Source organism: Lycium barbarum, chromosome 10 (assembly GCF_019175385.1).
Source record: "Lycium barbarum isolate Lr01 chromosome 10, ASM1917538v2, whole genome shotgun sequence".
Taxonomy (NCBI): domain Eukaryota; kingdom Viridiplantae; phylum Streptophyta; class Magnoliopsida; order Solanales; family Solanaceae; genus Lycium; species Lycium barbarum.
In genome coordinates this window covers 106,764,547-106,835,366 of record NC_083346.1, presented here as the reverse complement: position 1 = coordinate 106,835,366, position 70,820 = coordinate 106,764,547, and the positions used below count along the sequence as shown (strand labels likewise).

Here is a 70,820-nt window from a genome sequence, read left to right as displayed (position 1 = left end):
AACTACCCATCACTAAAACTAAACCTACTAATTCATCTAAGGTTCATCTAAATTAAGAAGATAAAATCAAAATAAAGAGTTAGTCATGCAATACAAATTAAATGCACAACAGCAAAATAGAGGAGTAGATGTAATTTAAATGGGCTCAGCCCATTCTAAAACAAAAAACGCTGCAATTGGGAATGGGCTCAGCAACAGGAAATTAAATGGATTGGTCCATTTTGACTGGCCACTGCAAATCTGCTGCTGCTATTGGGCTTAGCCCAGAAATTCCTTTTATTTTGATGTGGATGGGTTGACACGGGAGAGAGATTGCGTCAGGATTTTAGCCCAAACACCGAGTGCGGAGGAGGAACGAGTTTCTCGGACTCGTATGCGATTGTCATGCATAAAAATGAAAAGAAAAGGGAATTAATATATAATCAACAAATGAGGTTAAGCATGTAAAAATTAACAGATTCATGAAACATGGTATGCCTACAGAATTGAAATTTATTTCCAAATCTGCTGGTACAAATTAAACCAACCAACTAATGGTCATACATCTAACGACGATATCCGAAATGAGGAGCTTAAACACTGCCTAGAAATAGGGAATTCTAAGTAGGGGAAAGCAGTGACACCAAGCGTCCACATTAATCATACCGAACTTAATTAACAGAGGAACAAGAAAACTTGAAATATAACAATCAAACATGAGGAAACCATACAGAGGGTAGCTGGGTTAAGCAATTCTTTAAAACTTAGATAACTTAGAACTTCAACCAAACGCATATTCAAAACTTAGGCGAATTATTTAATCGTGCTCTATCGGTGGTGACATATCAGTGCCAAATTTCAACTTGTTGACAACTTAAGATATTATTTCAAGACATACAAAAGACACCCCAAAAGGGAACACAACATTCAACGAATATCATCCCGATATACATACTAGATCATCATTTCTTTCTTAAATAGAATAGTATAGCAAACTGAAAATTCATTCCTAATATTAAGTTTTGAAGAGAATTCAAAATGTCTTTTAAAAGAAATGCATCTTGAGGAAAGTAAACAAATTTATCTTAAAAAAAAGGGGAAAAGACTGGAAACAGAACTGATTAACTGATTGCATAAAGCATTGGAGAGAAGAATGCATTCTTAAGAAAAAGAGTTTAAGGAAAATTTCAAAGTGTTTAAGCAAGTTTCAAAATGACCTCTCGAGCTTATAGCCTTGCCAAAACTAGTTTGTCGAACATACAGAGGTGAAATCATATAAATACACTACTCATTTTTAAGCAACATGTACAAGTTAAAACCTGCTAATTGAATGCAGAGAGGGTTTGTTCCCATTATTCTCATTCTCAAAATAATGACCACATATGGTTTCTAGGACTTTGTCATTTTATCTCGACAAATACTTAGCTTAGTTGAAGCCAAAATCTATCATTTCGTTGTAACAACATTCGAATCCTTAATGCTAATGACAATATCTAGACTCTCCTTATCAATTCTTATTTAAAAATGACTATTGTTTACCGTATTTGCCCAAGAACTCTGAAAAGATCAGTTTGCTCCAAAACAAAATATTTTAAAAGAAACAGAGGCAAACTTAAGAAGGTAATTTGATAAACTGATATTCGATTCATATAAACGACACAGATAGCTCAATCTAATTACAAAGAGATAATAATACTCATGACCAGAGATAATAATACGCTTGACCTCACAGAAAACAGAAGGCCATTGTAGGCGTTTCCCTTAAATAAATCTAATTTATTAATTCAAATACTAAAATAGAGGGAAGGGATAACCAGATTCTAATATTTGCAGACATGTTGAAGCTCAAAAGAAAACTAATTATCTGGGCTAAATCATGCCAAAATAATAACGAACTTTAATCAACAAATTCATCTCTTCGAACTAACCATCTTAACAGCTAAAGATCCTAACAGATTCACGAAATCGCTTTTGAACACATAAATTTGTGATCACATTAAAGAAGAAAACGAAGACCAGCCTTTTACTTCCATAACTCAACTAAAAGCTAACTATTTGAAAATATATGTCATCTAATTACTCAAAATCTACATTGAAAGGGTATAAGGATAACTTAGTCCTTCTACTAACTAAAGCTTTAAAGCGACAAAAACTCTTAACACTAGTCACATAATCTTACTGATTTTAATTAAGCAGAAACAAGGGCTACAACACTTAATACAACAGAACCAAACCAAATCAAGCGGAAACAGAACCACAACACTAACGCAACAAAACTAGGGAAATATAGACTAAGACGAGGAAAATTACCTTCTTCGGGTGCAGCGAAGTGAGACGGAGGGTTCGATATGACCTCGAACACTTCAAAATTCAGTTCCCAGAAATAAGAGAGATTGATGAAAATCGAAATTTTGGCTTAGAGTATGTTTAGCAACAAAACGAATACCTTCAGTTTCTATGGAATTTTAGGCTAAAAGACTCAAATTTTCAAAGGGTTATTGTGCGGCTGAGAGCTTAATTCTTAGGGGGGGTTTCCTGAATTCAAAAATCCTTTCTTTCTTGAGGGGCCGTCCCACCTTCCCCAAAAAATCCCCTCTCTTATAGGCTCTGTTTTTGCGTTATGTTGAATGAAAAGAAAGACGCGTGGGGAACAAAGGGTAGTGGAAACGTGGGAGTTGGCAGTGGTATGGGAGATGTCAGAGATGAAGTGGGTGGTAACGTGGTGTGGGGTGGTGTCAGAGGAGAAACGTGGGTGTGGTGGAGGTTGACGGTGAAAGAGGGGTGTCAGGGGTAACGTGGAGGGAAGTGAGGAAAGGGAGAGGAAAGTGAAGGAGAACAGGGGGAGACAGGGGATGAGGTGGTGTGCGGCGGAGATGGAGGAGGGAAAGAGGGAAAGGGGAGAGACGAAGGGGAGTTGAGGGAGCGGCGGAAGAAAAAAAATGAGGGGAAACCCTAAAAGGGTTCCCCTTATTTTGAGTAAAACGAGTCAGACCCGGTCCATTTGTGGACTGGGTCAATTTTTAGACCGGGTATTAAAAGAATAGCTATCGAATTAAAACACGGACTGGTCTTCAAATTAGGGTAAAAAACATAGGCTGGTCAGAAAATATTTATGAGTTGATTGGACTTTGATTTGGAATCCGATAAATCAAAAATACAGACTGAGTGCAAGAAATAGTTTGGCTTCTGAACTTGAATAAAAGACCCATTTTAATTAATGATATACCAAGGGTGACAGAATATTGCTTACTACAAAAATGTGTGATTATTAGGACTCGGGTAATAAAATTATATGATGTTATAATAGCCGTGCAATAATATATTCCGAAAATCCTCAGTGAAATAAATACTATTATTCAATTATGCAAAGATAAATGCAATGCGTGTGCGTAAGCTGGTAAAATACTGAAATGATAAAAGTCGTGAACTATAATAATAATAATAAATAATAATAATAATAATAAATAATAATAATAATAATAATAATAATAATAATAAATAATAATAATAATAATAATGGCTAGTAATTGTAATAGAATAATGAAACGCCGGTATTGATTATAGTAAAAAATATAAATATATTTTTTTTTAATTTTCCAAAAATGTTAGAAGCGTAAATAGGTATTTCGGAGGAGAGGTGGGACAAAATTGGGTGTCAACAAGTTGATCGCTGGTGCAACCCCATCATAACTGAAAAGTGTTCTGAGTGCCCTCCCACTATTCTTACCTTGGTCTTGGCTCCATTATACATGTCCTTAATTACCCTAATGTACGCCACAGGTACCCCTCTAGTCTCCAAGCATCTCCATAGAACCTCCCTTGACATTTTGTCGTAAGCCGTATGAGAGATGGACTTTCAATTTATAGTAGTCCGAAACTTTTCCTCCAAGAAAGGATTATTCAAATATGGAAGAGATCTTTCCCACTAAGGAAACCTTTTCCATCAAGAAAACCTTTTGGAAATAAAATACAATTATGGTAGAATCTAAATAAAGTAGGAAATTCAGATCAAACCCTAACAAATCTCCCGTTGGCTCTAATTTTCTGGCAAAATATAATCTTGATTCTCCATCTTTATATAATTTTCAACACTGTTGCTTGCCATGGTTAAAAAAAGCCAAAATTTTTGTAGGTTAAATGGTTTAAAAAATATTTTATTTTATTTTTAAAGATGCAGCGGCAGGGATGTTGAAAATATGGTTGAAAATTCATATCCCCACATGCTATACTTTGAGTCTGAACAAAATCTTCATTATCGTGAAATTGGTTGCAGCTTGATTTGAACCCATCTTGAACCTGTATTCAACCTCGTCGAATCATTGACCGACTCATTGGCTCTGATACCACTTGTAAGAGATCGAAATAAATAGGGCGTCATGCGGAAGCTTACAATTGCAAACCATGAACAACGATAAATAAGACGACAAAGAAAACTGTACTAAACTGATATAAAAGAAAACATAATAAAACTATGAGAGAATAATCTCCCCCTTAACGAGACTCTTTAATGACTAAATTGTGGATGCTATTCTATGTTTTTGTGTGTGAGAGATGGATCTGCAATTTTTGAAAATTCGAAACTTTTCCTCCAAGAAATGATTATTCAAATATGGAAGAGATCCTTTCCACCAAGGAAACCTTTTCCATCAAAAATACATTTTTGAAATAAAACACAATTATGATATAATTCAAATAAGGCAGGAAATTCAAGGCAAACCCCAACAGTAACATGCTGTCACAAGACAAATTGTTATGCATGAAAATTTCATCTTGTAACAATTGGATCAACTTAGTGATGTCCGTATTGATTTCAAGTGGCAATAAGTTCATCCTTGGAGCTAGTTAGCTAGTAATTACGGCAACAATTTTTCTTGGAAGTGGTTGATCAATTGAAATCTACAACCATATTAACCAGCTATGTATCCCCATTCACCATGCCCATTTTTCTAACGCCTCCAATGCCACAAGCAATGTTTTAAAAGGCGTTTTCGGAGCGAGCCTCGGGGCGGGGCGTATCAAAAATGCCCCGAGGCGATGGTTCGAGGCGAAAGTCTCAAGAGGCGTATGCCCAGCAATTCGGGGCGTACGTCTGGACGTTTGGGGTGAGTTTATTTTGTTGGGGCGTAAGCCCAGAAAACTTCTTCAAATTAAAACAAAATTTGTTAAATAAGTCCTCAATATAATGCCCAAATTCTCAAAAGTCAACTAGTAATTACTCAAATATTTTAAAAAGGAACCGAAACATTAAATTTAAAAGTCACGACCTTTTTTTATTGCTAGAATGCCTAATATATGTTCTTTTCCAATTATTTATCTTGTCTTCTACTATCTCAAAAAAGTAATGAGCAGTCACTTGTGCTTGTAAGTAGCATATAATAGATTGTTCTGATTAGTGTTTTTGGGGGATGGAACATATATTTATAGTTTTCTTCAAATTTTTACACTATTTTACCTATTTAAAAGAATTTATTATAATTATATCCTTTTATGAAATACTAAAAATTAAAGTCCCATGAAGCTTACACCCCGTGTCTCGGGGCTTACGCCTCGCTGAGGTAGACGTAAAAAGTCTCGCCTTACGCCCCCGCCTTTTAAAACACTGGCCACAGGTAGAGGTCTTGCTTTTCACCGAACCATTTGCATTTGATTCGTTGGGCTTCATTGCAATTGTTTTATTTTTTTGTCAATTGAAGTTCCTCCTTCTAAGCTAGTCTTTGTTATCACTAGTCTTTTTGGATACGTTGATAAATTTAAAAAAAAAATCAAAGTATATTAAACAATATCAAGATATCACTACCCAAGTTGGATAAAAATGACTTTTGGTAAAAAACAATTCCCTCCGAGTCGTTTAAACACTTAAGAGTTTTTTGAAAATATTAAGGAAACATAAAAAATTTATAAAAAGTATATGAATGGATATATTTGTAAATAAATATTCTAGTTTTTTATTTTGATTTTATGGTAGGGATTTCTGAATTATCATGGAAGGTTTTTATTATAGAGGAGAATGTTACCTTTGTTCATTTTAATAAAGAAAAGGAAAAAAAAAAAAAACTTCTTTCTGTCTTAACCCAAAAAGATCAGTAACTAATTCATTCTTACAGAAGGACTACTTTAGTCCTTGCTTTTATGATTGTTTTCATGTGTGCTAATTCAACTTCCAAAAACTCTCCCATTTGTTGTGTTTGTTTACACTTTGAAATGATTCCAACTATCTTCATTATCTTTTTGTTTATGCTTTTTACCTTGCTTATGGATAATCTAATAATATAAAACATTAGCTTAATACCTAGATAATCCTTACACTTTAACATGTTTTATAAAATAGGCATTCAAACATATAGATACTTTAACTTGGCATATATGTGTCTTTTAGAAACAAGTAGCTTACGTAGCAAAGAAGTGTGTGTCAAAGGAATTCTAAGCGTGTCAATGTGTATCTTTACAGCTTTTTTCTATTTTTATATTTGAAAAAGCTTTAAATTTCAATCCATCTCCTCCGGCGAATATTAGATAGGAAAAAATGGCTATTCCGGCTCAAAATTCAAACAAAATCAAAACTACTTAGCATTCAGATCAACAAGTATCTCAAAAATATAAATTTTCAAACTAGAAATCGAAAATCAACCCAAAATGAAGTAAGTCTACTAGATAACTACCCATAGCTTCATCTGGATTCCTCCATTCTTACATTACAAAGATAAAACCCAGTAATTCAAGCTTAAAAAACTCAAGTACTTAACAAAAACTTCAGATTCACACAAGCTATCAAATTAGAATATAAAAAACATCAAAGTTCAAACTTTAAAATTGAAACCCAAAACAGAGTGAATATTAAAAGAAGAAGAAGATGGATTAGTCTTTCTTTATTTTATTTCTTTTGTATTTTTAGTTATTTTTTAAATAAAGTTGTAATGTTTATCTTCAAATTCCATGTGTCATTAAATGATCGGTCTCATTTGAAGCAAGTGTATTTCACACACTTGGTCCTGTGAATACCAGTGCTCAGAAGACATATATTTGTCAAGTTAAAATTTCTAACTGACCACTAATTTGAGTGTTTATCTTACAAAACGTGTCAAGTTTAAAATCTATCTAGATATAAATGTAAAAGCATGCTAATATGCTATTAGTTTGCAAGATCGTGATATTGTCTACTCATTAAGAGAGAGAGGGAGCGCTCCTGATTCATCAAGAATCGACCATTAAAGAGATTAATAGATGAGGGATAATATATCATAAAAGTGAATAAAGGGTATAATTATCCTTTTATGAGCACTAACATTTAATCTATATATTTTTAAAAAGAGAATAGTTTACAATAGAATTGTGACAAGTGGTAGCACAAGAAAATGTCATGTGTTATTTTAGGACAAAAATTAGGTATTTAATTAATAATTAGTTAATCTTTTGAATTGAATTCAAATCTACTGATTTACAATTTAAAAAATATAAAATTATATTAAAAGGGACGTGCTCCAAAATATTAGAGTCAACCATAACCGCAATCATCCAATATGGGCTGAGCACGTTCTAGGTTGCGAATGTTCTTTTCTTTTCTTTTTTCTCTTTTTTTTTTTTCTTTCTTCTCTTTTTTTTTTTTTTTTTTTTTTTTGTGTGTGTGTGTGTGTGTGTGTCAAATACATGCTGCTGTTGTGCAATTACTTTCTTATTTGGTTACTTGGTAAAAAAAATTATAGCATCTTTTTTCCTTTCTTTTCAAGTCACGTTAGATATTTTCCTCAATTTTGTATATTTGAATGTAAGTTTTAAAAAAAATGAATTTAAGAATTAACTAAACTCTCAATCGTGCCCTAAATTTAAGCTCCATTTACTTCTTTTTATATTGAATTGAATTACTAAATCCATATCTAATTGAGTTTTTTGAATTTGAAACTGATTATAACTTCTCCACAAGGTTGTACTGCTTTAAAACCCACGTTTTTTGGCTCCTTCTTTATAGCAACTAAAACACAAATTTTTATCAACACTAACCAATTGAAGTTTTTTAATTTGAAAATGATTACAATTTAGAGCTTTATTATTAGGGATAATCAAGTTATAAACCACACGATATATGTTTCTTTTTTAAAAAGAAGTTATTATCTTTTTGGATTAGTAAAACAAATAAATAAATAAAGTTCTATAGTTGATAAACCTAACTATGATTTTAAATTAGGAACAGTTACAACTTTTAAAAATTTAAATTTTAATAAATAAGTTAGTGATTTAGGTATTTTCTTAGTTCCATTTTATTTTGGTCTAGCGATTTAGTCCAAAAATAATTATCTAATATTTTTATCATTATATTTATTCTTATCTAAAAAATGGTGACAAAAAGAGAAATAAACAAAAAGACAAAAAAAAAAAAAAAAATTATCCTTAGGTAACCAAACCTGCACGCCACCAAAAGCTCGGAAAATTCGCCCCACCTGCACGTCCCTTCCCCTATTTTCCCTCATCACGTTGCACACTCACACACACGTCCTACACTACACATACATGCACATAATACACGACCATCACCTGCACTCTGCTTAAGCATGCCAAACAGTTATTCAAGTTTGCAGATACTTATAGAGGTTTGTACAATATCAACATTCCCAAAGTACAAGATTTTTATAATTCTACTGAACTTTTATTTGTCATGTTGTATATATCATCGACTTGGTCTTTAAATTTCTTCATATTACTCCGTTGTCTTCTCTTCTTTGTTAGTATTTATTTTACTAGCTAATTGATTGATCAATCATTAAATTTAACTTTTTCCTTTTTATTTCTACCAAAAAGTATCAATCCAACGGACACGAGGAAACTAAAATAAAATTCAAGATTGCAAGCAAAATGGATCCGGCGAAAACCATCAGGTAAAGTGTATTGGCATAGATAAGAAATTTACATTATTATTATTATGTGTTTAAGATTTTTGTATTGTTTATTTCTGTTTATGTCGATCCACTTTTCACCAATAATAAGATTTCAGTTGCTATACATAGTATATATTCTTTTATTCTTTATATTATAGTATATATTCTTTCACTCTTTATATTATATTATTTCTAACAGTTTATAGAAATATACAAGGAATAAGACTTTCTTGAACTTTGCAATTTATATATGGAGATAGTAACAACATTAGCTTCATGTATAGCTCATCACACAACAAATTGATCTTGCCTACTAAACTTATTCTTTTTCGCTTGAGCATTTTAACACCTTTATTTTGTTACCGTAGCAAAATGACGTGTTTGTATCAGGATTAAAAAAAGAACTTGCAATAGAATATCAAAATTTGATTAAAAGTTGACTGTAGCAAGATGACGTGTTTGTATCTAGATAGCATTATACTTGATGTACGACAAGGATAATTAGGATCTTAAAATTCTAGCCTTTCAAAAACATACTTGATATACATATTATTTTAAGAAATTCTTATTCTATTTCTAACATCTTATTAATTGGCAGTCTTTTTGAGTTGTAAAATTTAAAGATTCAACGTTTTAACCTCTTATATACATAAATCAACCTTAATATTTCTTCTCAAAGTTATCACTGGCCACCATGGCTTTTTTCAAGAGTTATTTCTTCTCCTATTTTTGTTAGTGAAACTTACATAAACAACTACCTTTTAATAGCTTCTAACAATTTATAGCTACTTTTTCTACATTTACAAATCTTAGCTAGTTTTTGTTGTATTTGGTTGTATTTCGCGTTTTTGAAATACAGGGAAATGCACAGAAATACAAAATCCGGGAGAGTTCGCATTTTTCAAATACACTGAAATACAAAATCTGGCAGAGTAAAAATAGGCTGTATTTATGGAATAGATTCTCTTCTTTCATTTTAAATGGTAAGTCAAATTAAATCAACCATGTATGACGACGCATAACTGTTGAAGTTCCATAACAACCCACGTTTCTCTCTCCAAATTACTCCATTCCAAACTTTTAGAAATACTTCCAAATACAGAAAAATATACACTGAAATACAATGAAATATGGTTGATTGTTTAAGAAATATAAAATTTTAGTATGTGTATGTACAATGGAATACAATGAAATATATCAGAAACTGTTTCATAAATTAGAAATACATTGAAATACAACGAAATATACTGAAATATATTTCCCAAGATTTTTCATTTCACTATTTCTAACCACCATCAATCATAGCTGTCCAGCTAACATTATCCTTGGTAGAAACCAGACGAAATTCATCCATTGCCTTATTCACCAACCCATGATCAAGATAACATGATATCGTAACAGTAGAAGCAACAATATATCTTTGAGGCATTTCATCAAACACCTTCTTCACATCATTATATCTTTGAGTGCCATACTTACTTGAAAAGATTGTAACTTGAGCATATGCATATCATAACGAGAAGGAAAAAAAAAATTAACAGGATTGAGATTGAGGAATAGTTGTCATTTGGTGCATTTGCAGGAGTAGTTGAGTTCCAACAGATTTGAGTCGCATTTACATGTTGGTAATAACTCCAAGAAAAGTAGGGAATTGAAATCAACTTCTACTAGATCATTGAATCAGATATATACTGTGCAATCACAAAAAGCTTAAGCTTTACGATTGTGATGTTCATTATTCCAAATCCGATCAACTTGTTTGAAGGGAGCTCGATCTCAGCCGATCCGGATCCGGTGAGAAGAACTCGATCTTAATCGATTGTGTAGGGTTGGAGAACTCGATAACCGTCCAGATCTGAGAAGAAGCCATGGATTCTGGCATCACCGATGGCAAGAGGAGAGAGAATTTTTTTCTGGCATCACCGACAGCAAGAGCAGTCTTAGTTGCGGTGGCGCTAAGAAGATGTCGGAGCCGAGGCGGCAGTGAGGGGAAAGGGAAAGAGGAGAGAGAATATTTTTAGGGGTTGGAGAAGATGATAAATGTGTAGTGAGGGAGAATAAAGAGGTACATGTATTTCAAAAGTCATTGGATTAGTTATGAAATGTAATTTTGGAAAAATAAAGCTACAAAAATTAAATAAAAAAATAAGGTAGTTATTATTCATAAATAAGTCTTAGAGGTAGCTATGACAGGTAAAAATTCCTTTTTGTTATATTGATTACTAGCTCTATTCATGCATATCGAATTCTTCACATTGGGCCTTATATTTGTGTCGAATGAAATTATATATATATAGATACATAATAAAGTCTCTTAATCAATTATATTTATTTTTTGTTTACTTTTTATCCCTTCTCAAAATAGAGGACATATAAATTGTAAATATAGATGGTTTAATTTTATTATTTTTAAAATTCTCAGACTAGGAAATTGAAACAATTATCTATTATTTACTTAAATATACAGCTATATGTGAAAATATACAAAAAAAATAAAATAGTATTCTTATAAGTTAAACGTGTCAGCTAGCTCAAAGTCGTAGGAGAATTTGTTCTATTGAAGACCTCTTCATGTTTTATCAAAGTCTTTTCTGTCTCAAGATTAATAAAAAGTAAAAAAAAACTTCTTCATAAAATTTAAGGCCCCGTTTGTCCATAGATATCAAAAAAAAAATTCACTTTTTTTGGAATTTTGGAGTTGGAGTTGTGTTTGGCCATAGTTTTTGAAATTGTAGTTTTTGGTGAAATGTAGTTGTAAAAAAGTGAAAAAAGTGAATTTTTTTGAAAAACAAAATTTTCGAGTTTTCGGTATTCCGGAATACAACTTCAAGTTGTATTCGGAATTCTCATGGCCAAACGTTGATTCCGGAAAAAAGAGAAAAAAAAAATTCGAAATAAAGTGAATAATTCTTATGGCCAAACGGGGGCTTAGTCAAACTTTTATCTTATTGAATCATTTCATATTTATTTTGTGGTTATTAGTGGATATTTAACATGTTATTTTCAAACCAAAAATAAAAAATTCTTCTCTATTTAAAGCATGTAGATTGCAAGATTGATATGATGAAATATTTTTTCCCTATAGTACATATCTATTTGCAAATTTTTGGCTTCAATTCTAAAGTTAATTTCAATAATATCATTTTGTATCAGATCTTACATTATGAGTCACTGCAAAATTTATATTAGAAGGATGTCATAAAACAAAAACAGAGAAAACATTATACTTTATGGATATCAAACATTTGAATTACTTTGAAAGTTAGGAAGTTTTCTTGACACATCGACAAAGAATATAAAAGGTCAAGATGTGATTATTCATTATGTATTATATTGTAATTCTAATAAATTTGGTGTATTTTTGAAATTTGGACTAATAGTCTATAAAATAAATTAATGATAAAAGAACCGCACAAAGAAAACAATGAAGAGTACATAAAAATCACGAAGAACATGCGAAATTTTTTACTGCGTGAACAAGTTCTCATTAACAATAATATGTGAAGTAAAAATGATGACGTCAAAATAATTATTCAATTGGTGCTAAGTATATTTAATATAGAATGATAATTATACATATTCATAAAAATGTCAATCTCCGTTAACAAGTGTGTCTTAAAGTCGTGTTGATGGGATGGACAAATATTAAAGGTACACACCACGCATTGCTTCTGAGATAGTAAAATATTCAATTTTTATGTTTTTAATTTTTTAATTTAATTTCTATTATATAAAATTAGTTAGGATGTTGAGGGTTTGGTTTAGAATATATAGCTATATCGGTGGAGTTGATCTGTGGAAAAATTAGATCCTGATAACTTCACCAGTCAGATGCATTATTAAATCATCGAATTGTTTTTTGTACTATCTATATCTTTGGTGCAAAAAAAAAATTCTATTATTTGTATAGGTATAAACGGTTGAAACTAAACTATTTGGAATCTCGAATATTAAAACACTATTTATTTCAAATGTGTGGATTCAGAAATTTTACGAAATTTTTTACGATGATGGTGGCATTAGATAAATTAGAAAATTGAATTGTCGGCATCACTAAGATTTTTAAGATGAATTTAAATTTTATGCGGTACAACTTCTTCTATGTTATTACTATGTTGTGTTAGTATAATTTCTTAATCTGTTAACAGTATTCAAAATGATAAGAACTTAAAGCCATTATAACTCTCTCGGCTTTTTCTTCTTTGCAACGATCCACGCATCGCGCGGGTACTCATACTAGTTCTTAGTTAAAAACTATATATCAGAGGGTTCGTCTCAAAAGTTGAAACTTGGGGCGGTGAATTTAGGTTAAAATATGACATTCCTAAGATTAAGTGCAATGCAAAGTGAATCCAAAATTTAAAGTCAGCAAATTCAGCATGCGGATGATTTTATTATATTTTCTCACATTTAAATGTGTTTTAGACATGTATACATAATTCAAGTAAAATAAAATGAATTCGACTGACTTCACAGAACTCGGTTTAGATCCTTATAAGAGGATAGCTTACATGAATCTACAGATAATTCTTAGGCATAAGGTAAAGCTCATTTTTCTTATGCATGGTAATTCCAGGCCTAACATCTATGTCAATGTCCTTTTTTTTCATTGCACAAGGTCACTCCCAATCAAACGCGTAAAGAAGATTTGATAACACAAGTTCTGTGGATATAACCCCAAGTGTAATCCCTGGGCACCATCTTCTTCCTGCTCCAAGTGGAATTAGCTCATAGTCTTTTCCTTTGAAATAAGGGTGTCAAGTGGGCCTGGCCAGGCCATTTAAACGTGGGCCACAAGGGGGCGGGTCGGGGCCAGCCGGGTTGTAAGTTAGGGGGTCGGGCTTGGAGAGGGAAAAGGGTGTCCGGCCCAGCCCACCCCGGATAGGGGCTACACCTCGGGCTAACCGGGCCGAGATTTTTTTTTTTAAAGTTCTAATACAAAAATAGACATTTACATTTACTAATAATAATAAAATTAACATTTACATCTAATGATAAAATTGCTAAATTAAAAAAAAGTTTAGTCGTTTTCAAATTCAAAAAGCTAGCCGTTGTAAATTTAAAAAACTAGTCGTTGCTAATTTTATTTGAACCCCTAAAGTTATGAATAACTTCACTTTGGTCATATTTTCAAACTATAAATACCCCTCCATTCTTCTTCATTTTCACACAATTCTTCCACAATTCTCTCTTTATCTAGATTTGTTGTTCAACTAGTGTACATTACTTCACCTCCACCTTCTCCTCGAGTTCGAAGATCAACTTCAAGTGCGGTGTGGATGCATTTTGAGTGAGTAAATGAGAAACATGTTAAATGTCAACATTGTGGTGACATATATCTCCACAAGTCCAGAGTGTCGGGTATTAGCCTATTAGGGGGGTGGGGGGTGGAGGGGGGTACCGGTGTGTTGCGTAGACACTTGTGAAAAGGCATGAAATTGAACTGAATGATTTATCAAAGGTATATTTGTTGAGATAAGTACAATCACAATCTAATATATACTATTTACTAAAAATGTATCAAAGGTATATTTGTTGAGAAAACAAGATTGTCTAGCTTTAAAAGACAATTTTAAAGAAAATTAAAGTGCTCCGTAAAAAGAGACTCCTAATTTATTGGGATACAATGTTTTTAAAATACTTATTATTAGTAATAAATGTAGTACTTATCTTTTTTTTTTATTTGAAGTGGGCCGGGTCGGTGCCCCGGTGGGCCATCACCCAAGCTACTGGTGGGCCGGGCTGGTGGGATGTCCACCTTGTCCGGCCCAGCCCCCTAATAAATCTCACCTAGCCCAACCCCTTACACCTCTTAGTGGGTCTGGGCCGGGCCGGTGGTGGGCCCGGTTTACCGGGCCGGGTTAGGGCTAGCCCGGCCCACCTGACACCCTTACCTTGAAATCGATATTGTTATTCAAGAATCTCTCTGGTATAAATTCTTCTGAATTTTCCCATACTTCAGGATCTCTTGCAATTGCCCATGAGTTAACTTGAATTATAGTTCCCGACTGAATTTCATACCCTTCTAATGTGGACTTTTTCATCGATTCTCTTGGCACTAGGAGTGGAATTGGTGGATATAATCTAAATGTCTCTTTTATCACTGCTTTGAGATAAGACATATTTTGAATATCATCTTCATTCACAATACCTTTATCTCCAATTGATTTTCTTATTTCTTCTTGGACTTTCTTCATGGATTTTAGATTCTTCATCAAGGCTGTCATTGCCCATACTATTGCAGCTGCGCTAGTATCTGATTCTGCAACTAACACATTCTACACAAGTAAATTGATGTGGAAAGAAGATAAAAATTGTCAATTAATGAGAAATTCTCAAGGCAATAATAAACACATTTGTACTCTACTTATTGCACGTATATTAATGTGGCAAAATCAATCTATAGTTAATAATCGACCCAACAAAGTTTAAACTGACACGTCTGTTGACTTTATCCTCGGGTTTAATTCGAAACAAGGTATTGGGTTAAAATTAACGAGTCCAATAATGTAACCCGATGGGACAAATTGCAATCCGAAATTACATATACAAAATCAAATTTGGAGATAATTGCAAATTATGAAAATCTGAAATAATATAAGCTAACAATTTAATAAAAATAAAATAGCTTTCAGATTATTTCAAAAAGCAACATAAAGGGAGGGGGAGATCATGTTGGACATTTTGAGTTATGACCTGTCATTTGACCCAGCTTTCTCAACTCAGCTAATTTTTACTCAAGTAAAGTTTGAGTGGGTAGGATCATGATCCAATTTGACCCACCCATGTTTGATCCAACCCGCTCATTTACCAATGGTATATATATACACGTGTGTGTGGGCGCGCGAGTGCACATGAAATAGGTAGGTTTTAGACATGGAAACTTACCATTAGAAGTCCTTTTATGTCCTCCAAAGTGAGATCAATTGGTGCTGATTTCTCTTTCCTCAATTGAAGCAAAAGATCAATAATATCTCCTTCCATAGATTTTGGCCTACTAGGGTTGTGATGCTGCTCAATGAGTTCTTCATAAACCTCTTCTAAATCCTTAAAATTCCTCTTAAGTCTATATGTCAATCCAGTAAGTTTATCAATCTAACCTAAACATGGGCAAAAATCAGACACAAAAAAGCTAGCTATCATAGCTTGCGTTTCAGCCAAAATATAATCAAATCTCTTCCTTTTAAATTCAAAATATAAATTATTAATTTAAAATTCAGTAATTTAAAAGATTTTCTAGAATTTTAAACATATAAACTTCAAATTCTAATTTTGACACTGAACTTCTTGTGATTTCCAGCTAGTGCTCACTTACTTTTTTTGATGTGTAAATTATTTTTCATATTGAAGCATGAACAGATAATGTATGAGTGCTCATAGTTTCTTCCATTATCATAAATCAAACAAGGTGTGGTAAGAAAAAACAAGTGGTCGTAGTTTCTTCCATATCTTTCTTGTAAATAGAATAAATTTTTATTCCTTCACCGATAAAAATATATCTCTTTCTCATCAAAGAACTATAGCATGGGACACTGATCTCATCACCACTCTCTTTTTATGGGTTTCTAACACGAATTAAAACCTCCCAAAATCAACCCCGGAGACCGACCTTCGGGAGTCGAGTTTTTGGATAAACCATCCTCAAAACGGAGGTCGATAAAATCCTGACGAAAAAAAAAACGACCTCCTAAGGTCTGCTCGATTTTTTGACACCCAACCTGAAAAATATTAAAAATACCGACCTCGTGAGGCCAATAGTTCTATTTAGATTAATTATTTTTATTAAATGTCGACCACCTGATGTCGGTATTCTTAATTATTTATATATGATTTTTATTAGATACCGACCTCTAGACTTTGATTTTTTTTTTTTTTTACTAACAGACCTCCGGAGGTCGATAATATTGAATTTATTTTTTTTCCGGAGAAACCGAGCTCCTGAGCTCGGTTTCCTGTGTTTTTTTTTTTTTTTGGCAACCGACCTTAAAGCTTCGTACTTGATTTCGGTCCTTAGAGGCTCGTGGCTTGTTGGCTTTCAAATATTTCTATGTTATGTTGGAATTTCAATTTTTCAGTCTATATTAATGACACAGCTGAATAGCTTTTGTTGGTGTACTAAGTTTATTAATACTGTTCAGATAGTTAGAACATGATTCACACCACGAATTGTACAAGATGGATGTCCAGCAGGTCCCCCTCCCCCTCCCCCCTCCCCCCTACCCCCGCCCCAGTTAGGGGCATAACTATTGGGGATCGAAATAAATACGGCGTCATGCAGAAACTTATAATTGCAAATCGTGAACGACGATAAATAAAACGACAAAGAAACCTATACATATAAAAGAAAGCATAAAACTATGAGAGAATAATCTCCCACTAAACGAAACTCTTTAATGACTAAATTGTGGATGCTATTATGTGTTTTTGTGTGTCAGAGACATTCTTCAATTTACAGAAGTCCGAAACTTTTCCTCCAAGAAAGGATTGGTCTCATTTGACATGTCAATAGCAAGTGTATTTCACACACTTGGTGTTGACACCTAATTTTCACTGCATAGGACGCGTATTTTAATTCTCAAAATTCCCGAGTCAAAGACGGAGCGAGAATGCACCTTCAAAATTAAAAATTCAAAAATCCTAAGAAAATTGCAAAAATTGACGTTTAATTATTATTTTCATAAAAATTAACAATTACAAGAAGTTATGAGTTATTTACTGTCACAAACGTAATTTGAGAAGAAGATACATATCCCGCTCCGCCTGACTCGGGAAAATTGTTAATTAAAGACGACGTATGAATTACTGCTCATTTTTACCGCATTTGTTTCCATTTTTAAATATTTCTCAAAAGTATATCAATATTGGACTCGTTTCAAAGCTCGTATTTTAAAATGACGTATTATGATTTTTATCTTGCCAAAATATTATTTTACAGGGGCATTTTGTGTTAATTAATTTTTTACTATCTACTATTTTAAAAAAATGTGTATTATTTACTTCCCCCCTCTTTTTTTAAAACGGAAAAGGTCCAAAAATACCCTTAAACTATTGAAAAAGGCTCATAAATACCATCCTTCCATCTTTTGGTCTAAAAATACCCTTCCATCCACCTTTTAGGTCTAAATATACCCTTAAGGTTTGTTTTTGGCTCAAATATATCCTTTAAACTAACAGAATATGTTTTTTTTTTTTTTTTTTTTCGGAAAAGGTCCAAAAATACCCTTAATATATTGAAAAAGGCTCATAAATACCCTCCTTCCACCTTTTGGTCTAAAAAAATATGAACGAAATAAGTTTTTTTTTTTGGGTTTTTTTTGCATTTCATGTATTAAAAAACAAAATAGGAAATTATAATTTTTTTTTCATTTCGTGTATTAAAAAACGAATAGATAAAAAAAATTAATTTCGTTCATATAAAAACGAAATTGGAATATATATATATATATATATATATATATATATATATATATATATATATATATATATTTTATTTCGTTGGTATATATATTTTCCAAGTTCGTTTTTATATGAACGAAATTAATTTTTTTTATCCTATTCGTTTTTTAATACACGAAATGAAAAAAAAAATTATAATTTCCTATTTTGTTTTTTAATACACGAAATGTAAAAAAAAAATTATAATTTCCTATTTCATTTTTTTATTCATGAAATGCAAAAAAAACCCAAAAAAAAAACATATTTCGTTCATATTTTTTTAGACCAAAAGGTGGAAGGAGGGTATTTATGAGCCTTTTTCAATAGATTAAGGGTATTTTTGGACCTTTTTCGAAAAAAAAAACAAAAAAACATATTCTGTTAGTTTAAAGGGTATATTTGAGCCAAAAACAAACCTTAAGGGTATTTTTAGACCTAAAAGGTGGATGGAAGGGTATTTTTAGACCAAAAGATGGAAGAAGGATATTTATGAGCCTTTTTTCAATAGTTTAAGGGTATATTTGGACCTTTTCCGTTTTAAAAAAAGAGGGGGGAAGTAAATAATATACTTACCCTCTCCCCCCCCCTCCCCGCCCCCCAGCCACACCAAAATTTATTTTCCTTGGAACCCGTCATTTTATTACCCTAAGTACACTTCGGCTCTTTCTCTTTTGCGAGAAACTGATGGCGGCTAGGGTTTCAACCAGGCGGTGCCACCGCTGTCCCACCGTTCATCCACCATTTTTGATCCTATGTGGGTATTTCCCCACCATTTCCCGTGGTGTGGGATGCCATGGGCGAGCCTACAAGGCTCTAGCCATCTTGTGCCACCACATCACAATAGGGAAATGGTGTGTGGTGATTTGCTCAGGGATTAACACCCTCCTCGTACTGTTATATCGACGTGTAAGGTCTGGATTATTTTCCAACGGTCCTTTTGGATCGTTTCTGATATGATTTTTGTCTTTGTGTGTGACTAGGTGCGTTCGTGATTTCTATTATGTACCGATTGGGAATCATTCTGTCCTTGGGTGTACTATTTTCGTGTGATTTTAGATTTTTTTTGCCATTAGTACGATTAGGATAGAATCCCTTTTTGTTTTACTCGATTTTGAATTCTGATTTGTGCATGAGGGGGAAATTCATTTAGAATGGTCTAGAATCTTCCATTTTTGTCCCTAGGGTAGATTCTTCCATGCTATAAATAGATATTGTATGTGCCATTAGAGGGGACTTTTCTTTTTCTGAAAACAAAAGGGGCTGCTACTAGTACTCGAATATGAGGGCTTGAACCTTTTGATAATTTCCCTAAAATATATTACAAATATACATACATTACCAAAATAGATATATAGATACTACTTTGATATAGAAGAGATTACTTTGAAAAACAGTGCATTACACTTGAAAAAAGAAGAAGAGAAGAATGCTTGCAAAAGGTTTTTGAAGTGTTGTTGTTGAAGGCTTGATTCAATCTCCTCTTTTGATCTTTAGGTTGCCTTCGCAAGAGGTAATATCCCTATCCTATTATTTAAATCAGTTTCAGTCTTTATATGAGTTTAAATGATTATATTATTGTCTAAATGTGTGCTTGAAGCTTTGTTTCACTAGTTTGGATACATTTCTGCCTAGTTTAGTTAATATCGAAGTGTTGATATTGTTTAAAATTGATATAATATGATTGAGCCTGTTTTGAATCATGTTTGAGGCTTGTTTTGTTGTTTCCCCTTCTGGGATTTAGAACTAGGAAATGGGATTTAGAGGGTATTGTTTGGAGCTTAATATCATTTATATCAAGTTATCTAAAGTTCCAGTTTCTTTGTTATATAATGCAGTTCATTAGATTTGAGCATTTAATCCCTTTCTTGTGATTTTTTGTTCCTATGCTGTGAATAGGATCCTGTCTAGCAATAATAGATCAACTTTGTCTACTGGTTTAGTTGTTTGATGTAGTTTTTGATCCTAGACATGGTCTCAGATTGATTCTGCTATAAAAAATTTAAATTTCTGCCTTTAGAAGCCTGTTAAAGTCTAAGTTTTAGAAGTCAAAATTGATCCTTTTCCACCATTTTGGTTTCGAATCATCTCTAATGGTTTAACTTCCTTTAAATGGGTAACTTAAGGTTTTTTTTGAAATTTTCTTGTTAATGGAATCCTTGAAGTCTTAAAATTTGTGTGTATTACTAATATTTGCCTAGAATTTGCCATAAAAAGAAAGAAAGGGTTTTTTTTGCTTAGACTTTGGTGTGTGGATCTCATTTTTAATATAACAGGTTTCCTTTTCTCTTGCTAGTTAGATTATCATGGAATGCTGTTATGTTTTAATTTGGACTTTGAAATGCTAAGTAGGCAGACCTTATACATCTTTGTTGCTTGAATAAATAGGGGTATAAAAGAGCTTAAACTAAACTTAAGAAGCAAGAGTAAAACTTAGTATTAGTTCAGCCTTTTGTTCTTATCTTCCTATGTGCCTGATTTCTTGGAGTCTTGGTCTATGATGGAAATTTCTCTTCTAAAGTAGTCTCATGAGTTGACCAAAGGATCAAACTTTGCTGAATTTACTGTCATGCTAAAATCGAGGACAAAATTTGCTTTTGAAAGATAAACAAGGTGTTTGCTAGTTGTTTGTAATCCCAGACCTGTATATTCACATGTTCCTCCATCCTCTCTTGTACTGTTCAGTCTAAATATAGTGTTGGTGATCTAAGAATGGAGTCATGATCCCTTATGCCCAAGGCCTAGTTATTTGTGAGTGGTTCTATGAGAGTTCTCCTCTGTTTGTGATTACTGTGACCTTATCTGACCTTTACTCATACTCAAGGTAGACTCATGCTCACATGACTCTTATGAACTTGTTTAACCTTGTTCTGATCACCCTCTATAACTGAGTGAGACCTTTGTTGTATTCTTTACTCTGTTTTGGACTTTTGTGTGTAAACTTTAAATAAAATCAAATTTAGAATTCTGTTGATGTTTCATGAAGTTGACTTGGATCTAAAATGATTTTAGTAAACAGTTAAGGCCTCTACGACTTAAAATAGGCTAAGATTAGAAATTTAGAAGCCATGACCTTAAACTTGCTACTTGATTTTGTGGTACCTTGTTATGATATAAGTAAAACTAGGTAACTCACTACTATTTAGTTAGTCTAAGAGGTGTTAAAAGATGTAATTATTAGAAATCATGTGGCATTTGCTTGTTTTGATTGAGGCCAGAACATATTGCTTGCTTACCTTGCTTTACCATTTCTGAACTTTGCTAAGTTATATGAAGATAAAGGGAATTTTTCTTGTAACTTGTTGGATATATTTGGGACTGCTTAGATGGAAAGTTAGTAGAAATATGAAAGATGTAAGGTTGGTGATTGATCTCTGATCCTAGAAGAGTATAAGTGCCATTTTAAACATTGTGTGTGCTTGTCAATGCCTTTTCTGTTAGCTTATTTAGGAAAGGTGGAAGTGTAGGGAGGTTGGAGGTTAAATCTCTGTTAAAACTAAGTATAAAAGTCTAAACTAGTTCTTAAGACTACTGTGTGACTTGTTTTCCCTTTTTTCCTATTATTTACCTAGGATGTTCTGCAGTCTATTCTTTCTTAAAATTGTGCTCTTTTAAGTTGATACTTGAATATAGTTTTCTGGAAATTGTTGTGCGTAGTATTTCAATATATAAGAATGGGCGTAGGGTTTAAAGCCAAGCAAAAAACTGCAGGAAAGGGTTGAATTCAGTTTGTATAGTTTGTTTTTTTTTTCTTTGCCATTTGCTTGATCAATTCTGGGCTTATATGATATTACCCTGTCTTTGCTTGTTGTTTGAGAGTACCATGACCTGATTTACCACTTGAAATTTCAATAAAGTACCACAAAATTACTCTATCTCCCTAACTGGATCATATGATTTAATTCCCCCATAGAAAGTTTAGAAATAAGGACTAGGAGTATGGTCCCTGGCTTGTTTTTTTGTCTCATTTACCTCAATCTTGAACTGCTGTACTTCCTTGCCTTTCTACTATCAACACCACTTGTCTAGTCACCTAAAAGTGTGCCATGTCTTCCTTGATTATGCTATGTTTGGTCCTGAATTTTGACACTCAATGTCATGCTAAAACTGAAATCAAAACTGCTTTTACTAGAATAAATGTAGTACCTACACATTTGCACCTATGGCTGATTTGTGAATTTCTATAGTCCATGTACGTGATTTCCCACCTCTGCCTGCTTGTTGGTGCCCATAATAATTCTAGTACAGTATTTTGAGCTGGGGCAGTGTCATGAACCCATTTTGGTCATAGTTAGGATTAACTGAATCTGTAATTGCTCTCATGAAAGTCTCTTGTTATTTGTGATTTGCTATGTCCACAGTTTGAACTATGTCTGCACTTATGTTGGTTTCACCCTCTCAGGAATTTGTTGACCCTGTCTTAGCTATTTTTTATGCCATAGTGGAGTTCTGTTGGACTTTATATTCATGTTAAACCTTTATGTTCTTCCTAGCTATGCCATGGTTGTCTTCTGAGTCTCAAATACTTGTTGTTCCTTGCCTTAGTTATCTTTGCATTGCCTAAAGCTGTGTATTTCCTTTACCTTGAGTCTGATGAACTACTCAGTGGTATTTTTTGATTTTGTATTTGATTGTTCAAGCATTGGTCGGTAGCTAAAACTTGAGTTTGCAATTGTGTGGATTTCTGGGAAATTTGTGATTTGTACATGACTTGAATGTGGTGTTTAGAGTCAAGCTTAACTGAATATGTAGTGTATATCAAGTGTATATGGAGGGTATACCCTTTAAAACTTCATATATTAGTGATACATAGGTAGTATATCTTGTATATTAAAGTCTTGACACTTAGTAAATTAGAAAGAAAACTGAGTAGTATATCAGTAGTATATTGTGTGTATCACAGCTTTGACACCTAAAGAGAATTTAAGAAGAGAATGAGTTTGGGCCCACTGCTTGGGCCCGTCATTTGTGATTTGTGTATTTGGGCTGCTGCCATTATTTTGGGACTTCATTTTGTGATGTTAGAGACAGTTTTGAGTTGATATTACATGGGCTTGGCCCAGATCTGATGTAATTCATTTTTTGGGCATTGTGATAATTATCATTATAGTTTTAATCTTGTACTTAATTTAATTTGGGAACATGTACTAATGTCATGTATGCCCTTTACCTCTCTGTCCATCTAAAACCCGTTGGTGGGCCCCATTAGCAAAACGGAGCATACGTTCGAATTAAGACGAGATTGATTGCATAAATGTTTTCCTTTTGGGCTTGGTCGGCCCAAATTCTCTACCTCATTTAAATTATGTACTTTAAATTGATTACTTGCCTAATTATTGTGCCAATTGGAACCCTTATGAGATTGCCATGTTTTAAAGTCGCCAAAAAAGGAATTTGTCACAAAAGATAAGACTAAACTTGAGGCATTAATACAAATTGGGACTGATTTAATTTAAAGGGACCAAAACTGCCGACTTTTAAAACCTAACTTATTTTCTTTAAAACTTTTTTCCTATAATCTAAATATTTTTAAAACTATTTTTTGGGTGAACTTACGTAGGGTCCTACTTAGGCTAAGAACCTTCAGGTATTAGCCTAAATATTCTAGTCCGACACCTAAAGCGCTCATTTTGGGCAAAATTTTTCCACTTTTGATTCTTGAAACATGGTATATTTTGCATAAATAACTAACTTCTATTTGCGGGAATGTGAAACAAAAACTATTTTTATCACAATCAATTTATATTTATATAGGCATACTATTAGAACCCGTAGGTCAATCGTATTTTACAGATCCTTAATACCGGGGTGCCTAATACCTTCCGTGGGGGATCACCAGAGCCCGTACCCATACTTTGGCTAGATTAGGATTCTTTTAAAACTTAACTGCTTTAAATGAGCCCTTTTCGAACTGATTTCCTAATTTCCTAAAAATTAGGTGGCGACTCTAAAATAAGTCCATTTAGAGCATCATCCATGTGGAAGTATATTTTTTCCTTTTTTCCCGGTACTATTGACAGCCGTACTTCCCCGGGACACTTTCCTTTTTAAATAAGGCAAGTGCAAATACGAATCGGAAAAAATAGAACTGCTACACTTGGTCCTGTGAATACCAGTGCTCATAAGACATATATTTGCCAAGTCAAAATGCCTACCTGGTCACTATATAAGTTTGAGTGTCTATCTTAAAAAAACGTGTCAAATTTAAGGGTCTATCTAGGTATAAATGTAAAAGCATGCTAATATGCTATTAGTTTGCAAGATCTTAATATTGTTTGCTCATTAAGAGAGAAAGACGAGCTATCTTGATTTATTAAGGATAGACCATTAAAGAGATTAATGGATGAGGGATAATATATCATAAAAGTGAATAAAAGGTTATAGACCTGGTGGCACTGTGTTTTTTTTTTTCCAATCTTTACAAAGAGTAGAAAGAGCATCATTTTGTTTGTCTAATTGCCTTGACACTTGATACGTCCTATATAAATGGTTCTTCTGTTAAACTTTCGCTTTTTTTTTTCTTTTCAATTAAAAGAGTATAATTATCATACATTCACCGTGTAAAAGTTGTCCGGTCACCTAAAATATAAGTAGTGATAATTTTATAGACTCCCTCTCTAGAGGCGAATCCAGGATTCCAAGAGGATGGATTCACCATTAGCTATAGGGTTTCTTGGTTTCTTTTGGTTTTGGTTCACTGCAGCTTAGCGCCTATGGGATTTTTTGTTTTCTTTTGCCTTTTGGGACTTTGGTAATTAGAAATAACGGGAAAAAAAGTTCATTAGATGCAATATCAAAATCAAACACATTTTTTATTTTTGGGTAATTAGAATTATAGAAGAAAACAAATTTAGAATAATATAAAAAGGAAAGTTAAAATGCTGCTTTAGAAAATAAAAGCATAAAAAAGTGCAGGAGGACCTAGAGGAAATAAACACAGTCCCTAACCAAGTGCTTCACTTAGCCTGGTTTGATTATGTGTTCCTTCAGTTAATATGTATTAGATATATTTTCAGAGTTATATACATAATATATCGAGTGTAGTCGAGTGATCATGTATTCACGTGATCCAAATTTTATACATAAATTTGTCTCTGGACGTTTCACTTCGTAACAATAATAACCTCAAAATACTTTACTAGCATCTTTGGCCAAGTTTCTGAGAAGTCAAAAGTGCTTTTTAAAAATAACAAAAAGTGTATATTTGACATATATGAGGTGTTGACTAAATTTTTAGGGGAAAATAAGTATTTTTGAGTAGTAGCGGATGTTATTTTCATAAGCTGAAAAAGGTAGTTTTTCCCCAAAGAACTGAACCTTTGATAAAATAGATTAGTCAAATATAAACTGCTACTCTCTAAAAATACTTTTTTGAAAAACACTTTTCTCAAATAAATAGATTTTGAAAGGTTGACCAAACAGGCTATACATCTGTCTAGCTCGCTGATCGTGTTTTTTTTTTTTTTTTTGGTATGTGTGTATAGCAAATCTTTTTACCCATTTATCATTAATGAAAATAACAGTATCACTATATTTTTCCTTTACTAATATACTCTTTTATTTACTAATATTTATTTCTAGTTTACTACCAGGTGCGGACCTACCTTGGTGTAAGTGGGTTCAGTTCGTCAAAAAACTTTATACTATATAGAAATTATTTTTCAAAGAACCAAATGCGTCATAATAACGAGGATTGAACCCACATGACAAAAGGTGAGGTGCGGCATAATGGTTAAAGTGGGTTCATTTTGGAAAAATAACTAGAGTGCACGCTAACGCTTGACTTGATTATTTATAACACACTCAATTTTTATGGGGACCCTATTACCAACCCCCCCCCCCCCCCCCCCCCTCCAAAAAAAAAAAAAAAAACCTATTTATAGTGTGTTTTATTGGCTATTAAAATGTCACCCCTAATTTTTTAAAGTCAGGTGCACCCCACGCGCCTAACACGTGTATTTTCCATTTAAATGTGCTTTTTTATTAATTTTTCCCTCATTTTTCATCTTTCCATCTCCTTCCGCCATTAAAACAAAACTTTAGATTTTCTACAAGAATTCCCTACTGCTAATTTTAGTATGGTTAGCAAGATGACAAGAATTCAAACACCAACTGAAAACTAGCCCAAAACTCCATGGGTAACACCCAACTGAAGCAAGAGAAACGCTAAATAGGACATTGTCTCACTTGCAAAATCAAATGCTGTAGTTGGAAGTTGGAACACTATTTTTCACAGTGTCTCCAGAAAGAGATAACATTAGTGAAAATGTCAACTAATGAATTAACATTAAGCAATTGCTAGCAGATATTTCATTCCAAAGTAGCTTTGGGGTGGTTTTTATTCGGGTTTTCATTGCTTTTTTCACACAAAAATGAGAGAAATTTCTCGGAAGTTCTTCTTCTTCATCATTTCACTACCAGAAAACTTCACCAGTAACAGGCAACTGAAGCTCGAATCACTAAATTCCATTCCACCATGGAAACCAGCCCCAAAACCCCCCATAAATTACAATCCATAGAGTTCCAATTGAGTTTCAATCGGGTAATGTGGTATTAAAATGGGTCAATAATGGATAAATTGAGGGGATTTAAAAAAATAGCCCTTGGGAGGGCCAAGTGGCCAAAAAAAAAAAAAAGGAGGGGGGGGGGGGGGGTCAGCCAAGTTTAATATGCACCTTACGCGTCTCTTGTGCGTGTCCTCACGCTCATGTCCAGCTCATCACAAAAATGCCAATAAAACATACTATAAACAGGTACAGGGGGTAATAGGCTACCCGTAAAGATTGAATGTGTTATAAATAATCGGCTAAACGTTAGAGTGCGCTGTACCTATTTTCCTGTCAAAAGCTTGCTTCAACACTTTTACGATGCATTTTTCACATTTTTTCAAAAATAGATTTGCTGCTCCTAAATTCCTATTTGTGACTTTTACACTCTTTCCAACCTTGGGCCGTGCCTGCTATCAAAAGCCACCTGAATATCTCCATAGTCCCTCACTCTTCAAATATTCTTTTATCTCAAAATTTCACAGTTTTTATTTTGAAATGTTTTAATATTTTAAAAGATTCTATTGCCTCATTCCATGGCCGACAGACACGATTTCTTTTTTTTTTTTTTTGTTTGTTTTAATCTAACTTATTTTCATAGTCCAAAATTCTGTTATTAAGATTATTAATATAGTTTAGTTTATAATTCTCTTTTGTTGTTATTGCTTGCAATTGTTGTTCGTCAGCTTTTATTTTTTTTAGTCTTAGAAAATAGTAGGTTTAGCATTTTGGTGTAGATTAAATTGATGTTTATTAAGTAATTTTTTTTATATATAATTATTAAATTTTACAAAGTAAATATATTTGTTAAATCTTGATTTTGATTTTTGATTTTCATATTTTAAAACGTGGCCTAGAAAAAGAGTTGTAGGCAAAACCTGTTTTGAGGTTTTATTATGAACCAAAATAAAGAGCAGAGGTTGAAACCCATTCCGTTATGCCTAGTATTGCTTTTACGGCCAGTTACTATTGTGTACTTTAATTCTTTTTTAACCCCTTTACACGACATCTTGGATCCGCCACTGTTTACTACTACAAGCTTATTATTTTATTAGTACTAGATATATTAGTAGTAAAAGTGGATGCATAGAGTTAAAACAGACAATACTATAAACTGCATAGCAGCTGGTTAATTTTGAGGCGCATTTGGCAAATACACAAAAGTAATTGAAAATCTGTAAATGTCCCATACCCTGTTAAGCTCACAGCTGAATTCGTGGCTTTTATATGAATAGTAAGCTAATACTCCCTCTGTCTAGTTTATATAACACATTTTTCTTCTTAGTCAGTCTCAAAATGAATGACACATTTTCTTATTTGACAATAATTTAACTTTAAACTTTATATTTCACACTTAACGAGATGATTATAACTACACAAATATCTTTGGTTAATTTTAGATCACAAGATTCAAACGTATTCATTTATTTCTTGAATTCTGGGCCCAGTCAAACTACATCATATAAATTGGGACGGAGGAAGTACTACTTCTATCTCAATTTAGAGCCTATTTTAGTTACTTCTAAGCCAAATAGCTTTTAAGCACTTTTGTAGTGTTTGACTAAAATAAAAATAAAAGTGCTTTTAAGCACTTCTTTTGACTTATAGCTTTTGACTTATATAAGCCCATCCAAACGGGCTCTTGTTAGATACTGTTTGGATTTTGAGAGTCAAAAATCTTCATATATATATATATATATATTTGGCATTTTTCACATGAAGATAAACCAAAACAAGCGATAAAAATCACGCAACTAACAAACTTTGATCCTCACCATTACATGATTTCGTCCAATTCTTCTTTTAATTTTTGCTGGTTGTTGTGGTCTGTCATACTTTCTTCCAAATCCGAAAGTCCTAAAATAGAATCTAACATCATATCCTTATCTAAAGTTTTAAAAAGGTGAGATAATTGGTATTAGAAATAATTCACGACATTTTATATGACGCAACTAACAAGATTGTTTGTCATGTTCTAATCAAAGATAAGACTCATCAGTGTTTATCAATAAAGGGACTAGATTCATGAGCTTAATGGACGAAATTCTAACTAACCTACAAGTTTGGCGCAGTGGCAAATCCCATCCGATTTTATAGATGATCACTCAATTTTCATTTTTTTGTAACTAAAGTCAATAAAATATCTTTTGTAATAAAAAGGTTACTCGACTTTATCTAAGTTTCACAAAAAATACTTAACTATTTTGTAACGAAAGAGTCACTTAACTTTAATACCACAAAAATTCATTAGGAGGTAACAAAAGACATATATCACGGAGAAAGTTCAAATATACTCTTAAAGTATTTGAAATTGAGCACATATATCCTTCGTTAATAGCTTAGCTCACATATGTCCTTCTCATTTAATAGTTGATCCAAATATACTCTTAATTTAATTGATACCCGTAATTAACCTAATTAGTTGATTAATAAGCAAACTCCGCCTGTGTGAGCTCGCTCACATTGCCGGTCCCAAGCCCGGATAAAGGAGGAGGGTTGCCGAGGGTCAATCGGAAACAGCCTCCCTACCCAGGTAGGGGTAAGGCTGCGTACATCTTACCCTCCCCAGACCCCACTATTGTGGGATTACACTGGGTAGTGACCAAAAACCAGTTGATTAATAAGCAAAAAAGTGTCAATTGTGCTAAAAGAGTAGATATGCCCTTCATTAAAGACACTTATAATTATAATCTTTAATTTGATAAACTGGCAGGACTAGTTAATAGCATATGCGGATTTTAGGAGGTGGTTAGAATTATGCAAGTACTAGTAATATAAGAATTAGTTATGAGGAAATTTATATATGTAATATTTTATATAGGATTTAGTTATTCATGTACCTATTAGTTATTCCATTTTCTATCATGCATAAAATAATACATAAATTTCCTCATACCTTATGTATATATTAATTATGCGGTTCTCTAAATTACAAATCAAACACCGTACTAGGTATGTTGAATTTTATACATTCAAAAGAATGCTAGAAAACATGGTAAATATTGTTTAATACATAAATAACTTAGCTCCTAACCAGCTACCAAACAACCCCATTTAATAACTATTAGGCTTCTTTACAGATTGAGCTTTATAGATGAGACGTAGTGTGGATTGAAAAATGGTGTGAAATAAAACGGAGGGAAATGAAATTTCAGAAGTTACTTTTTTACAAGTGAACTTTGTCACTCATTGGTGATGGAAAGCGAGACTTATGTTCTTGTATATAAAAGAATATCTTCTAACTTATAAAGAGCTGAGAAGAAAGTCTCCACTCACGTCGTGGTCGTCGCTCGGCTAGACTCGACTTCAGCTTCGTCATTGAATTTCATTTTCAATTTTCTGATATTATTTCAGCACAAAACTTCATTTAAAATTCATGGAATATTTCCTAACGTTAATTTTGGAAAAGACAGGGTCTTTCCAAATTAATCCAACACCTCAGGTACATTGAGGGGATTAATTCCTTAAGGAAACACAGTGAATTTTGTGGTCTCGAATATTTTCTACATTTCTTTTCTTTTTCCAATTTTCAATTTTCTGACTTATTGATTTAGAACACAGATTACTAACAATAACCCCGTTTACACCTTGTGTAGTTCTATAACTAGGGGCGGATCTAGAGGGGCCTAGGGTGTTCACCCGAACACCCTCGGTAAAAAATTACACTGTACACCAGACCTGTAATAGGTGTTTTCTGCTCAAAATTTCGGCTATAAATAGAGGGATATTCCCTCAATTTAAGCATCGAATTTTCGAACTGCTAGCTTCTGTATATTTTCTTACAAGCGAAAATCGAATCTTTGTGTGATTTATTATAGCCTTTGAGGTACCACTGCTACTCATGTGACATGTATATCTCTCTTATCCTGGCCGGAGGAAGTAATCCAACACCTAGGTACATTGAGGGGATTAATTCCTTAAGGAAACACAGTGAATTCTGTGGTCTAGAATATTTTCTACATTTCTTTTCTTTTTCCCATTTTCAATTTTCTGACTTATTGATTTAGAACACAGATTACTAACAATAACCCCGTTTACACCTTGTGTAGTTCTATAACTAGGGGCGGATCTAGAGGGGCCTAGGGTGTTCACCCGAACACCCTCGGCAAAAAATTACACTGTATATATAAGGTAATATTTTTAATTTTTTATGTATACATATAGGTTTTGAATACCCTAAACATAAGACTAGAGGTTGGCTTAGTGGTCTGGGACTCTAAATCTAAATTTACCTTAAGATTCCAAATTCAAATGTGAAACACTACATTTTTATTTTTCAAAACCCTCTAATTGAAAATCTTGGATCCGGCAATGTGACTATAACATTCCTTAAATTAACTATCCCGTCACCAAACCAGACTTTCCTTGAAGTCTAGTTTTAAAGAACAATTGGAACAAGTTGAGGACCTTGAGGTCCCATAGTTTGCATGGTTCTACGTCGTCAACAGCCCCACAGACAAATATACTACGTACACTATCAAGTATATTTGAAAACTTAGGTCAAAGGAAGTGTTCTCCTAATACCGACCTATATTGAATAGTCTACTGCTTCTCGAAAACAATATATATCAAGGCTCAGTCCTTTATAGGCGGATTCATAATTTAAAAAAATTATGATTTTCTATAACAATTTCAAATTAATATATAATAATAATTGAATTTACAATCATATACTATTATAGATTTAAGCGAAAGTTACGGAATTCATATAAACCCATATATTATACCGTAGATCCGCCCTACCATCGCTCAACAAAGCTTACATTTTAGTAGTGAGTTTTTCACAAAGTAAATATAAGTTTCAATCTCCACGATCCCTTTCCTCTTCATGTTTCCTTATGTGATAAATATTTCTTTTAAAAAAGGTCCCAGACGCCTTTTTAGGCCGAGCTTGGGGCACATAAAGTAAAGGGACAAACTTTCAATTAATTAAAGTAGGATATACTAACAAGAATTAATCGGCTCAAGGGTAGTTTTAATTGTTTAAAAGTATCGCCCTCCAAGTTTATTTTGCAGTCATTATGGCCGCTAGGTGTATCATTTTCTTCTAAAAGTTTATACTTATCTTAGCATAATCATTATGTCATTATTAACCTTTATCCCAGCTTCACAAAAAACACATACATAAACAACATTAAATAAGATTACAAGGACAATGACACATTAATAAATGTTCATGGGCATGAGAATGTATCTTACATTAAGGTCGACTACATACATTAAAATTGTAGTAGTCCATATATTCCATGTCTTGGAGTATCTCTTCCAATGCCATTATATTTAGGACTCGTTTGAACATGATTTTAAATCCTAATTTAAAATCATTGATTTGAAGTTAAAATTTTATTTGAACATGTAATTTTTATTTCTTAAATTGTGTTTTTTCTCATAAACATGAAAAATGCACAATCTGTGAAAACTATTAAAACTACAATCTTACTAAATGGGAAAACCATAGTTCATAAACAAGGTGCACTACAAGAAAGTATAAAAATGGCAACAACTCTTTGGCAATAAAAATAATATTGTTGGCAAAATTCAATTTTTGGCAACAAATTAGTTTTATTGTTGGCATATATGATGACACTTTAAAAATGAGCTTTTTTTGTGGCCAAACAATTAATTTTGTTTCCATAGTATTGACAATTGTTGCAAAACGTACTTTTGGCAACAACAAAAAAGTTGTTGCACGTCATTGCAATAACAGCCGATGGGAAAAGTTTATGCAACAACAAAAATAATGTTGCCAAAAGAAATTTTTGCAACAATAGTCAATACTATGGCAACAAAAAAATTTTGTTGGCAAATGTCTTCTTTCTTGTAGTGGTGTCAGAATATCCTAAGGCACGACATTAATAAATCTCATAGCTCCATGCTCCTTTTACAAATAACTCCTTGCGATTACATGCAATTACAAACTTTCAAATACACATAACCTGACAAAGATCCACTGGTCCAAAAAATCAACAATAGTAGTAACTAGTTATTCCTTTATATAATCCTTCCACGTGGTATATGAACAACCTCTTCACATCGAGCATGAGTACTTTTTTGTAAAATTTAAAATAATGAATCTTGTTTTATCAAATATAAAATTATAGGTCAAGTTTTATATTTAAAAAATATTGAAATCACAACTTGAAATTTGAAATTCTACTTTTCAAAGAATTTAAAATTTCTAATTTGAGCGCCAAATTCTATGACCAAACGCCTGCTTAATGAGAAAAATAAATCTCTCGTCTATGACACATTAATAAATATTCATGCACATATGAATATATCTTACATTAAGGTCGACTATAGACATATAAATATCTCTTTCTTTCCACACTAAATCTCTATATAAAAAGTCTCTTCTAATTTCGTTTTTTCTTCTAACCAAAACAAATTAAACTTATCATCTTTAACAAACTGGTTCTTCCATAATCGTCTCCAACGAAGGCTTCCTCGATCTACATGACAACCTATACTTTATTTCGCTTCACAATAAACACAGAGGCGGAACCAGGATTTGACGTTTGGGGGTTCGGAATTTTAAGACATGACAACGACCTCAAGCTAATTCATAACAAGCCCAAACCAACGAACAAGTACCGGTATTTAATAAATTTTAAAAAGCAACGAACTGAAAGATTTCCTGTACGTACTAGTCACCAGCCGGAGGTTTGGATTTCGGCGGAGGGTAGGTGGTGGCTGGGCAAAGGCTTTTGTAGTTTTTGAAGAAGAAGAAGAAGAAGACGACGAATAGGTTTTGGATCTTTATATAAATCTGATTTTTGGTTTCATGTTGCTGAAAGAAATGAAGAGCCTCTTTTGTTTTAGAGTGGAACGTTTTTTAATTGTCAATCTTATATTTTTAAAAACAATTTCTTTTTAAAATATTCTGCTTGTATAGCAGAAAGGGAAAAATCTTGTAGCAAAGGAAAAGTGTATGTACTTACGTGTGCAGAGAAAAAGATGTTGGAAGCTGGGGAATTCAATGAAGCAACAATTGGTACCACAGAGAAGCGGCCATAAACTTCGTTCCTAGAGTTATTTACTCAATCACAGACATTTTTTGATACAAGCCGAGTTGCCTCAAGGACACTTAAAGGACCGTCTCGTGGAGCCAAAGTTTGGATGATAGCATGGAGAGGACGGATGGGAGATGGAAGAATATTAAAGTGGCCAACGAGCAAGGGAGGCTAGCCAATTCAAGATTTCCATCTCCACAAGACTAGCCAAACAAGGCCCTTCATTAAGGGTATAATTGTAATAATGTAGTGTCTTCTATTAGTTAGTTAGTATAAATAGCTAGTCTTTCATTTCATTAGAGGACTTTGGACATTTGGATGAATTATGAAAATAGATGAGTGAGTTTGAGAGTAGTCTCTAGAAAGAGAAACTTCTGAGAGAGGCCATGGATGACTCTTGTTGAACCTTTGATTGTGAGAGGATTGGTTACTTGGGAATTCAATTCCCTTGAGGTCATCCTAAGAGGTTGGTGCTTGTTAATGTTGATTAATTGAGGTCTTTAGGTTTGATACACCTTTAGGTTGCTTTTAATTCCATTCTTGTGTCAATCTATCTATCATTTACTTTCCTTGTCATTTTATTGCTTCCGCGTATCCGTTATTGTATCAATTGGTATCAGAGCTTAGTTTAGGTTTGTTCTACCAAATCTAATCTTGGGTTTTGATTCAACAAAAAAAAAAAAAATGAATTTTCTTGTTGATTTTGTTGAATCTAGTGTTAGATTAGAGTTTCTTAGTGTTTCTAGAGTCTAAATCTTCAATTTCGAATCCATTTGGAGTTAGGGTTTGTGTTCCACCATTGTTGAGCTTCAAAGCTTCAAGAACTTGAAAGTGGGTCTTGTTGAAGAAGGTGAAGTTGAAGGTTGAAACCTATTGGGCTTTGTTCTCTACATTAAAGAGAACTTAAATTCGAAATTTGAGTCAATTTGGAGTTGATTTGAGGGTAGTTGAATTTTTGAAGTGTTCTTGTGTTCTTGAAGACCTTCAAATCTTCATAAGAAAGAAGACTCTCCAAAGGGCCATTTGATCCAAAAGTTCAAATAAAGTTGTGAAAACGTGTTTGTGAGTCCAACAACACAAACAAATCAGAAATACTTAGTCTAAATTTCTGATTTTTGCAAAAAAAAAAAAAAAAAAAAAGGAATCGAATTGGCCCATATGCGACACTAAATGCGAGTCGCATGTTGAACATGCGAGTCGCATGTTGTGTCGCATGTTGTGACAGAAAGTTGGTAAAGTTGGCAGCCTCATATGCGAGACGCATCTCACCATCGCATGTCGAACATGCGAGTCGCACATATTGTCGCATCCTGTGACAGAGAGTTGACACCTTGGTTGCATCATCTGCGAAACGCAAATCGCCCTCGCATGTTGCATATGCGAGTCGCATGTGAGGCACAGGCGTAGCATGTTGCGCATTTCAGGTTTTTTTCAACTTTAATTCTCTTTGATTTCATTTCTCAACAACAAAAATTTCTTGATCCTTAGTTGATGGTATTGTGTCCCTAATCCTTTGGTAGGGAACCAAAAAAAAAAAAAAAAACGAGTATAGAAATTTAAAATTTTCCGTTATTTCAAATTGATACCTTAGATCAATTGGGGGCTCCCGGTCGTGTTTTCAAGTTATCACCTACCCGGGCCCGAAATTTTAATTATTTTCCCGATTTCCATTTTCTTGTGTCTCTCAACTAGTAGCCATTTAGTAGTTGTTCCTACTTGTGTTTGCTAGTTCTTGTGTCCGCATTTCTTTCGTGCCAATTCTTTCGTGTTTTTCTTCGTTTTACCTCGTTGTTAATTTCTTGGCTCAAGTGCGTTTGTTTTTGTTGAGTCGTCCTCATTCTTCTTGAGTCTACAAGAATCCATTCCGATCTCGAGTAGTAATTGTGCACCTTGCAAGCAACCGAATCCAATCGAGAATCAACATCGGCTAACCCAATTGAGTGGTAAAAGGCAAGAGTGTGTGAGCTCATTCGAGTGGTGCTAGCCAAGCACAAAAGAGTGTACACACGAGTGTGGTGAGGTTTCTTTACTATTAACGTGTTTGCTAAGTATTCTTTGCAGGTACTACTCCATGGATAGAAGATGTCACTCAATGCTAGTGAGGGTGTTGAAAGAGGAGAGGATTCGTCTTGAAATTGATGACTACTTTAGTGAATGCTATGTTACTCCTCGTCTTGCGGTTGGGTTGGGGTTATCTATAGTGAAAAGGGCAAAGCAAAAGGGAAGGTTAACTAATGTGGCATATGTACCTTTCTCTTATGGGGAATACCATGAGAAAGTGTGTTGCGAAATACTCCCTATGGACAATTGTGACGTGTGCTTTGGGTTTGCTTGGTTTGAAGACCATGGGATGGCGGATGAACAAAATTGGCATAAGTATGTTGTGAATGAACGGGGGACACCTCTATTTCCAAACATACTTCATAGAACGAATCCAAGGATAAAAGTGAAAGAGCCCAATGTGAGTTGGCCTACCTTATGTATGAGTGCTAGTGGTGAAGAGTTTTATGAATGGGAACTCATGATGGATGAAATCTTTGCTAGCTACAACTACTCACGACTAAGGAAGATGGACTTAGCCGTTCAAACTTTTGACTCAAAGCTTGTCAAATATTGGGAGTACGTGAAATATTGTGGAAGACAAGTGAGGAGTCCCATCAAAACTTGGGAGGACATGAAAAGGATATTGAGAAGCCAATATCCCAAGCCACATGTGAGAAGAAATGAATCTTTGAGGGGTACCTCTTTTGAGAGAACCCCATGCTTGAAGGCAAAGACGGCAGCCACAACCATTCCTTCCATTGGTCAAAGGAGCTTGCATGAACACCAAGGTAAGATCACTTATCCTTATACTCCTACATCTTTGTGTGATTTTAATGTCAAGTCAAGCATGAAAGTTAGTTTACCTTGCGTTAAGCCTAATGCTCCATTGCCGTGTATTGGTAATGCCAATGTTGAAAGTGTCCCCACACTAGTTGATCCTATTGATGACCGAATTGTTCCTTCTTGTAAGGTCGGTTTGTGTCCACCTAGTGTTGACATTTGTGCTTTGAATGATAGTGCATTATCGAATGAAGGCGCTCAAACACTAGTTGATCCTTTAGATGACAAAATTGATTCTTCTTGCAAGATCGATTTGTGTCCACCTAGTGTTGGCACTTGTGAATTGATTGGTAGTACAATGTCATGTGGTCATCATGTTAGTAATTCTTGCGAGTTTGACATACTACCAAATCGTGTTGAAACTTGTATTGATCAACTTATTTGTAATGATAATTCACTACTTGAGGATCTTTGTGATGTGTTTAATGTACCTCTAGTTAGTGATAATGTTGAAATAGTTGGTCAATTGAAAGAATGTGACATCTCACCCTTGTTTGTTTCATGTCAAAATGAGTCTCTTGATCGTACTTTAGTGACACGTGATAAGACTCCAATTTGTAGTGGTGATGTGTGTCATGTAGATAGTCATGTGAGCGAAAATGCATTGAAAGATGACATTGGTTCTTTTGAGAGTGAAATGACATGCTTTGACTCCTCATTGTTCATGGATTACTCTCTTGTAAAGGATAATGTTTTATTTGAGAATGACATGACTGTTGAGAGTGAAATACCTAGTGGGATGTTTGGTAATGTTGAACGTTTAGTTTCCTTTGGAGGCTATAATGTGATATGTAACCCACTATGGGATGAAGACACTCTTTCCCATGATGGAGATCTTCCTTTGAGGAATTGTGATCCATTTGTGGGGAAGGAAAGTGTTACAAAGGAAGGTAGTTCTTGTCTAGAAATTGCAAATTCTTCCTTTCATGTTCAACTTCATAGTAACCCCTTGGATAATCTTGTCCTTGAACCGCATGGTGAGGTTACATTGGGGAGTGATATTGATGAGGAAGTTATTTTACGTGATACCTTTCTTTATTACTTGTTTGCATATGATGACATTCTTGAGCATATAGGGAGTGTATCTGTGGGAGAAGGCTCTTATGATCTAGCCAATGGTGTTCTTGACCACACTAGATGGATGTTCGTCCCCTTTGATCCGGGCGACACCTTGTGTGATTTGAGAGCACTATCTTGGGGGAGTCTTTGTTTGAAAAAGGAAGGTGATTCTTGTTTACAAATTGCTACTTCTTCCTTGTGTGTTCAAACTCCTAGTAGCAAGCTAGATTTTGTTCTTGAACCTAATAGTGAGGCTACATTTGCGGACACCATAGACGAAGTCATTTTAAGTGACACCTTTCTTTACTATTTATTTGCATATGATGACATTCATGTTATTGTTGAGAGTTCATTTGATGTTGGGCGGGGCCCTATTGAGGTGCTTAGTTGTTGCCTTGCCCGTGATATGTGGGTATCTTTTCCTTTTGACCCCGGTGAAATCTTCACTTTGTGTGAATGGTTTTTTCTTTTTTTTTGCAATTGAGGATTATTTGTGTTTTATGCCAACTTGGTTTCTTGAAATCATTGGTTCTCTGAGAATATCCTCATTTCCTGATCTTTGGGATAGCCAAGTTCTTAGTACTCTACTTAAGAGCTTATTTCGCTTGAAAATGGTTGATACTTGGCTATATCAAAATTTTGTGCTTACTTGGCATGGTGGTAGGTTGGTCCACCTTAACACTAACCCTCATCCTTTGAGGACTTGGTTTTTGTTTGTCTCCTTTATGGTTTTGCAAGGTATAGATTCGAGGACGAATCCTTTTCAAGAAGGGGAGAATGATACAAGCCGAGTTGCCTCAAGGACACTTAAAGGACCGTCTCGTGGAGCCAAAGTTTGGATGATAGCATGGAGAGGACGGATGGGAGATGGAAGAATATTAAAGTGGCCAACGAGCAAGGAAGGCTAGCCAATTCAAGATTTCCATCTCCACAAGACTAGCCAAACAAGTCCCTTACTTCATTAAGGGTATAATTGTAATAATGTAGTGTCTTCTATTAGTTAGTTAGTATAAATAGCTAGTCTTTCATTTCATTAGAGGACTTTGGACATTTGGATGAATTATGAAAATAGATGAGTGAGTTTGAGAGTAGTCTCTAGAAAGAGAAACTTGTGAGAGAGGCCATGGATGGCTCTTGTTGAACCTTTGATTGTGAGAGGATTGGTTGCTTGGGAATTCAATTCCCTTGAGGTCATCCTAAGAGGTTGGTGCTTGTTAATGTTGATTAATTGAGGTCTTTAGGTTTGATACACCTTTAGGTTGCTTTTAATTCCATTTTCTTGTGTCAATCTATCTATCATTTACTTTCCTTGTCATTTTATTGCTTCCGCGTATCCGTTATTGTATCATTTTTGGAACACCTCTAACAGAGGGACAAATAGTCAATTTTGAACGAACTTATTATCAACCGCTTTTAGTTATGAATCTATCTGATTCAGAAGGGAAGAACTTGCATTCGAACCTGCATCTTGGACGCGGAAGGCTTCCTGCCTTCTTCCTTACCACAAGACCATCAGCTTAAGTTATTGATCCACAGTAAAATAACTATACTTGCTTAGTAGAGTTTCTAATACAAATACAGAGTCTACACAAAAGCTATTGAGTTCGGCCGAGCCCCCGTGTTACACTCTAGCTCTACCCCTGAATAAACACATACATAAACAACATTAAATAAGATTACTAAGACCTATGACACATTAATAAATATCCATGTACACATGAATAGTATATCTTTAAATTAAGGTCGACTATAGACACTAAAATTATAGTCGATACATTCGATTTCTTGGAATAATCATTTTCCAAAAACATACCCACAATATTTAATGAGAAAAATAAAAGTGCATCTATTATGTTAAAATAGAGACATGGACGTGAATTTAGAGAAACAAGAAAATTGGGAGAACTCTTTCTGCCTTTCATTCATCATAATGACCTCCTTATATACAAGTAAGATCCTCCTTACCCTAGTCTGATATGGTAACCCTGTTCCAATAGATCTAACTACAAATCCTATATTACCATAATTATAAATTTACCATAAATAAAAGCAAACCTATTACAATTAGACTATAATAGGATTTCCACCGACTCAGGGATTTGCCGACTTCACCGACGTGACCGGACAAACTGGTCCGGTCACACCCGGTCTCAATACCCCCCTCAAGTTGGAGCATGAAGGTCTCGAAAGCCTAACTTTCCAAGTAAATATTGAAGTTGCGATTTTCCCAAAGCCTTTGTAAAAGCATCAACCAATTGCTCACTGGTAGACACATGACTGGGAAGTATGATTCCACACTGCAGCGCGTCCTGGACATAATGACAGTCAACTTCAATGTATATAGTTTGTTCATGAAACACCGGATTTTGTTTAATATACAACACTGCTTGACTATCACAGTACATTTTCACCGGAGATTTATGTTTAACGCCCAAACTATGCAAAATTCCGTTTAGCCGTTTCAACTTACAAACTATCATTTCCATTGATCGATATTCCGTCTTCACTGACGAGCGAGATACAATGTGCTACTTCTTTGTTTTTCATAATACGGGTGAATTCCCGAGGGAGATAAACCAACCGGTAAGTGGTTTTCTTGTTAACAGACATCCAGACCAGTACGAACGACACCATCCGTACAACTGTAGATCACAATATCTTCTCATCACAATGCATTGACCTGGTTTATTCTTCAAGTAGCTCACCACCTGGAGAGACATGCTCCAGTGTACTTTCTTTGGTTTCTACATGAATTGGGACAGAACATGCACGCAATACGATAATTCGGATCTCGTAAAACTAAGGTATACTAGTCTACCGACCAGACGTTGGTATGGTTTTGGATCTCCAAATAAGGCTTCTTTGTCCAACGCCAAACCGTGATTCTGTTCCATAGGGGTATTGGTTTATCTCCTAGTAAACCGGACTCAGAGATTATATCCAAGGCATATTTTTCTTGACAGAGAAATAACCTAGTAGGTCTACGTACAACTTCAACTCCTAGAAAGTACTTCAGAGTGCCTAAATCCTTCATGTGAAAACATGTACGTAGGTAGTTTTTGAATCGTTCAATAGCACTATGACCATTGCCTGATATAATCAAGTCATCTACATAGACCAACACGTTAAGTTGCATACCTCCTCGGTGCATCGTGAAGAGAGAGCAGTCTGAGTATGACTGTTTGAACCCATATTTCATCAAAGCACTTGAATGTTTAGCAAACCCACACCGTGGGGCTTATTTCAAACCATACAGATATTTTTGGAGTCGACATACTTGGCCCGAACTAGGTACACAAAATCCCGGTGGCAATTTCATATAAACTTCCTCCGTAAGGTCACCGTGCAAGAAGCCATTATGAACATCCATCTGATGCAACTCCTAATTACGCGCAGCCGCAACTACCAGGAAGGTCCGAACAGTTACTACCTCAGCAACTGGAGAAAATGTGTTATTGTAGTTAATTCCCTCCTACTATTTATTTATGAAAATAACCAACCGAGCTTTATATCGCTCGATCGTGCCGTCAGAGTTGTACATGATCTTGTACACCCATCGACATCCGAGTGCTTTCCTATCTAGTGGTAGTATTTCTAATGTCCATGTTCCATTATCCTCTAATGCTTGGATCTTTTGTTGCATAGTCTTTTTCCAATGTTCCTTTTTCATGGCTTCCGAGAAGGTTTTTGGCTCGGTTCCTGCTGTGATTGCTGCAAGGAAGATTTGGTGTTGAAAAAAAAAATTAACACAAGATATCTAGTGAGCTAAAGGATAAGGTACACCTGAGGGTTACTGAGGATCGGGTGGACGCGTTGATGGACTTTCTTTCCCGGATGTTTCAATAACGTAGTCGTGCAACTGAATCGATTCATGATTCTGACGTTTACCCTGACCCAATTGTTCCTTCGGTGGCAAATCGTTGGCCCGGATATATTCTGGCCGCACTTCCTCCACATTTTTGCTATCTGGACTGACTTCTGTCTGGTCCAATTCTAGCAGTTCTGTGGGTTCGTTATCTGGTGTCAGTACTTCGTCCATCCGGGTTTTGTTCGTTCCTACATTATCAGGGTGGTCTTCTTTGAAGTCTTGTTGGTTTTTTCTTCCTCCGTTTTTTCCAGATTCACTTTTATGTTATCGATTAAGTTACTTGATCCTACAGCAAAGGGGAACTTAGTCTCGTAGAAGTCCACATCTTTTGAGCTTAAATATTCATTGTTCTCTAAGTCATACAATCTCCAACCCTTTTGTTTGTAGGGGTATCCCAAGAAGACACACCTACGACTCCGACTCTCAAACTTGTCTCTCATTCTTCCCTTTGTGTGTGTATAACATAGTGACTCTGCCACCCTTAAGTGATCATAATGAGGTGCTTCCCCGTACAAAACTTCACAGCGGGTTTTCCTTTTCAAAACCGAAGATGGTGTTCTATTGATCAAATACCCTGCAGTCAAAACACATTCTCCCTAGAATTTGATCGGAATATAACCCTGAAATCTCAATGCTCGCGACACATTAAGAATGTGAAGGTGTTTTCTTTCAACTCTTCCATTCTGTTGTGGTGTCCATGTGCAAGATGTTTGGAATAGGATTCCATGTTTGAAGAAGTAAGTCTTCATACATGTGAACTCAGTTCCGTTATCACTTCTAACAATCTTCACCCTCTTACAAATTGCCTATCTACCAAGGCGAATAATTTATTTAAGGTTTGTGACACTTCTTTCTTATCGATTAAAAGAAAAATTCATACGGCTCGCGAACGATCATCCACGATAGTCAAAATATACGAACCACCACAAGAGGACGGGGTTATATATGGTCCCATAAATCACAATGAATCATATCAAAAATATCTTAAGCTATATTATCACATAAAGGAAAAACACTTCGTGTTTGCTTTGCCCGTTGGCATACATCCCATTCTTTATCTAATCTAGTACTACTCTCTTTTAGGACTAATGTCTTAACAGACTTCGTTACTTGTATTGAAGGATGACCTAACCGTTTGTGCAAAAGATCAAACCAATCAACTGCCTCCACCTTCTTAGGTCGTATCCCTAGCACATTCTGAAAATAGTGAAGTCCTCCTCGACCTTCACCTATTCAACGCAGCATCCTCGTGATGGGATCCTGTATAGCATACATAATTTTGTTTAATTTTACATTACAATCTAAATGATCAACAAGTTCTAATACAAAAATTAATTACATGTTAGATCCGGAACGTAAAAGACGTCCTTTAACCAAATCCTATTATTTAGTATAGTTGTTCCTTCTCTCGTGGCCACCGAGCTACTTCTATTAGGAAGCCCAACCAGACACTCAGAAATGTCCCGCTGATCTCTCATTTCCTCCAGATTACCTGTCACATGGTTGGTAGCTCCGGAGTCAATAATCTAGGATGAGTTTTCGGTCTTACCATCAATCTTGCAATTTGAGTTTATTCTTTGAGAATTAAACACGTGAATCACAGTCTTTCGGATCTCTTCGCTCAAATTGTGAGGTCCGTTCCGCTTGCGTTCATCTGTCCTATCTCTGCCTGAGCTCCTTTCTTGACAACCATTGCGTTAGCCCGGTAGTTGCCGCTTCTACATCCGGATCGCGATCCACCTCTTTGTTGCTGCTACTGTCCTTTTTCTTTTCGTCTCAATTTTTCATCTCCTTTTTATTTCCTGGCCACAAATCTGGATAGCTAATGAGTCAAAAACACCTATCCATAATGAGTCCGGATCTATTACAATGTGTGCAGAATGCACTATCGTTTTTCCCTTTACTTAGGTCATGGTGAGGGTTTCTACCTTACACAGCAGAAGCCATGGTTTCACACCGATCCTCCATTTTCGTGTGATTCCTCTCATACGCTCTTCTTGCACCAGTTTCGAATAGACCTTTGATAATTCTAAGTACATTCGCGTTTTGATGATTGTCAAAATGTTTCAGAACCAGATAGAGACTTGGTATATAATCTGCTCTCTGTGCACCTTGCAGCGTCAGTAGGGAACAACTTTAAAGCCAAGCCACTTGCTACATATAAGTATAGTTGTGAGTTGGCCCATGCTTTAGGTCAAAATTGAAGAGTGGTCTCTTTCCACCCCACATGCTTCCACTATATATAAAACATGATGGCAACATATTGGGTAGACTTGAAAAACCTAACCTAAATTGTGCAAAATCTGCCGACGTAAGTTTCTCAAGATCTCTCATGACAAAGCCATCTATAGGCTGAAGAATTTGATCCAGACACAAGATATTGTTTATATTCTTTAGGTTGTTGTAAGTCTTTGTTCATTTGTGCTTAAACTGTAAACCTACTCTTCTTGTTTAGAAGCTGGTTATAGGTGTCTTAAATTCTCAAAGTGTGCTTGTTGAAAGTGTGTTTCCACAAGCTTTCGAGTGGTACACTAGGCTAGAGTTAGTCTAGGTGTATTAGTGGTCCTTGGCTAGAGTTAGTAAAGTGGAGGTGCTTGCAATCGAAGCATTGCAAGTGTGGGGGGACTACGGGGGTTAGTTCCTAGGTTGCATAAGCGTTATTGTAAGGGTGAGGGATTATAAGAGTTAATTCCTAGCTTATGATAGAGTTGTAACCTAAATTTGCTCATGTTAGTGGAGTTGAAATCCTATTGGAGTAGTTCATGATTTCTAATCCCTTGGGCAAGGAGTTTTTTATGGTAATATCTTGCCTTCTGTACTTACTGTGTTACATAAGGGAACTGGTACTTAACTAGGTCCCTCATATACTATTTGGTGAATGCACGTCCTGTATCAATTGGTATCAGAGCGGGTATTTTCTAAAATGTTAACACCTAGAAAGAATCCTCTTCATGGCTAGCTCGCCAAACCAAACGAAGGGTGAGTGTATCTTAAAACTATGAACATTCAGTGCAGAACACTATGACTGGTGGAAGGGTAAAATGGAAGAATTCATCACCGCTGAGGACCCAGAGCTATGGGACATTATCTCAGATGGCACTCTTACTCCTACACAAGATAACTATACCCTGCAAAAGGATTAAAAAGCTAAAAGGATTCTTTTTCGAAGCATTGGATCAGGTCAATACAACTTAGTTGCCTTTTGTAAGACAACAAAGGATATCTGGGAGGCTCTCAAAAGTACACAATGGATTTTACAAGCTCAGTACAAAGTTCTAACTTCTTAAGATAAAAAATGACGAAATCGTGCAAGATCTAGAAAGGAGAAAGTTGAAAGAAGATGAGGGTATGAGCCACAAGGCAGCTATCGAAAGTAACAAAAGAGAGGAGGAGTCTGACCCGGACCATTTAAATCAAGAACACAAGAAGAAAGCTCGAAGAAACAATCAGTCTTGAAAAGAAAACTCAGAAAAATCAAGAGAACAACGTTGTTGTTTCAAGGTGGGAAACCTGACCACATTATTATAACATGTCCCTCTCCCAAGCAGAGTGCCTGGAAGGATATCTTCGGCAGATCTAAAGATGAGAATGTCCAAAGTAAAGCGACCATGATAAATGACAATGAGGCTTTCGAAAATGAATCAACGTGTGCACACATGGCCAGATCTAACTCGGACAGTGAAAATGAAGATACTGAGTTAAACTTCTTCGAAGTTCAGAAGAACTTAAAAACTTACTCTCAAATAAAGCTGATGTCCTTGGAAAATGCTCTAATCGATGCCTTTCATAGTCTTGTTTAAGAAAAGGGCTATCTCTCTATGAGGAAGTCAATGGGTTGGAACTTGAAAGAGACGATATGGGAGCATCTATTGCAAATCTTGAAAATCAAATTGTTGAAATAACAAGAGAAAACTCTCTGTTAAAAAATCGAAAGAAGCAATGGATGAATACTCCAAAAGAAAGGGAAGAACCCTGTGAGGCTCAACCCGAATTGGAAAATGAGCTTCAGAAATTCAAAGTGAAGTTCACCTTTGAGCTAGAAAAGAACAGACAACTACATGAGGATCTAAAAAGGATTAGTATTTCTCTGGACAAATCTCTAAATTGGTCCTGGTAAATGAATGAGACTGCTCATACAGTCATGGTTGAGTGTCAAGGTAAGAATAAAATTGACTGAGGTAAGAATAAAATTGACTTTCAGGATGATAAGACCCCTAACAACCCTGTTAAAAAAATCGTTGCTAAAAGTGGAAATCATCTGAATACACGCAATGCTTGGAGAAATTGCTGCAAGGATGCCTTCAGAATTAGTCATCACTATCTTCAGAAAAGAAAGAAATCCATCAAATGGAAACTCAAAATGGAGGGACCTGGTCTCTGGGCAAGGAAGAAGGTGTTGCCTGCATTAAGGGTGGGAATGGTATGGTATATACCGATTACCATACCGAAATCAAAAAAATTTATACCGTGATTTTAATATTACGGTATTTGGTTTGTATTTTTAAAAAGTTCAATATTCAGCATTTATAAATAATATACCGAATACCATACCGAATTATACAGTTACATATACAAGTCATATATATATTAATATTTTAATACTAACAAATATATAAACAACTATTAGTACAAAATTAATTGTTTAAACATTGGAATTTTGGATTAATCTATGTTAATTGAAATGCCCTTTTGTGCAATTGATTTACGAAGGGGATTAATTGTGCTTCTTTTGAATATATTTACATGTGTAAGGTGTTCGTAAAATATAATTGAGATGTTTCTTGAATAGCCGAAGTTGTAATTATCTATTATATAAGTATATATATAGGTCGAATTCAAACAAACTATGGTTACCGATTTACCATATCGAAACATACCGAAACCAAACTTGAAAATACCGAACCATACCGAATTAATTTGGTATGGTAATGGTTTAGTATTTCTAAAAATCGAAAATCGAAAACCGAAATTATCGTACCGGACTTTCCAATACCGTACCATACCGTACCATGCCCACCCCTAGCCTGCATGGACAAAGAAGAATCCGATTCATCCGTTTTATCATGATAAGGGACACAAATTAGTTTCGGTTCCTAAGTCCGATAAATAATTTTGTCGAAAGGCTTGAGTGAGAGGAGGAAGTCAAAAGGGATACTCAGTGTGGCTCAAATATTAGATTGCGCCGAATAAAAATAAATCAAGTTCTTGTTCTTACTCAAGACCTACCAAAATGAGATTGTATCCTTTGGATTGTCGCAAAACTGGCTCTACATTTTCTCATATATAAGAAATTTGTTGTGCTCCCCCAAAGGTTCTTCTACATGACTGGAAACGACAAGCATAAAGGTATACACACAGGGAAATACTAGGATGATTGAAGTATTGAAGAATCTGCTTTTTTCCTAGAGTTCATCCTGATTCTCCTTTGTCGAAGAACCTAGTTCCCTAAACTCAAGTTAGCAGTTCTTTAGTACTGATATATCTTTAAATTTCTAAATGGTGCCATGTCATTAAATTTTTCCTTATATCAACCCTACTGATCCAAAACACCTCATCTATCTGAACCGACCCAGTTGGTTAAGAAAAGTTCTCCCGGCCAATCAAAATTGGTTCGTCGCTGACTTCCCTTAACGGAAAGGCTCCCTTACCCACTCTCCTTGAACTCTCCGACTATTCTCTCTCTAGAACTCTTAGTGAAGAACTCTGGGCTTCCACCTCTTTCTCTCTCGGTTCGATCATGTCTCAAAACGAATTTTCGACCATGCCTAAAATAAAGATTGCTCTCTCACTTTCTAAAAGCTCAATCTCATCAGACCCAGAACCTCAATCCTATTCCACAAAATTCCCTATTTTGTCAAATCAAGATCCATCTATCACTCCCTCGAAACCCAAAATTCCGGACTCCTCCAGGACTCACAAGAGTCAGATTCCCAAAAAATTCGTATCTTCTTAAAAAAATCCTCCTTCCAAACCTACTGAGACTGTCGTGGAAGCTCTTCAATACATTGAGGACTTCGAAGAAAATAAATAAAAGGTTGAGGAGACAAAGGATCAAGTCAGTGCAAAGGAGCATATCTCTACTGATGGAAGCAAAATCTCTGAGGAAAACTTAAAGACACATGGAATGACAGAGAAGGGAGTAAAGAGTGAGATGTGCTGTGATGCTGTTATTCAACTAGTGGAAAAGGGCTACCGTGGAAGCCAGAAAGCAAAATTGCAGAGAGGAAAGCTTACAGAGGAATCTGGTCCCTCTACTCAAGAAAAGTCAAAGGAGACTGGAGAGAAAAAAAGAATAACGTTGCTAAGAAAAAGGCTCATTATCGAGGAAATTGATCTACCAGAGAATATCGTGGTTTACGAAGTCGAGAGAGAGAGAGAGAGAGAGAGAGAGAGAGAGAAATCCTACTCAAGAAAAAAGAAACTCCAAGGAAAGAATAAATGAAAAGAAAAAAGCATCTGAGGAGAAGGATGCGCATTCCAAATAAAAAGGGAGATCCTCATCTTCTAGAAAAAGAAAAGTCAGTTTAAAAGGATTGTCTGGTCACTCTGCAAAAAGATGAAGGCTCAGAAAATTAGAACTGCAGAGGCAACAGAATGGAATGAATATATTAGTAGAGATCGTGAAGTTCCAGCAGTGGAGTCATCTTTTTGTTGCTCCGGGACCAAAAGTGTTTGGCAGAGAAGTAAAGAAATTTTATGCAAACCTCTGCTATTTTGATGACTACACCATCTTGATATATTATGTGAATGGATCTGAGATTAAATTGGATGAAGTAAGGCTGAGAAATATTCTCGATATACCTACCGACGGGCTTGATTGTCAAGCTCGAAGGCACAACCACTGGAGAATGGCTCTTCAAAAAACAACTCAAGCCTGAATATCAGCTTTTGTTCAAGCTTGTCAACAAAGTGTTGCTGCCAAGAACTGAGGGGAGAAGCAAAGCTTTTATCACCGACCTGTATCTCCTTGAAGCTCTTGCAAATTATCAATCTGTTAGCCGGCCGTCTCTAACGATCGAGCATATGATTAAAGTCATACATTCCAACAAAGGTAGATATGGTCTTCCTTATGGTTTCTTTTTAACAAAGATCTTTGAACACTTTAGAGTGACAACTGGCAAGGCCACAAAGGAAACACAAAAGTAGATGGTCACAATAACCACATTGAAAGAGTGTGAGTGTATACCCAAGAGGGGTGGGATTGGACCTACTTCAACTATTTCAAGTCTAATTGATGCTCAAGAAAAAACAACTGCTGAAATTGATAGGCTTCGAGCTGAAAATATTCTCTTGAAAACTCAGTTGCTTGAGGAACGTGATCCCTGCTCTAAACAACAAGCGGCAAACATAAGGCTGAAGGCTGAAAATGAACAGTTGAAACAACAGATTGATGAGATCAAAGATCCGCTAGTCAGTGATCAGCGGGTAGCCAGCTTACGTTTGGACAACCTTATTAAGGCCTTGGCCTCTGTCTATTAGCCCTATTAACTCCATGATCTTTACATCTCCATGCTTACATCCTTTTCTCGCTGTCTCACTATCTTTCAAGTTTCCCTCTCTGATCTTCTTCATTGACACTAGCTCTCTTTGGTGTTTTAATTATCATATGTTGTATTTGGAAAACTGCTATGTATATTGCTTTAAGTTGTCATTGATAATGGCTCGCTTTGGCATTTTCTCTGTAAAGGCAATAGCTAATCCTCTACCTGTTTTATCTTTTGCTTGTTATGTCTTAATGTGCCTGGGCTCCTTCTATGCGAGGGCGGCACTGAAATTGAAAGTATATGCTGTACTTTTTGATAATGCCAAAAGAGGAAAGATATGCGTTGTACTAAAATTGAAAGGATCTTCAGTACGCAGAGGAATGTGTTGTTTTATGTTGCTAACATGTTGCAGGTGCCTTGACAATGATGATCTGCTTCGTAGGGCGAACAAGTGGGAAGCTGGTTCTCAGAGCGAATATCAGTCGATGAGCTTTTCATCATCAAAAAAGGGGAAATTGATAGTTCCAAGTGCACTTGTGTTTTAATGATTGTCAAACTGTTTTAGAACCAGATAGAGACCCTGTCTATAATCTGCTCTCTGTGCACCTTGCACAGTCAGTAGGGAATAGCTGTAAAGCCGAGCCACTTGCTACATATAAGTATAGCTGTGAGTTGGCCCATGCTTTAGGTCAAAATTGAAGAGTGGTCTCTTTTCACCCCACATGCTTCCACTATATATACAACATGATGCCAACATAGAGGGTAGACTTGAAAAACCTTATCCAAGTTGTGCAAAATCTGCCGACGCAAGTTTCTCACGATCTCTCATGAACAAAGCCATCTATAGGCTGAAGAACCTGATCCAGACACAAGCTATTGTCTATGTCCTTTCAGTTGTTGCAAGTCTTTGTTCGTTTGTGCTTAAATTGTAAACCTACTCTTGTTGTTTAAAAACTGGTTGTAGGCATCTTAAATTTTTAAAGTGTGCTTGTTGGAAGTGTGTTTCCATAAGGTTTTGAGTGGTACACTAGGCTAGACTTAGTCTAGGTGTATTAGTGGTCCTTGGCTAGAGTTAGTCAAGTGGAGGTGCTTGTAATTGGAGCATTGCAAGTGTGGAGGGACTACGGGGGTTAGTCCCTAGGTTGTATAAGCGTTATTGTAAGAGCGAGAGATTATGGGAGTTAATTCCTAGCTTACGATAGAGTTGTAACCTAAATTTGCTCGTGTTAGTGGAATTGAAATCCTACTGGAGTAGGTCGTGATTTTTAATCCCTTAAGCAAGGAGTTTTCCACGGTAATATCTTGCCTTCTGTACTTACTGCATTACATAAGGGAACTGGTACTTAACCATGTCCCTCATTTACTGTTTGGTGGAAGCACAGCCTGTATCAACCTTGTTTAATGATGGCAACGGTTACTGGGTCAATATGTTCGACCTCACCATTCTATAGATCGCTTCATCCCATCCCATGAGGAAACGATGCACTTTTTCTTCTTCTCTTTTGGTTTCTAGGGCTGTCCCTAGATTGCACATGCACTTTTCACATTTGCAAGTTGGAATTTGTTAGTAATTTGTCAATTCCTCCCACAATTTAGTGAGTTTTCCATAGTAATCCAGTATGGTCCTTCCCTTCCGCTTGCACTCCGAGAGTTCCGCCTTTAGTTGTTGCATCCGAGGTCCGTTGATAACGACGAACCGTTATCAGATGCTTATCCACAATTCTTCCGCTTCCTCTTTAGGTGAAACCGTTGAGTGAAGCGTTGGTTCTATGGTGTTGTGAATCCACGATTCCAACAGTGAGTTTATAGTCCACCAGTCTTCCAAGTCTTGTGACTCTTCATTTGGCTTCTTGATCGTGCCGTCAACGAAGCCAAATTTCTTCCTCTTTCTTAGGGCTATCGTTATGGATCTACCCATTTTTCATAGTTTTCAGCCTTCAATTGGACTTGTGTCACCATAACTCCAGGTTTATCATTCGACATAATGTCATAAAGAGAGATTGTTGTCCTTTGGGTTTTGGTTTCTTCATCGGCAATTCCTTTGCTTTTATCGTCGGTTTCTCTGTCACCTGCCATTGTTTTGGGTTTTTGTGTTCTTTCTAACGTGACTCTGATACCATGTTAAAATAGAGACAAGGACGTGAATTAGAGAGACAAGAAAATTGGGAGAATTCGTTATGCCTTTCATTCATCATAATGACCTCCTTATATAAAAGTACGGTCCTCCTCACTCTAATCTGATAAGGTAACCCTATTCCAATAAAACTACAAATCCTATATTACCATAAATACAAATTCATTATAAATAAAACCAAACCTACTACAATTAGACTATAATAGAGTTTCCACCGACTTAGAGATTTTCCGACCTCACCGGCGTGACCGGACAAACTGGTCCGGTCACACCCGGTCTCAATACATTATAATGTAAAATCTTTCTCTTCACACTAAATCTCTAACAAAACCTCTCTTTCAGCTCAGTGCACTAAACTTAACAAATTGGTTCTTCCATAATAGTCTCCAATGAAGGCTTTCTTGATCTACATGATAACCTATACTTCATTTCTTGTCCCACCGGAAACACTTCATTTTCCAGCGTTGACTCCGGCGAAATCTTAACATTTCCGTTAGAAATTCTCTTAGCAGCAGTATAAGCAGCCAATAAAAGCATAGTCATATCAGAAGCCATTACAACTGAATTATCTCTCTTCACTGAAACATAAGATAAACGTTTCCAAATCTGAAAAGTATGGCCCTCCAAGTTTAATTTGCAGTCATAATGGCTTCTAGGTGTATCATTTTCTTCTAAAAGTTTATGCTTATCTTGGCATAACCATTATGCCATTAACGTTTATCCCAGCTTCCCAATAACCAAATACATAAAAAACATCAAATAAGATTACAAGAACTATGGCACATTAATTTATATTCATGCACACATGAATACATCTTACATTAAGGTCGATTATTAGACATTAAAATTGTACGAGTCGACATATTCTATGTCTTGGAATAATCATCTTCCAAAAACAATTCCCTCAATATTTAATAAGAAAAATAAAGGTGCATGCATAAACAACATTCAATATGTTTATGAGACCTATGACACATTAATAAAATATTCATGCACCTATGAATATATCTTACATTAAGGTCGAGTATAGACATTAAAATTGTAGTCGATATATTCCATTCCATGTCTTGGAATATCTCTTCCAAAACATTTTGCCACAATAAATAATGAGAAATAAAAGGAAAATATATATAATGTAAAATATCTTTCTTTTCACACTAAAAATCTCTAAACAAAAACTCTCTTCTAAAATTTCATTTTTTCACTAAAACAATTAAAATTATCATCTTGAACTAACTGGTTCTTCCATGATAGTCTCCAAGGACGGCTTCCTTGATCTACATGACAACCTATACTTCATTTCTTGTCCCACCGGAAACACTTCAGTTTCCGGCGTTGACTCCGTCATTGACTCCGGCGGTGACTCCGGCGATATCTTAACATTTCCGTTAGAAATTCTCTTAGGAGCAGAATTAGCAGCCAATAAAAGCATAGTCATATCAGAAGCTGTCACAACTGAATTAACTCTCTTCATTGGAAACATAATATAAACATTTCCAAATTCCAAATCTTCATCTGCAGATAAAGCTGAAAATCTACGACCAATATTCAATGAACTTGAATTAACCAAGAAATAATTTGGATTTTCTAACATGATTTCTGCTGCTTTTACATGTTCACGAAATTGCCTGATTTGTCCACATGGTAGAACTACTCTAGCTGCTTTTGAATTCTTGATCGTTGGTATAATAGTGCATGAAGTTAAATTTCCCATAGAAAAATTTGTGATTAAATTGACACAATTGTATGATGAGTTGTTTGAATCAAGAAAATTGTGATAAAATGGACCCAATTGAGTGATTAGCCGTTTGAATCAAGAATTTTTTTGTTTGGGGTTTGTAATTTGTGTTGAGTTTTTCTTGAAGAAATGTCAATGTGTGTGTGTGAGGGTGAATGGGTGTCTATATATATGAGGTAAAGGCACACTGGCAAAGAAGAATAGTATTTTTTGAATTTGGAAAATACCACGTTTTGGAGACTGTAGTGTCAAAGGCTTTGACGGAATTTACACGCAATTGGAAATGGAAAGGGGGAGGAATGAGGAGAAGCTAATTATGGTATAAAATTCACCAAGGATCTCGATATGATCAAGTCACTTACCAAGAAATTTATAAAGTACTCTAGTAAAATTAGTAACTAATCTATTATCACAAAGAAAAAATCATTGCTAGTCAGAAGCGGGATTTCAATTTTATGGATTGTAAATTTGTAATAGCCTGTTAAACCAAGTTTTTGGAGAAGCCAAAAGTGTTTTTTTTTTCAAAAAAAAAAAACTTTATTTTGCTTATCTTTGATATTTGAGGTGTTTGATCAAGTTTTTAGAGGAAAAATAGTACTAAGAAATGGGTTACATGTAAATTTTAAATTTATTAAAGATTATTAGTCAATAATCTAGTAAAATTAGTAACCCATCTGCTATTCTAATTTAAAATGTATTGAAAATTAGCAACAAATCCAGAATTTTAAGAGTCGGTTTGGGTTAGCCGATCAAATGTAGCTATAAGCATCTAAGAGTTGAAAAGAACTTTCAGGTGCTGAAGCGGATTTATAAATATTAGCAATTACTATAAAAAATTAACATTAGCGAATAATTAGAGAAGAATTCAAGATTTTAAATTATAGCTTCTCTCTATTGGGTTCTGAATAAAGTTCATATGCATATGAAGTTAATTTTTAACATATATAACAACATTTAAACCAAAGTTACCTGTCTTTTTTCCAACTTGTAACTTAGAGATAATTCTGCCCATACTATAATATAAATTTCTTATACTATCAATATTTTTTTTATTTTTTTTAAATATGATGTGAATGCGTATGGTGCTGCAGAGCCGGTGGGATTGTGTTTGCTAAATTCTGGACGAAATTAATGGTTTAAAAGTTGTGGAAAGTTGTTCTTGTTTTTTTTTTCTTTTCTTATTCTAATGCTTTCTCTGTCCTTTTCTCTGTGTGGGGTTAGAAGAAAACCCTTCGGTTGAAGTGTTCTTGATGTATATTTGTCATGTGATTTGGTCTCCGTAATAATCAATCATTTATAATATTATAAAATAATAGTGTATAAAATTTGCCTCATCGATATTTCATTGTTTATGTTAAAATTTGTAGCTTATTGATTATTTTTGTAAACTTATCACTTTATCAGTTATTTCCTCTATATTTCATTTTACGTGTTATACTTTTATAGTTTATCACAAAAAGAATGACACTTAATTTGAAAACTCCCATTTTAGTGATACGGATTCATAACCACTTAAAATATGTCTATAGTATATTCAAGATCGTTATTTTTTAAAAAAAAAACTTCGTACCTTATCAAACATCACATAAATTAGGATGTAGGTACAATATATTTGGGAAAACAACCCTCTATGACTATTTAGGAAAAATAATTACTCGAAATAGCTCATATATGTAAAATTACCCGAAATGGCCCAATTTGTACGCTTCACTTCAAAAGCCTATTGTATATTTGTACCCTCGCTACAATTGAAAAAATGTTATATATTGTTGTATACAATTGAATTTTCTTAGATATAAACACCTCTTATACATCATTATACACTCTATACATTATTATACACTTTTATATAAGGTTGATATATTGTCTACTCCAGATATATAAAGTTGTATATTGTTGTATAATGTTGTATATTGTGAAAAAGTGGTTATGTACGGTGTAATTTAAAAATATGGCTACACAAATATAATTTTGTATGCTAGATTGTACATTATTAAAATTTCCCCATAATATTTTCAAGGGACCAATATTATACGAATAAGATGTGAGTTCGTCAAATAACTTGGAATCACACGTTATAAGGAAAGTTGTTGTAAGCGTTAGAAAGACTTTGACTTCAATTGTTGATAGAAAAGGATGTTCCAACCCTTTCTTAACTTTAAAATTCAAGGGTCGAGTATTAATTTGGTGCATGTATTTTAGGCAATGAAGTATTTCGTTGACGCTCGAAATAAAGCTGACAAGTCAACAAATGTCAACGCAAAATTTATGATCAAAGCAACACTTAAAACATCTAGAATGCAGTTATTTGAACTATTAGAATGTGTTCAAAGTGCATTTAAACTCTTTGCTACTAGAGTTTCTATGTCATGTGCGGATAAAGTCCTTGTTAGTAGGATTTATATGTCATATATGGATAATCATATAGTTCAAAACATATGAATTACATAGTTATCTGATCTATCCTTTAAATCATGCATGCACAATACGCGATTAATTTTTTAATTTCAGAATACATTATGATCAACATCATTCTTTTTTCAATCATCATGTTTGTATTCTAACATTTAGGAGCGAGAATAAGCCACACTCATTTTAACTTTAGTTTACATAAAAAAGACCCGGAAGGATTAGCTGAGTTGGTTGGGTGAGTGGTTTCTCACATGGGAGACCTGCGATCGATTCCCATCACCAGCAGTCTTCTTAGTCAGAGGTTTACATCTCCTGTGTGGTTTGCAGGTTACCCAGTGCGCACCCAAAGGGTAGCAGTTGCGGTATTTCCTTGGAATTTCCAAAAAAGAAAAAAAGAACCTTACATAAAAAGTAAAAAACTAACAACTTGTAATATAATTTGAAATACTACATTTTCACATAATTATCTCTTGATCAATTGTTTCTTGTACGGTAAATCGCTGGCTGATGTGGACTTGCGGTTTGATATTTCTTTAGAAAAAACAAAATCCCATTCTCAACAATGCAACTGAGAATTTGCCACCAAGGCTGATCAACATTAGTTTTCCATGGTTAATCATGCAAAGAAAATAAACCTTCAAAAAATTAAAATATTCTTGGCAATATTAATTGCGTGACATTTTCCGACATTTAAGTGGATTAACTACAATTACATGATTTCTCAGATAAATTAAAGGTTCTCGAGTTGATATCTTGACCAAATGGTTTCAATTCGTTTGCTGATATGGAAAAATTAACTGCTCTCACTATAAAGAAAAAAGATATTTGGCAACAAAAAATTTTTGTTGTCATAGATTGATTATTGTTGCAAAAAGTACTTTTGGCAATAAAAAAAAAATTGTTGCATAAACTTTTCCTTCTACAACGACATACAACAACTTTTTTTTTGTTTGTTGCCAAAAATATTTTTTGCATCAATAATCAATACTATGACAACAAAATTAAATTATTTGGCAACAAAAAAGTTCATTTGCCTACAATAAGAATAAGTTGTTGCCAAATATTAAACTTTTTGTTATTATTTCTATACTTTCTTGTAATGTCTGACAAGTGGTACACAATTGTGAAATTACTTTGATTTTTTCAGACACATAACGACTAGGGACTCCTTCAATAAAGATTCAGTTATTTTATTGTTTTTACTTGTTCAAGATTGTCTCATTCATCTTCTTTTGACACAATTTTGGATGTAAGACAGTACTTTTATGTTAAATTAAGAATGGGGGGAAACTTCTCTATAAGCTATTTGTCATTTTAATAAATATTATTTAAATGTGTTGAAGGAGAAAAGAAAAAAAAAATCCCTATATGAAAGCAGACACGAACAAAATTGGAGTAGTAAACTACTGTTCTCTCTTTAAGAACTTTTCCTTTTCACGGGTGCACTTCTTGTATTCACACGAGTGTGGGAAGAAAATCAGAGATGAGAAGTAGTGTGGTAAAATTAGTCTATAAAAATATCCATAATACAACCCGTTTAAGTTTGAGACCAGTTTAACCAGCTTGATTCAATCCATCTCAAAGTTAGGTTGATATATACCCCAAATTGACTCATGAGAAATTTCATTTAAAATACTTTTAAGAAGACATTTTATAAATGATGGTTACACTAAACCATAATTAAAAAAAATAAGTTTTATTAGATACATAAACAAATTATAATAAAGACAAATAAAGAAACTTAAATTTAGTAAAAATTAGTCGGGTTGGGTTATGATCCATATGGTAGCTTATTTCAGTCTAACTCATTTCATTCTAAGTAACTTTTGGACGGGTCAACCCGCCTATATACTAATTCAACTTATTTTAACCCGTCCATATTCAGCTCAACCTGCCATTTGAGACCGTAATAACAAGATACAAACAAGAAAAAAAGCTAGACAATGACTCTAAAAAGGAAGCACCAACTGATTGTTTCATCGATGCTTTAACGACAACAAGATTAGGACATAATCCATAGCCAAATTACTAAAAGTCAATCAACTCACATAGCTCTAATCACTTATAATGGTGGAATTTAAAAAATAGGAATTGGGTACTTTTCACTTAGTAATACTATGTAGTGCTAGGATTTTTTCACTATTTCTAAAGAGCGTGTACGTGTTTCGGTCATGAAATTGACCTTATTATAAGTTGGGACAAAGTGTAAACTTTCCACCGAATTTACAAATGCTGACATTACCAATAAACTTGTTGCAACTCCTATGTGGTCCATTAACTTTTAAATTGGTTAAGTTACAAGGAAAATGCTTTAGTCTTTAGATTTATAAAGTATCCGACGTATTCCATACAGCTGTGACAAATTGAGCAATTTGAGCAATATATTCTATGCATTGCATAAAAGCCATCTATAAATTTAAACACAATCTGTGAAGCTCCATTGCTTAGCTTGCTACGTTGCACTATCCTCAGACAAAGTCTTTATTAAATGTGTGAACAAAAGTCATAATGAAAATCGATTAAGAAAATAAGTTATACAAAGTGTAGTAATATTCTTAATAAAGTTGACCTTTTAAAAAAGTTGTTAGAATTTGGCTCAAAGCAGACAATATTATTATACTATGTTAAGAATGTCTTTGGCTTAGGTTGGCTTATCCTAACAACCGGTATGAGCCAATTATGATTCGGTGAAAGGCGTATGAAAATCGTGAAGTGATCGAGTGGGAGCTGACTTTTAATCAGTCCACAAGCCCGTTTACTATCTTTATCAGTAGTTTGGAGCATGCACAAACAAAAAAATTGCGGATTTTTATAGCCATAAATACTCGAATGATGTGAGTGACACACAATATATCTTCCGATACATATTCATGGTCATGACTGATGGGTTATTTGGAACTTATTTTGAGCGGAGATTATTGAATGTACGAACAAAAGTCCTATATTAAAGTTTTAATATAGGATATTTAATCCACCTCTATGTAACTGATTGGTGCTAATCTTTTGGGAGTAATACAAACACCCAGGGCTACTGGAAAAAGAAGCTTCATATAATCATCATCATCATACTATTCTAAAAGTGAGAAGCTTCATGGTGAAAAATTACATTATCAAAATGTCCATCAAAAGTAGAATTATCATTTTACCTTCACTCAAAAACCATTCTAATAACACATCTGGTACAAAAATGTAAATACATTAATAAAGAACAAAAAATTAAAAATGAATAAATTAAGGAAATGGCAACCGTGGGAATAATTTCAGATGGTTAGCAGGCTTTTAATTATTTTCTAAGGAATATGTAAAGAATGCAAACGGTAAATAAATGTTTGCACACAAGAATTAGATAGTACATTGTACTCCGTACTCTGTTCCAACTCAAAAGTTTCCGATGCTTAGAATTCTAAAGAATACTTAGTTATATGTAGTCACGGTCATGCTTCAGTTTTTGTCCACCTCTCTCAACTGCGGTGTGGGTTTTGGCTTCATTTAGTCGCCATCAACTTTCACGGAACAACCAAGAGTTTAATTTGCTTCTTCATATGGATAACCGGGTATCCTCTTTTCAATGTTCATTTTCTGTAATCAATTTAACAACCATTTTGTTATCTGATGTGAATTAAGCATGATATAATTTTGAATCTAGAAAGGCTCATAATTTTTTCCTCGGTCATGTTTAATACAAACTATGGTAAAATTAAAAAAGTTACATTACTTCCTTTTGAGCATGAAATTCCTGCGCAGAAGGACTTACCAGTTAACGGAGTTATTAAATCCTTTTGCGCATGAATTTCATGCGCAATAGGTGTTAATTATTTACTATTTACAACACTCGCTTTTGGCCTCTTTATATAACACACTTATATTGAGCAATATTTTGACCGCAAAATATGACACACATATATAACAGAACTTTATATAACTCTTTTGGTTAAGAACTTTTATATAACTCATTCGGTTAAAAAAACTCACATTTTAAAAATGCCTAATTCAAGATGCTTCATTAAAAAGAAAAAAAATACATCATTCATTACAATAACAAAATACTTAAAATTCATAATTCAAGACAATTTGATTACATCAAGAAGAATTAAAATACATTCATAAAATTATAAGGTTCTTCAACCACGAGAGGTACTTGCACCACTACGGTCCCATAGGTTACACAAACACTTATAATGGCCAAACTCCTTACATGTCGAGCACCTTCGAGAGTATGTCTTATCCGGAACATCCATTTGATTGTGAACCCGAGTCCGTGCGTTAACATGCATTTTATGGATATACTCCTTGTAAGCAATCATTGAAAATGGCTCATTTGGCTAATAAGACTGATCACCAAGTAGGTAGAAACTATTGGCATATGCTTTCAGATAACTTTTGATGTTGCATTCCGATGCCACATAATTTGATATCGTTTTTTCCATTGCCTCGAAACACTTGATGATATGAGAACACGGCATGTGGTATGATTAACACTTACCATAACTACACATTCTCGTTGTTATACCCCATTTTAACCGGGTTAAATTAGAGTACAACATATTGGTGAATCCTGTTCATTTTGTTTTAAGGAGTCGCCACCTAATTAATTTAACGGTGAATTAGGACACCTAAATGTTAACTAAGGTAAAGTTAAAACTAAACCTCTGTTAATAGTCTGCTTAACCAATGTGATTCTAGGTAAGGGCTCTATATTATCCTAAAGGGAAGGGGTTAGGCATCCTTTAGAATCCGTTAACTACGGTTATCCGACCAAACTTAGGTTAATTAATTCAGATTAAATATAATGCTTAAATCTTAAGAAAAATAGGTTGTAAATGTTATTGAGGTTTTAAAGGAAAACATAATGATGCTATTTAAACTGACTTGAAGAAATACATAGTAGTCCACTTAAAAATAAAACTTATAAATGCTGTTAAGCTTAAAATAATAATTTTTATTGTAAAAATGAGACTTGCAAAATATAATGATTTGTATATAAATAGAAGCTTTTAAGAGAAAACCTAGCCAATTTAACTTGGAATAAAATGACATTATATCAGTATAATAGTGTAGGAAGTCTAGACTTGTTTTAAAAATAGAATGCAAAGATGATGAATTTCTTTCTCTTTTTTACTGATTTATTTAATTATGCTCGGCTAAAACTAGACGTGATTGATTCCAACTTGAAGAGTTATTCATAAAATATACTTGAGTTTATACTTGCATATTAATGACGTTTTGAAATGTTTAGGATAAAAATATGATTCCCTTTTACTTAAAATATATAGTCATGCCATTTTGCAATTCAATTATTCTAGTGAAAGATAAGCATTATAAGCATTATAAATAATTTTAACGTAAAATAAAACAAGAATGAAACCTATAGAATTAATTATTGGTTTACTACCCATTATTAAGATTAAACCCCGCTAACTTCACTAAGATTCATCTAAATTAACAAGTGTTAGTCATGCAATACAAATTAAATGCATAAAAAAAAAAGTAGATATAGTTTAAATGGGCTCAGCCCATTTAGGACTGCTGTAATCGAGAATGGATTCAACCCATTTTGGGGCTGTTTGCGATCTGCAGCTGTTATTGGGCCTCGGCCCAGTTTCTTCTTCTTTTTTTTTTTTTCGCAGGTGGGCTTCTTCGGGTGCAGCGAAGTGGGTGCGAATCTTCGATCTACACTCGAACACTACTAAATCCGAGTTTGCGATGCTCGGATTCGCAGCAACACCAAGGTAAACGAAAACAAAATTGATGTAGTATTTTGACTCGACAATAAAAACAAGATTGTAACTGCTAATAAAACTCGTATTTTTAGGAATTATAGGCGACTAAAAGACATTATATTTTAGAGATTTTCGGGATTTCAAAAGCTTGTTTCAGAACTTTAATTTTTCCGGGCATTTTTGCGACTCAAAAAAAACTCTTTATAATGGATTTTTGGGGTTCAAGAACTCATTTTGTAAGGGGATTCTCGCGATTCCAGAACCTCCGTTCTTGGGGAATTACATGAATCAAAAAGACCCTCTCGGTTCTTGGGGGGGTTTCACCCAAATCAAGAATCCCCCTCTCCACTGATTTGGAGATGACTATTTATAAGGTGATTTAGGGTTTCTTGTGACGAAGAGAGAGAGGAGTGGGGGGACAAGACGAAGTGGGGGTGACAGTGGCGTGGGGGGACAGGCGAAGGTGGAGGCGGCAGTGGCGTGGAGAGGAGAGAAGAGAGAGGAAGGAGCGAAGAGAGAGACAGGGGAGGGAGGCGGCGTCAAGGAGAATGGGAAGGGAACCCTTCCCTTATTTTGAACGGAATTGGGCCTCCGGGTCGGGTAAATTCGGATAGTGGGCTGGGTATTGGTTTAAAATAATGGGCTGGTGGTTTGAATATGTGGGCTAATTTTATGAATTGGTCCGAAAATAGTATGAGTTGATTGGGCTATTACATTTAAATAAAAGGCCTATTTAAATAACTTGTGTTACAATATTACTCAATATAAAATATGCAATTATTAGTGCTCAGATAATAAAAAAAATGGCGTTGTAATAGCCGTGCAATAATATTTCGAAAATCCACAATAAATAAACACTATTATTTAATTATGCAAAGATAAATGCGACGCGTGTGCGTAAGCTGGTAAAATGCCGAAATGATAAAAATTATGAATAATAATAATAATAATAATAATAATAATAATAATAATAATGATAATAATGATAATGATAATAATAATAATAATAATGATAATAATAATGATAATAATGATAATGATAATAATAATAATAATAATGATAATAATAATGGCTAGTAACTGTAATAGAATAATGAAACGCCGGTATTGATAAGAGGCTAATAATTATAGTAAAATATAAATATATATATATATATATATTTTTTTTTTAATTTTCCAAAAATATTAGAAGCGTAAATAAGTATTTCGAGGGAGAGGCGGGACAAAATTGGGTGTCAACACTCGTCCTCTCATAAATGGTATGAATGTTTCCTCCCCGACCTTGCAATAACCTGTCCTGACTTCATACATACGTTCAGCATGGTTATACTCTATCATCTTGTGTAGCTCACATTTATTTGTATGATGCTCAAACATTTTTGCAGGATTTGACATCTATTTCCCACCATCTGCTAATATGGCTTTGGCATGTCTTGTTCTAGTCACAAACCGCTCCACAATTTGCTTGTAATTCATTCTCACCATTACAGTAACGGGCAGTCCATGAGCAAATTTTAGCAAACCATCGAACGACTCCGAGCTGTTTGTTGTTAGCATCCCTAATCTCTTGCCTTCATTCACATGCAATGTCCATTTATCAGCGTCGATTTCCTTCATATGCTTCGGGCTTCACTGCCTTGATCATTTCCACCCGCATAAGACTTTTTTTTTCTTTGTGCTTTATTGCAGCCGCCCACATCAATTTGTTTAGTGTGTTGTTTCCAGATTTCATTTGAAAATTTGCCTTTATTTGCCTTAAACAAAAGTGATGGTAAGCAAAGGGAGTTGTCACCCCGCCAAATGAAACATATTGTGCAATATACCGTGATATCGATAAGATAGCACGCATATACCCATACGATCACTTAATAACATATTGCCTCAAATGTGTCAAAAACATCCCCATGTGTTGTTGTTCTCATTAGCAGAAATGGCGAAAGCAAGAGGGAATATCGACCCATTGGCATCCATTCCTACTGCAATCAGTAGCTTGATATCGTATATCCCGTACACATGCGTGCCATCTATGGATATGACTGGCCGGCAATGAGATAAACCATCAATACATGGTTTGAATGTCCAAAACACAAAATTGAAAAATTACTGGCCACACAAGTTTAGGTGTCGATCTTCCACTCTACAACTGTACCAGGATTGAATTTTTTGAGAGCTGCCATATACCTCTGCAACTGCTTGAAAGAGCCCTCTGATGTACCATAAATCATCTCAAAAGTGTGCCTATGCCCGAGATATCCCTTTTTCTTGCTTATCGTTTTACTATATACTTTCTCAACTTTTCTATTGCAATCTTTGATGGGGATCCTAGACAAGTTTAAACAAACAATATTTAGCAATGATAATTTAATTGATGTCAAAATTATAATGAACTTGGTCAAATAGGTTACCTTGGGGTTTCGGCAACGTAACAAGTAATACTTGAGCAATCATATTTGTATCGAAATTAAAATGATCTTCTCGATTTTCTTCCATATCACAAGTGTGACATGGGTGGAATTTTGTGATAATCCACATACTATCATGCCTAACAATACTCCGAAGCATCCATTGACAACCTTGATATTGTCGTCTGCAAACCAGTCTCCATATCTTTCGGGTTGAATAATCAACCCGAAACTCCCTCATTCCCTTGTAGATATAAATTTTGACGGCCCTTTGCAATGCCTTTTTGGATTCAAACATCATGCCTTTTGCAAGGTGAACTTCATCCCTTACAAGATCGACTAGTTCTTTCCATAATTTTTGGCGAATTAGATCATCTTCTCTACTGAAGACAAAGGCATCAACACGACCTTGAAAATTGTCAAGATATGAAATCACGCCAGAATGCCACTGAATTGGGATTTCGGTCGTTGGTACGTGCTGGTGAATTGGGCTTCCTGCCAACGGTTCTTGCTGATTTGGACGACTTTGCATCATACAGCTAAATGTTGTTCCTGCATACGAGGATGAATGTCATACCCCATTTTAACCGGGTTAATTTAGGAGTACAACATATTGATGATTCCTATTTGTTTTATTTAAGGAGTCGCCACCTAATTAATTTAACGATGAATTAGAACACCCAGATGTTAACTAAGGTAAAGTTAAAACTAAACCTCTGTTAATAGTCTGCTTAACCAATGTGATTCTAGGTAAGGGCTCTATATTATCCTAAAGGGAAGAGGTTAGGCATCCTTTAGAATCCGCTAACTACGGTTGTCCGGCCAAACTTAGGTTAATTAATTGAAGTTAAAGATGGAAAATATAAACTGCTTAAAAATAAGACTTATACATATTATTAAGGCTTTAAATAAGAAGGCTATTAAAAATAAGACTAATATTTTGTATAAAGGGGAATCTTAGAATGCTATTTGAAATAAAATTTATAATAGTTGCTAATAGTTTTAAAGGAAGTAGCATAATAAAAATGAAGTTTACAAAATATGATAATTTACATATAAATAGAAGAAGATGCGAACTTATGCGATGTTTTAATAAATATCTAAACGAACTAAGCAATGAGGTATTAATTGAATTTGAGTTTTAGAAGTGTGAGTAAAATATAAAATAGCTAATAGATTTCCTCTATCCATTTTTTATTATCTTTATCCACTATGCTTAATTAAGAAATGCGTGATTGACTCAAAATTCAAAGAGTTGTTTAAAATATGTTTGAATTTATATTTGCATATTAATGAGAAGTAAATATTATGGATACTATAAATAACTTTAATATAAAAGAAGAAAAAATGAAATTTTGTGGAATTAATCGTTGGTTTTCCTTAAATTAACTACCCATTATTTCTAAAACTGTCCATACCAATTTCCAATAATTCGTCTAAACTAACAAAAATAAGAAAAGTATTAGTCAAATAACACAAGCTAAAGGCACAAAATAAAGCAGAGGCATAAATGAGGTTACATGGGCTCAACCCATTTTTCTATGACTGCTGCTATTGTTCTTGTCTATTGGGCTTTGACCCGGAATTTCGTTTTCTATTTTTTCTGGCTGCGGATAGAACTGGATACGGAGGAGACGTCGTTGGGCTTTTATCCCAACACAGAATGCAGGAGAAGAACGAGTCCCTCGGACTCGTATGCGATGGTCATGCATGAAACGAAAGGAAAATGATTAGTATACGATCAATAAATAATGTTAAGCATATGAAATATAAACTCAAAAAACAGATCAATAGATTATGTATATTTGTCGTGTTTCAATGAAGGTATACCAGCCATACACACGCGTATACATGATTCAGGCACAACGTGTTATGATATAAGCGAGACAATACTCAGACATGGACAGAAACTCAAACAGCCACATATCGTGTGTTTTAATCAGCATAAACCGCTTCAATGTGTCTAGACAACTGCCAGTTTACATTTTCAGTTTCGCTACTTACATAGGCAAACAAACAGAACCCACAGCAATTTATGTCATAAATAGGGAGACAGCAGGCAGTTACAGATAGTCTAGTCCAAACACTCATGATAACATAATGCAACGTATAGTCTAGCAAGCATGTCATTTAGGCAGATATTTCAAGAAATTAGTCTATGACATATATACTTAAGATAGGGCATTAGTAGATTTGATAATCTCAAGTCACAAAAGGGCCATCAATCTCAGCTGAACTGAGCAGAACCACAACTATGCTGTAAAATTAATAACAAAGCAGTAAATGGTCATGATAAGTTCGGAATCATCTTTTGGAATCTTTGCACATATTAGATACAGGCAGGACCATGTTCAGGAATGGGATGAAGATGGTAAATATGTTAGCTTACATGGGGGTCACAATAGGCTTATATGAGTGGGTCTGGACCAAATCATGTTTACAGATGACAAGATCAACAATTTTAATCTCAGGCAAGGCAACAACCACAGTATGGGGGAACGGCACACAAACTCTTATTAGTGATATTATTAGTTCATGAGTTGCACAACTTAATGATTCATACACAACGATTTAGAAAGCACCAGTTAGATAGCTCCAGTTTTAGTTTCAGGAAAATGAACCTTCACACAAAACTCAGCCCAAACATTGCTATGGTAATTTAAAAAAACACTGTTACCACGCCAGCAACTATCCCCATAGACAAGATTCAGACCACTTAAAGTTTTGAAAAAGACTAGAGGATATGCAAATGATATAAAGGAATTGACTTAGTATGTGAATAGGCATGAGGAATACTGGTTTCACAAAGGGTGACACTATAGGCTGTTACTGATAGTATATAGGCATATGGGGATTCCTGTTTAGTTTAGGCGAAAACCAGTGTTCAAATCATAGGTATGGGTAAGCCCAAAGGATACAGGTGATGTCCTTTAATGTGTTTTAGGACTAAAATAACACAACATTGAAGTTGAAACAGAAATTTAAAGTCAAAGTGTTCATGCAAAACATCTCAAACATATGACAACATCTTAGATATCAGTAAAATAAGTGATTAGACATTCTTAGACATCTTATACAGGTCAAACATCAGGTAAACAGGTGGACATGACTGCATTTGGACAATAATAACATAGAAAGCCAATTCAGATTGTCACTTATGGGAACACAAGACATAGAAGGATAGCCCAAATGGTTTTCACAGACCCCTTATATCACTTATACTAATATTGACAGTATATGCGATTAAACAGGGTTTATAGACTTATACATGGTCCTAATAATCAACAACCAGGGTACTCAAATAGACTTTTAGTGAAAGAATTTAGTTGAACAACCTGCTAAAGACTCCCAGACAAGCTTGTTAATGACATTCTTATGACTTAAATCGAACAGCACAATCGTATTAGCATGTCTTTACCCTAATCGTGCTCATTACATAATATCTAAACAATAACCTTAGTTGGGCAACCTAGGCGTATAAGTATCTAACCACTAATCATGCTTGCTATTATAGTTATAACTAAACAAAGAACATAACTTAAAACAGAATAAAATAATTTCCTAATCGAACTTACTACTGCCGCTGTATTAAACACATAGCATAAACAGTATAGACAACAACTTAAATAAACAGAAAATAACTAGGGGAAGAGTTTACCTTCTTCAGGTGCAGCGAAATGGGATTCGAGCTTCCGATATACCTCGAAACACTTCGAAATTCGAAATCGCGTGTGCTCAAATTTGAACGAACACTCGAAGCAAGAACAGAACCAGATTCGATATTTTGTGCCGATATCGAGAAAAATTGAAAATCGATGTTTTGAAAGAAGAACTGGAACAATCAAAGACTCGTATTTTCAAGGGAAATTTTGATGATTCGAGGACTTTGATTCTTGGGGAATTTTCGCGATTCCAAGGTTTTCAGACTTCGGGAACTCCCTGAACCGAAAATTCTCCTCCCGATTTTTTGGGTGGTTTTCTTGATTTTAAGGCTTCAATTCTTGGGGGGTCCTTTTTGAACCGAAAAATCCTCTCCTGAATGGATGTAAGGACTGGTATTTATAGTGGCGCATTAGGGTTTTTCTCGTGAAAGAGAGAGAGGAGAGAGGAACAGAGGCGTGGCAGATGACAGTGGGCGTGGGGAACAGGGCATGGTGGAGGCGGCAGAGGGGAGTGGGGGTGTCAGAGAGGTAACATGGGAGAGAGGAGAGAGCGTGGAAGAGAAGGAAGAGAGAAGGGGGGAGGCGCGGCGGAGAAAAGGAAAGGAAAAGAAAATGAAAGGGAAACCCTAGGGTTTCCCTTATTTTGAAACGGATGGGCCGGGTCGAAAGACTTAATGGACTGGGCTATTCAAATAAACGGTGGGCTGATCTGAAAAATATTAGGCTGCTGATTGTAAATGGACTGGATTAATTTGGGCTGGTTTGAAAATAATTGTCTGGGCTTGGACTTGGACTAAATAATTTGGCTGATGAAGAAACCAATTTTGGGTTTCTAATTGCAAATAAAAGACTTGTTTTAATTAATCGCATACTAAGTGTGCTAAAATATTATCTAATATAAAATATGTAATTATTAATGCTCAGATAATAAAAAATGGTGTTGTAATAGCCGTGCAATAATATTTCGAAAATCCACAGTAAATAAACACTATTATTTAATTATGCAAAGATAAATGCGATGTGTATGCGTAAGCTGGTAAAGTGCCGAAATGATAAAAATTGTGAATTATAATAATAATAATAATAATAATAATAATAATAATAATAATAATAATAATAATAACTGTAATAGAATAATGAAACGCCGGTATTGATAAGAGGCTAGTAATTATAGTAAAATATAATATATATATATTTTTTATTTTTCCAAAAATATTAGAAGCGTAAATAGGTATTTCGGAGGAGAGGCGGGACAAAATTGGGTGTCAACAATGAACATTAACCTCATCATCATCATCGGATACCTCTACATTCGGTATATCATCACTATCACTCGATGTTTCTATATGATTTGGATAATCATCACCATCTAGTAAAGGCCTCTTCCTACACGGAAAATAGGTAACGTATTTTAAATACCAACACCAAAATATATATGAATTATTTAATATCAAGGTGATGAACCTACCGATAATGATCAATATTGTCAGGGTTTGAAGAAAGATCAACTGCACCGAAATCAACGTTTGGTACCACTAACGAGCTTGTGAATAATTTTCGCTACAAAGGCAGTTCAAGTCTTGTAAATACTAAACATCAAAATATTTATATTATTTTATTAATAAAAAGTATACCTACCGATAATAATCAACTGCATCGAACTAATAGGATTGCCCAATATTACTCATATCCGGTGTATAACCCCTAAAAAGATACAAAATAACATTACTATTACCATATGTATAATAAAATAAACATGCGCTACTACACAAAATAACAATTAAAAAATAGGTATTTACCAATTTTCATCGTAATTTTGATGAAATTACTGGCTTAGAGTTTCCAGCAGCACTTGACCAATCAAAATGTCTCTAGCTATAAGAACTCAAGTCTGTATAAGTGTTACCACGAGTAGGCTGGACTTGAGGGACTTCCTGAAAAGTCCTGGCCAAGACTTCACTACGAGTGTGAGGCATCTTTTCAACATATATTTTAAGAACATTGAGGGTGATTGACCCCCTATATTCTTTTGGCGCCCTCAAATATTCCCACAAAGACTCATCATCATTGATAGTCCACTCTCCATAAAGCATTAAACCTTGCGGTGCAATGGATATTGGATATCTGCCTATTGCAGATAATCCATACTCACGATTACTTTTCAGTAATTTGTGTATGGCATTGAGTAATATTTCGTAATCCAAGGTAGGTGGAAACTTAACATTGTATTGTGGTTTAATACTATAACGAACAGTATTATTATCATGAAAAATCTCTCCATCCCAAAATAAAGAAACCTTAACAGTTGAAGGAGGAGAGGCCATTTTTTTATGAACTTTGAAGTTCGGTTTTTTTTTCAAGAACTTGAAAAAAGATGACTTAAACTTATGAAATGGATGAGTTTTTACCTCATCCAAAATTCATATTAAATAAGAAAAATGTGAGCTAAAAGTGAACATTTAAACAAGCGATGCCATTCTGAAAATTCATATTTTGCGCATTTAAATGTTGTGCAATACAAGTGTGTCATATAAAGCGGTCAAAAGCAAGCATAGTATTGTCAAATCAAGGATGTCATTATGAAAACTCATATTTTGCGCATCAAAATGTTGCGATATAAGTGTGTCATATAAAGTAGTCAAAAGCAAGCATAGTGTTGTCAAATCAAGGATGTCATTCCGAAATCTCATATTTTGCGCATCAAAATGTTGCGATATAAGTGTGTCATATAAAGCGGTCAAAAGCAAGCATAGTGTTGTCAAACCAAGGATGTCATTCCGAAATCTCATATTTTGCGCATCAAAATATTGCGCAATATAAGTGTGTCATATAAAGCAGTCAAAAGCAAGCATAGTGTTGTCAAATCAAGGATGTCATTCCGAAAATTCATATTTTGCGCATCAAAATGTTATGCAATATAAATGTGTCATATAAAACGATCAAAAGCAAGCATAGTGTTGTCAAATCAAGGAGTAGTATATAACATGGATGACGAACAACTAGCATTCACATTAAAACGAGTTATTTTGTCAATTTGGAATTAATTTTCTGATATTGGTTCTATTACATGTTTTACCCCAGAAAATATATTCGAAGCAATGGGTAGGACATGGAAACTAGATGAGGATGATTTAAATACTCAAATAACCCTAACCACAGATGCAATCAAGAATACAATAATACAATGAGAGCTGAGTGGAATTGGTGTGTTAGGGAGGTTAAAATGCTAGAACAAAACTTGAGGGCACTCGAACTCAAACATCCAAAAAGTCGTGCTACGTCAATGCCTCGTGGTACACCACAAGAATTCACTTTTCCTCTTAACCATTTTCGCGAAAAGAACAATCGGATGAAAATACATTGCCTCAGGGTAGAATTTGGTCAACATGGATACGTCAAATTCAGGTCCAAGTGGGATTCGGACTGTGAAATGTCCGATGAAGATGATTCCTCGTAATCCTAGTAATATCTTTTAATAATAAAGTAGATAGGTAGGGCCATAATGACGATCCCAAGGATACTTAGGGCTTTGCAACGGTATAAGTAGCTTTTCATTTGTTATTAAACTACAACATATTCAATGTCGAGTAGTAGAAATGTAGATTGGTCGGTATTCCTTCC

General features: G+C 34.6%; 1 protein-coding gene and 1 pseudogene across 1 annotated transcript; both read right to left on the bottom strand.

The window, feature by feature from the left end:
• Positions 1-13,363: 13,363 nt before the first annotated feature.
• On the bottom strand, positions 13,364-41,818 carry LOC132613261 (cytochrome P450 83B1-like; annotated as a pseudogene).
• Positions 41,819-52,237: 10,419 nt separating this feature from the next.
• On the bottom strand, positions 52,238-53,168 carry LOC132613982 (uncharacterized). The gene has a single exon (XM_060328310.1). The coding sequence runs from the start codon at positions 52,977-52,979 to the stop codon at positions 52,488-52,490; it is 492 nt and encodes a 163-aa protein (XP_060184293.1). The 5' UTR covers positions 52,980-53,168; the 3' UTR covers positions 52,238-52,487.
• Positions 53,169-70,820: the final 17,652 nt, after the last annotated feature.

Excerpts from the sequence above, each read along its gene's own strand:
- LOC132613982 (XM_060328310.1), bottom strand. The coding sequence starts at position 52,979 with ATGGGAAATTTAACTTCATGCACTATTATACCAACGATCAAGAATTCA.